Consider the following 72,089-nt stretch of genomic DNA (forward strand, 5'->3'; position numbering starts at 1 on the left):
ATCTCTCATCCACTAGAATCCAAGAGATAGAATGAATAGTTGAGGAGCCAAACCAAAGGAAACTTTAACAAGTACTCCTCAAGGGGACTAAACACCTAGCTAAAAATCCACTTGAATTTGTGACTCTTAGCTAAGACGAGCCATTCACCAAAAGAAGACCAAACTACACTCGGGGGGGAGCATAACCTTGCAAGAGCCTCCTAGGATTATCGAGGGAAGTTGCACACTACTAGATTCATTTGAGTATAACTTGAGTGTTCTACCAAATTGACATATTTGACAATCACCCTAATCCTAATTTATCTTTGTAAGACCCACAAGATTGAGTGGACAACCACATCTTGCTTCAAGTCTCTATTAGCTCTCTAGGACTTCATTAGTAAACCCTAATTGTGTATCCAAATTCCACAAACCCAAGGATCAAACCCAAGGCATTACTTCAAGTTGCAACTAGTTGCAAGGTCCATCCAAGAGAGACCTAACTTGAAGCATACCCAAACAATAAGGCAAGAATTACAAAAGTGCATTAGAGCACATATAGGTACCGTCCTATGTGGCACATTCCATTATCACCTTAAGGCACACCCCACCAAGCTGCAACCACATCACTCACAGTAGCACAAGGATTAGGGCTCATAGAGCACAAGCACTAATAGAATATCATAGAGACCATAGTGCAAATCAAACACCCATACCATGCATTAACACATTTTATAGGTGCAGTAAGACCATGAGAAATTATGGTTCCACTTAGGTCACTTAGCACTACTTTGAAACCAAGTGCATAAGGAAGTCTAGATCTAAGCTTCCAACCTAGATTGATATGGCATACACTCAAATCCAATGGAGTGGTTAGAAGGAACCTCTTTACCAACTCCAATTTTGAGGCAATCAATGAGAGCTAAAAGAGAACTCAAAATCAAGCCCTCCTATCAAAATACACCTATTCAAACAACTAACTCAGGAACCTTGCACAATCTTAATAGCAATTGTGACCTTAGGTCTTTTGCATATTATCTTGGTTGTAAGTAGATCATTATAGGCTAACACACAATAGGTACACAATCACCTTTTAGGAATGCACATGTAGTCACATGCCAAGTATGCCATAGTTTTTAACCACCTTTGGGATGAATGCCTTGATTCTTATATATATGCCTTTAATGGCTCTGATTGGAATGTCAAGCTCATCTATTGGAGGTCCCTACTCCACTCACATGGAGGGTCGTATCTATTGAGTTAGCTTACATTGAGATATTGGGATAACTCATTAAATTCTTTCATATAATTTATCTTTCCAAGGTTTCACATTCCTCATTACCTAATTGACTAATGATGTAGATGTGGTATGGTCTAAGGCCTCTAAATTTCACCTTCCGCTTATGGTTGTTGGAGGCTCATGCTCCAAGTGACATGTAGGGTAGTATTTATTTAGTCAATTTCCACTGAGATCTAGGGGCAAATCAAGAAATTCTTTCATATACTTTTTCCTTCCAAGGTTTCACATTCCTCATTACCTAATCTACTAATGATGGAGATGTGCTAGGGTTAGAGGTCTCTAAATTTCACTTTCTTCTTATGGCCTTTGGTTGAGTAAGGTAGTACCAAATTAGCTATCTCAAAATTTATTTATGCTTATTTAAATAAGCCTTTGACTTTTTCTTTTCAGTGATCAAGGTGTGGGTTGCCAAGAGGTTCATCTTTGTTAATCGTTCTAGTTCAATAAGATAGTTAGCTTCAGCTCTTGCATACCCTCTCATTGCTCTTGCATTGCTATTTCTAGGCTAGGAATAAGGAATTCCACATGCATAATGAAATCTATATCATATGTGAGTTTGAATGGAGTCCTACCTATGGTTGTTTTATAGGCTACTTTATAGGCCTATAAAGCTACCCTAAGCTTATTATCCCAATCAGTCCTATAGGTAGAGACTATTTTTGTGAGAACTGCTTATTAGTCTTTTGTTCATGGCTTTGCTTGGCCATTAGCTTGAGATAGGGTGGAGTTTACTTTCTACAAATGCCTAGAAAGGTAGAAAATAAGTACTTAATGACTTGATTAATAAAGTGTGTTCCATGGTTTCTCACAATCTCAATAAAGCAGCCCAATCTAGAGATTACTTGCCCCTATAAGAACTTAACCCATCATTTTGGAATTATTCTTACAAGTCACCCTAGCCTTATCCCATTTTGACATGTTCTCCATGACAATGATGATGTATCGTGCTTGCGAGTATTGCACCACTAGGTTAATAGATCTCATAAATTCTAGAACCCATTGCTCAAAGAGTTGGTGGAAAATGACCAATATGAGATCCATTTTGTCTCTTCTTACTTCTTTGGTGCATTGGCACTCATCATAGGCTTGACGAAGCTACCAAGTTGTTAAACAAGATAGGCCACCATGGCTAATATTACAACATTTTCCTAGTTGTACTATCGGTATAAGTGCCTTCTCCTATCCTTTTATATGATTCTTGAGGCACACCCTCCATTTCATGGTCACACATGCATCCCAACGAATATAGTTGTCCAACAATCATTTGATAGGGGTGAGTCTTGCCTTTTCTATTGAGCATTTAGGTAAACCCTTTTGAAGATATGTATAGCATATCGACCCAATAGGGTGTGATGTCAACCTTAAAGGGTCATGTTTGTTGATGATTTTGAATAAGTGTGCACCTAGAAGTGTTTTCCTTTTGCACAATCATTGTGTACTCAAATTTCAGCAACAATAGAAGCTATGTAACTATTCGTCTTGCAACACATGGTCTATTCACTGAGTAAAGTAGAGCTTGGTACTCTAAAAATAAGGTGAAGGGGTGGAAAGTAAGTAATATCAACACTTTTTAGATGTGCATAACATTCCTAGTCCCTCTTGTTCTACAATGAAGTAATTCATTCCAGTTTCAATGAGCTATTTGCTAGCAAAGGTCACAAGAAAATCCATATCCTATTTCCTAGGATGATAGGATACTTTTATCATGGCTACTTTAGAATCAACATTGTGTAATGTATGTCAATATCAATGACTTATTGGATCTGGATGAAAGCATGCATATCGGGTCACCCACTCCTGATTGATGGATTACTCACATCCTGTCACACTACAAGGTCTCCCTCCATGGATTCCTACCTACTCAAATCGTCTCAAGATAGATGAAATCGGCTACTATCTAAAGCAAGCAAAAATATTCAAAATAGTCGACAAAGCAAGGAGAAGACTCACCAACCATTGTAGGATAGGATTTTTATATGGGTTCCCAAGCTCTATAAATTCCACAAGTCTTCGACTAAAACATACAAGCCACACAAGAGGATGCTGCCCTACCTAAATCTCCAATCCAAATGAGTGTGCTTCACACACACACACACACACACACACACACACACACACACACACACACACACACACACACACACACTTCCTTCTGTCTAGAGCTCTTAGAAAATATGAGTGACACCCACTTCACAAGGTGTAATCACCCTTTCTTGTCAACCACTCCTCTGAGAGCTAAGGCCGATATTAAAGAATACCTACAAAGTCGTGCATTCTTATCTCAATGCCTGCGACCGCCCCGTGATTAAATGGGTGTGATATGCCTTGACAATTATACTACCTCTCTCATTCTCAAAAAAAAAAACAAAAAAAAACAAAAGAAAAGAAAGCAAAGAGAGAAAAAGCCACAAGGAAACAAAGACAAGGTGACTGGAGAGAAAGACAAGAGCCAAAAATTGCAAAGCTGAAAGATGAATCTACTACTAAGCAAGTTAACAAGGAGAACACTTCACATGTGCTTGCAGTCTCCCTTCATTTTTATTGTGCACCACACTCACTACATCTAGGATTCTCCCTAGCCCCTTCCCCACTTTACACTTAGGGCACATCAAGGGCAAGACTTTCAAACCTGTCACCCTAAGTTTTGCACCGCACCTCCAACGACGTACTAATTGGGTCCTCAAGTGTGGGACATTACCAAGGGCTTGCCCAAGGTTAGACCCATCTCCCAGTTTCACTGGCACGGGCACCATGCACTACACAGTGAGACAGACACACCCCCTAGGAAGTGCACAACTTTTCTTGCAGGTTATGTTCGTGTTTCAAGAACTGGCTACTTGGCTGAAGAAGATCATCCACTACATCCTCCAATGACAAGGAATTTTTCCATGAGTCGGACACGACTCCATTACTACAACTTCAGGAGCTTCGCTGCGGAGGTTTAAATGGCTCAACAGATTTCATGTTGCCAATCATCTGCCTACTAATGGCTGCCATGACTGAACCAAATCAAGCAGAAGGAAAACCCAGTGATGGATCTGCCATTGGCTTAGATTTTGGAACCTCATCTTCCAAAGATGCATGCCTACCGTCTCAAGATCTACGGATCGCTTATTGATTCCACAAGCCTGAGGATTTTCAATGCAAGGTTCAAGATCTTCAGCTCAGCACTGAAGATCTTGAAATCAAACCTGAAGATCTTGAAATCAAACCTGAAGATCTTGAAATCAAAGCTGAAGATCTTCAAATCAAAGACAAGGATCCTCAGGATAACAAGATCTTCAAAACAAAGACAAAGATCTTCCATGCGAAGACAAAGCAAACCTTTGTCAAGACAGAGTTCAGGGGGGTTTCTCCAGGATAAATCCTTTCAACACCATTCTCCTAAGGGATTGCTTATTGATCAAGCATTTTTGTTGACCAAAGGATAATCGGCTACCTATTTTCCACCAGCCAATTGGAACCTCTATCAGCCCGTCGCAGAATGGGAGCCACAACTGTGTGTGAAATCCTGAGCATTTTCATGAAGTCTAAAGCATGCCGGAATCTCTCCTGGTCATCGTCATCAAACTCCATCACCTCTCATTCACCAGCATCAGTGTCATCTACCCACCAATTCCACCTAGCAACAGCATCATCTATCCCACTACTTCCCACCACAGTGCCATGGGATTGGCACTTGGCTAGGAGGGGGGTAATGTTTACCGCAGCACAGAGGAGCGGGAAATGGAAAAAAGGAAATAGCAAAAGGCATAGGACAAAAGGAAGAAAAAGGCGCACCCTGAAAAAATTAAAAGCACGGGCATGACCCTCAGGAAGTCTTAGAGTCGCCCAAGGAAAGTAAAAGAGTAAAAAGCGCACCATTAAGTGTAAAAGTGCTCCCAAATCCTTGTAAAAGAGTGCTAGTCTCACTCCTGTGCAAATTGTATGCATTAGTTGGGAATAGGATAGATTAGAACGGTGGGAAATGAGAAATGGGCCTAGGCTAATGGCCGGCCATGTAAAAAAGGGGATGACCGCCCATGAAAAGTAGGGCATGTATATAAAGTTCAAAAAGTGAATGAGAAGATCATTCTTGTGTGTGGCCAAAGCTTCTTCTTCTTCTTCTATTGTTTCTTGCCTTCTTGCTTGTGCTTGAGAGAGGGATTGAGAGAGTGTGAGGGAGTGAGGGAGTGATTGTGTGAGAGTGAGGGATCTTGGAGAAGAAGCTCTCCATGTTCTCTCTTCATCTTCCCCTCCTCTCTTCTCTTCTCTTGTCTCGCGCTTGGCTATGGAGGATGAAGCTCATGGGAGAGGGATTGAGGTTGCTTGAGCTTGCCTCAAGGATCGTGGAGCTACCGGTGTGCAAGAAAGAGGAGGGTACTCGATCGAGCATCAAGGTAAGCTCACTACACCCGTAAGGTAGGCATTGCGCGTCGGCTATGTGAGAGGTAGCCATGGCCGCTCGGTTCGAAACACGTGAGCAATTAGGGCAAAGTATACACAACACTGGCAAGACCTGACACAAATAGGTGTATGCTCAGGGAGTGCAAAGCCCAAATCAGCCCAAGTACATCTATGAGGACCACGGCATATCAATCATACAACATCCAAGTGAAGATCCCAATCTCAAGTATCTGAATGCTCAAGTAGCATAAACCACCTACTCAATGTCTGTCAAGCGTATCAAGATGCTTCCACTGGCACAAAATCTATAAATATCAAGCAAAGAAGCTCAACAAGGGCATATGATAGCACCAATGCCAGAGGATCCAAGATCAAGCATCAATAAGACCTCATGAGCATATAGGTCGTGTAGCATCCATACATAGCATCCATAGACATCAAGCACATCCAAACTCTTAACTCTGGCAAGCCGAGAAATAGCCAAAGTAAGCTCTAGGCAATCAAATCTCAAGCCAAAGTAAGGCTTAGTAGCATCCAACTCCAAACAATGTAACGGGCATGTAGTAGTTGCATAGGCCAAGCATGTCAAGTCTAGTCAAACACATCAGCAAAGTACATGCCATAAGTATAGTAGAGATGAAGATCCAAATGCTATGCAAAGTGAGATCAAGCTCAACCAATGATTCGAGAGCAAATCCAAGCTCTATGTCGATCCCCGAGAGTCGCTACATCAATGTATACATCCAAGACATAGCTCAAATGCAACAGACATATCCAAACATAAGCAAAAGAGCTTCAGCCTTGAATATTCCAGTAGCAAATAAACCTCCAAAATTGAGCAAACAGTGGCTCAATCCAAGCTCAAAACCATCGGCATGCTTTCCCATATGTATAGGCACCAACCGAGCATAATCGGGCATCAAATGACCCTCACATGTACCTATAAAGATCAATGACATGGCAAATGAGCTTCACACCTGAATATTCTAGTAGCAAATAACCTCTGTAAACTTAGCAAATCAATGCTCAAACCAAGCTCAAATCGATAGGCAAAACCATAGACATATATTCCCTGACATATAGGCATCATCTAGTGACAATGGGGTATCAAATGACCATCACATGTACTTGTAAAGATCAATGACAGGGTGATGCCCCATTTATGACAGTCCTGGGACTGTTCAAATAGTCCATTGCTGAGCTAAATTAGCTCCAATCTCAATGCCAACCATAAATATCAGTGCCCAAACCCAAAGCCAAGTGTCGGGAGGCTTCAACAAGCCATAACCAAGTGCCATATATAGTAAATGAGTTGGGGGCTGCTATAAATGTATGGGATAGGTTGAAATCAAGCTTGATGTTGTTTATACAGTCAAGAGGATCTCAAGATCAAATCCCCAAGTCATGTGGAAGTACCCAAGCTCAATACCAACTATCAGGGTGTCTCAATAGACCATAAACAAGTGCCAAGTGGGTGAGGAGCTATTGTAGATCTCTGTCATGCTAGAAAAATTGTCTGTCAACATGGTGTGATTGTGCCATCTATAGATATGGGGCTAGGGGGACTGCTACGAAGGTTGCAAGTGGTGGGGGGGTCCCAAGGGGCCAAGGAAGGCCACAAATCAAGCTAAGTAAGCAACCAAGCTCTCCAATGGCTGCCACAAGCTCAAACCTTGATGTGAACCTATGAGGTAAAAACTGAGTGAGAGAAGAACTCCCATACCTCGTGTCGATGATGGGAAGCGCTCACGAAGGACCAACTCTGATACCATAAGAAAGGTGAGAAGGATCGAAGCTTTCTTGGAAGAGCTATGGCAAGAGAGCAAGAGCAAGAAAGAGAGAGACACAAAATGAAAACTCCAACAGTCACAATGTGTGACCAGGCCTTCCTTTATTCAAACTATCACTAAAAGAAAAAAGAATAAAGTGACGGTGATGGGCCTTCGCCACCTGCAGTGTGCAAAGGCGGGTACTGTCAGTGTAGTAGCTAGGCAGAGGCGCCTTTACCCCCAACACGAGCATGAAACACTAGGTTCTTGGACACAACTAGAGCACTCTAGTTGTCCACACGTAGCTCTATAGGTCCTAGTTAAGAAAATCCAATCTCTGCCAACATGCAACAAAGCCAAACTACCTTCATAGCAATAGAACATCAAGCATGATACTCTGCCTCTATAGAGAAAGAGCCACATTAGGCTACTTCGTGTTGCTCCAAGAAGAGATAGCTCATGATCCAAGGGAGAAAGCATAACATGTAGTGAACCTCCGTGAATCCACATCATCTACCCAGTCAAAATCACTCCAACCAAAGAGAGTAACCCCCTCCCTATACATGATCCTGTAGGATCGAGTCCCTTGTAAATAATGAAGAATGTGGAAGGCCACACTCCAATTCTTTTGAGTGGAAGTCTTCATGACAGAAGACAAAAGAGCCACAATAAAAGAAATATCTAGTTGAGTATGAATAAGCCAGATGAGGGAGCCAACATGACACATGGAACAAGTTGCATCCGTAATAAGGGAAGCGCATGCTACCAAAAGCTTGGATTCTAGGTCCATGGGGCATGAAATAGGCCAACAATGGACCATACTAAACTCTAACAGAAGCTCGGACATGTACATGTGCTGGGAAACAAAAATGCCCTATGCCATCTGATAAATCTCCAATCCAAGGAAGAAGTGAAGGATCCCTAGATCCATCATGTCAAACTCCTATCACAAAATCACTCAAGTACGATCAACCTCTAAAGTATGGCACCCTATAATGATGAGATCATCCACATACAAGATGAGAAAAACACTCCTTTCACCCTCAACCTAGAAGTATAGATTAGGGTCATGAGCTGATCGATGGAAGCCACTCTAAAGAAAGAATCGATCAATCCTCTGGTACCAGCTCTAGGAGCTTGCTTCAGGCCATAGAGGGCCTTCTGCAACCTATAGATATGCTCCTCCTTCCCCTACACAAGAAAACCAAGAGGCTGCAAACATAAGTCTCCTCCTCAAGGACACCACTCAAGAAGGCAGACGTTATGTCCATCTGATAAACAGGCCACTACTGGTGGGTTGCAAAAGCCAAACTAAATAGTATACATCCAAGTCATAGGTGCAAATTCTCAAAATAGTCCAAGCCTACTCATTGAGCAAAACCCTTGGCAACAAGTCTAGCTTTGTGCTTGTCCAAGGAACCATCTACGAGATACTTGGCCTTATAGACCCACTTCACACGAATCACCTTCTGCTTAAGGGGATGCGGAACCAACTCCCAAGTTTGATTACACTTGATTGAGTCGATCTCCTTCTACATGGCATGATGCCAAATATCCTATAAGAGCCTCCTCAAGTGTAATAAGCTCACTATCATGAAGAATTTGTGACATAAAAGCATAGTTCACACAAAGTGAACTATTCCATTGGGCCTATAAGTGAGCCTATCTGCACGGACCTATAGGAGAAGCAAGGAAGTGAGAAACACTTGAATCTTGCCTGAACTATTGATACCAACAAGGAATCCGAGTAGGCTCATCCTACTACAAGGGAGATTGTCAAGTCTCCACCAATACCTGCAATGCACGTGTCGAGATTAGGGACTCCCCCTCACCAAGGGAAGATAAATCCTCCTCATCTAAAGAAGGCTCCCCCTCGAATGGCCCGTCGCGGGGATAGGGAAGCACCGGAGTAGACAAAGGAGAAGGAGGGGGAGGATCCGAAGATGAAGAAGGGGTGAAAAGAGGCAACCTGGAGGAAAGTAGAGGAACTGGGTGGGGGAGTAGAGGAACTGGGTAGGGGAGGGTCAGTTGATGACAAAGAATCACTTGCAATAGAACTATCAATCAGATCCTCAAAGCCCAAAGCCTTATCAAGGATCGCATCCCCCTCACCTCAAGCTTCTATGACATCGAATCGTAAAGTCGATAGCCCTTTGTGGTAGTGTTGTAGCCCACAAAGATAAACTTTCTTGACTTCAAGTCAAGCTTTGTCTTTCTCTTCTTCTTGTCCACATGGACAAAAGCATCAAAACCAAAGAGCCAAAAATGAGACAGGAAGGCTTTCAACCAAAGAAAGCCTCAGAAGGAGTCATGTCCTGTAATGTAGAAGTCAAGGAGTGATAGCGAATATGAACCACATTAGCCACCACCTCACCCCAAAGGATATGAGGAAGACCCTAATGCTCCAATATCAATTGGGCCATCTCTAGCATCGTCTGATTTGCATGCTCCACCACACCGTTCTTCAAAAGTATGTTTGGATCAGTATACTCTACCCAAATGCCATGATCCTTGCAAAAATGAGAAAAGACTTTAGAAGTAAACTCGCCACCATGATATGCTTGTACAGCATGAACTTTGGAATCAGTTTGTGTCTCCACAAACACCTTCCACTCTAGAAACAAGAGTACGCCTTCTCTTGTACTCCAGAAAATAAGGCCATACCTAACAACTGAAATCATCTATGATCAGCATCAAATACTTGGCCTTGCCAAGGGAGGCCATGCCCATAGGTTTGCAAAGGTTAGTATGAACAAAGTCAAGCAGTGTAGAAGCCCTCCTAGTGCCAACTGGGAGATGTGGCTACCTATGTTGGTTGCCCATCACATAACTAGGGCACAAAGTGTGAATAGAAGGAAATTTAGGGAAGTCCCTCCACCATCTTCTTTCGAAAAGCCTGTCAGATCGCATCAAAATGAAGATGACCATTGAGCATACCAAAGAACCCCAAGCACATGGATAGACCGTGCGGCTAAGGCTATGAGCATGTAAAGCCCACCCTCCTAGGATCCTGTCCAAATAACTGTCAAAAATCACATGATGGAGAGATGTGCTTGAGCTACTGCGCCAAACACACACTGTATACACAAGAGGAAGCTCACTCAAGAACACAAGAATAGAGATGGAGGACAAAACTTTTGCTTGCTAATTTCTCTTCTGCTTCCACATACTATACAATGTACACAAAGTATAGATAAGATACAACATAAAGGAAATTGGCCTTCTAAGTCAAACAGTGCATAATCGACTACACTAATCGACTAGCGTTATATCTTTGCCAGCTGTAGGTAGGTGTAACAAACTAAATATAATAAGTGATAAGTCAGTGGCTATGTGAGTATCATAATGACCACCAACGTGCTAAGTGTAGACGCAGGGACTCATCTAGCCATGCGGTCCATCATCAATGTCTGCACGTGTTGAGCTTGTCATCTCAATACTCCCCCTCAAGCTCAAATCTATCTCTGCAACTCCAAGTAAGCTTCGAAACTTTCGAAGCTTCTCTACACACAATGCCTTTGTGAAAATGTCAGCTATCTGATCTTGTGTGTTGACATATACCAAGTCAATCTCTCCTGCAAGTACCTTCTCTCTTACAAAGTGGTAGTGCACCTCAATGTGTTTTGTCCTAGCATGGAACACTGCATTCCTAGCTAGTTGTATACTACTCATGTTGTCACAATGAATAACAACTGGACCATCTCCCTACACGTCCAAATCACCTAATAACTCTTGCAACCATACCACCTCACATGCTGCCATAGTAGCACCAATATACTCAGCCTCTCTACTCAATAAAGCAACTGTAGGTTGCTTATTGCTCCTCCATGTAACTACTACACTACCAAGGGAAAATATGAATCCACATATCCAACGACTTGTATGTCCTTACATGCCTCATAAAAAAGTCCATAATGTAAAGTGGACTTCACATACCTCAATATACGTCTAACTGAATGAGGCTTTCTAGGCATTTGCATAAACTGACTCAAAAGGCCAATAGCATAGCTCAAGTCTAGCCTTGTCATAGTCATGTAAATCAAACTCCTTACTATCCTCCTAAACATAGTAGGGCCTTCTATCTCATCCCCAACGTCAACACTCAACTTCACATTTTGCTCCAATGGTACTAAAACAGGTTTACATGCTATCACACCATACTTGGATAACATATCCAAGCCATACTGCCTTTGGAACAGCCATATACCATCATCACATCTGATCACCTCAATACCAAGAAAGTATCTTAGCTCACCCAAATCTTTCATCTCAAACTTCTTCTTCAAGAAGCCCTTAACTTCAACAATCCCATTGTTACAATCACCTGTAATAATCAAGTCATCCATAACAGCAATACCCTTTCTGCTCTAAAAAGTATCCAATAAAAACACATTTTTTTGCCTTTGGATCAAGCTTCTTCGGTAGCTCACCTGGCACATGAATGTATGCAACACATCCAAATACCTTCCAAGTGCGATATATCGGGCTTCTTGCCAGCAAAGCATTCTTCAGGAGTCATCCCATGAAGTGCAACTATGAGAGTTCTGTTCATAATGTAGACAGCAGTATGGACAGCCTCAGACCAAAAATGTTTAGGCATATTCTTTTCAGCCAATTAATGCCCGTGCAACTTCTGCAATATGCATGTTTTTTCTTTCTGCAACACCATTTTGCTGTGGGGTATATCTACAAGTAAATTGCCTCTTTATTCCATGAGTCCTCAAGAAGCCAGTAAACTCATTAGAAAGGTACTCTCCCCCTCCATCTGATCTCAAGCGCTTCACTTTTAAGCCTGTTTCTATTTCAACAGTCGCCTTAAAAGATTTGAAGTGCTCAAACACATCACTCTTTTCCTTCATGAAGTATACTCATAGCTTCCTTGAACAGCCTTAAAAACATTTGACAAAGTATTTGCTATCACCAAGAGATACATTCTCTGTAGGCCCCCAAACATATGTATGTACTACATCAAGTATATTTCTGCTCACTTCTCTATCATGCGAGAATGATTGTCTCACCTAATTACCAAACTGGCATGCTTCACAGACTTTATGCGATTCTGCAACTCTAAAAGAAGGCAACCTGTAACCAATCCTCTGGACTGCATTAATTTCAACCTTTGTATATTTCCATGTCCAATACGTTTATGCCATATTTCAATATATGCAACTACTCCTTTTTCTTTAGCATACATAGCAGCATCCATTGCAACAATTCCAGCATCTAAAGTGAACATTCGGCCAACTCTACTTTCTTTTACGACCAACCTGCACTTATCATTAAAGTCTTCTACAAAACAACCTTTTGCATTGAATCGAACATGCAACCCCTGCTCTACCATTTGGCTAATAGATACTAGATTATTTGTAATTGATGGCACATGTAATACATCTGTCAAACTCTTTGTCTGGCCATCATACAAGGACAAGGGAACCTTTCTAATGTGTGAAATTGGGTGGCATGAATCATCACCCGTCTACACATAACCTGGGTTTTGTAAGTCCTGCATCTCTCCAAACCATTCAACATGACTGGTCATATGATTAGATGCGCTTAAATCGACATATCATATATCATCATGTGTCCCCTTTCCTGTAACTGTATTCATCATATGCTGCATAACAAACAGACGCTCATTTTTGTCTTCATTCTATCGTGAAGACGATGCATAGTTTCCTTGCTGCAATTTACCACTGCGAATATCATCCTTCTTAGCATAACAATTGGCTAAAATATGTCATGTTTTCCCACAATAATGACAAACAATAGTAGAATTTTCAAAGCCTATCTTCTACCATCCACCTCTTCCTCTAGAGCTCCCCCTACCTCTAAAGTTTCCTCTACATCCAGAAACCTGCATTTCACCAAACCGTTGATTGAACCTGTTTTGCTGGTTATCACCAGCACGTCCCATACCACGGCCTCTCAAAGAGGATCTACCACGTTCCCTTCCTGAACTCGAGTAAAATGCTTGGACCTGTTCACCATTTCTTTTAGAAGAATCACCCTGCATATTGATGTCTTCAGTGATCATAAAAGAGATCACTTCATCAAAATCTGAAAATGGCTTCCGTACATATACTAAAGTAACAAATGATTTCCATGCCTTCTCATTGTTAAGGCCACTCAAAGTGGATAAAACCAAATCATCATCATCCGGCATTGCATCAATCGCTGCTAAAGCATCTTCAGCACATACTCATTGACAGACATTTTTCATTTCTTCAAGGCATTCAACTCTTGCTTGAGTTGAATCTTTCATGCCTTTGTATTTACTGAAAACACGCTCTCAAAAATTGTCCAAGCTGCATGTGAAGTTTCTGCATTCCTCATATGTCCCAGCATAGTATTATCAATGACTACAGATAGCCAGTACATCACCTTTTTGTCTTTCGCATTACACTCTTTCCATGCTTTTAACTCATCTGTAGTCGGAGGGATACCGAGCTCTGGCTCCTTTTCTTCACTTGAGACAAATTCATAAAGGCCATAAAGGCCATTTCCAATGAGTAAGTTCATCACACGGAACTTTCATGAAGGGTAGTTGTTCTTATCAAGCTTCTCAATAATGGGATTTCCACTGTTCTCTGCTATTATCACAAACAAGGATACAACACAACAAGCTAGACTTCTACAATCTTTCACAACACGTGCACAGCAATACACCAAGCAACCTTTTTTACTGATTGCTCAATAGTACATGTAATATGCAACCTGTTTGCAGATAAACCTTATGTTTGCTTCTTGCCAATACCTCAAAAATTACAGATTCACAATCTGTAACGTGCACACCCACCTTCGGTCAATACAACCAAAATCACAATGTACCCTAAAACTACTATCCGCTACCTTGCGGCTCTAAAACGGAGCCTGAAACGGCCTCAAATGCCCAAAATAACTGCGGGAAGGCCCTAAAGGACTCATCTACAGAATTTACAATGATCTGCTCACACACCAAATCTCACAGCAATTTGAGATTATTGCTCGACCCTGCTTCCGGTGCCTCCGCAAGCACTAGCCAAGAGAGAGAGTGGAAGAATGGGAGAGCTTCTTACTCGGTGCTTGCTTGCTCCAACCTTGCTTCTTCTCCTTCGCTTCAACCTTCGAAATCAGCCTCTCTCAGTGGCGCGGCTCTGATACCATATCAAGAATCGCGTGATGGGGGGGATGTTCTTGAGCTGCTGCGCCAAACACACACTGTATACACAAGAGGAAGCTCACTCAAGAACACAAGAAGAGAGATGGAGGCCAAACCGTTTTCTTGCTGGTTTTTTCTTCTTCTACCACACCTTATACAATGTACATAAAGTATAGATAAGATACAACATAAAGGAAAGTGGCCTTCTAAGTCAAACAGTGCATAACCGACTAAGAAAAGTGGCCTTCTAAGTCAAACAGTGCATAACCGACTACACTAATCAACTGGCATTATATCTTTGCCAACTGTAGGTAGATGTAACAAACTAAATATAATAAGTGATAAGTCAGTGTAGACGTGCTAAGTGTAGACGTGTAGACTCATCTAGCCAGGCGGTTCATTATCAATGTTCGCACGTGTTAAGCTTGCCATCTCAACAAGAATAATACCTATAGAAGCATTCTCCACTATCACCACATCCTGTGTAAAGACCACATGAGTCCCACCCATGAACAAACAATATGTTAAAACCTAAATGTGGTACATAGAGAACTTTGGCATGTAGAAGCATCCTCTACTATCACCACATCCTGTGTAAAGACCATACGGATCCCAAGAAGCCGTGTGAGACCATGAACAAACAATAAGTTAGAACCTAAATCTAGTACATAAAGAGCTTTGGCCAAAGAAGACTGTTAAAACCTAAATTTGGTACATAGAGAACTTTGGGCAAAGAAGATTGTCTGTCTAGCAATAAACGAATAGTCCCCACTTCATGAACGAGAGCGGTACAGTTGTAACCAATGGTGACTATGCCCCCTATGGCACTCAAGTCTTGAAGTGACTAATCCTATCTGTAGGTCATGCGAGAAGAGGTCTCACCTCCCCCCCCCCCCGGTCTACCAACCAAAGCTTCTCTTGAGTGGAAAAAGCAAGAGCTATATCCTCCTCGACAAATACATGCACAAAGACAAACTCATTCATCACTGGGGCAACCTTTGAATCCTTCTCTTTGGGCTTCAAATGGGGATACTTTTGCCAACACTTCTTCTCGAGATGAGCGACCTTTCCATAGTGTGGGCACTTGGGCTTCTTCTCCTTCTTGTCCTCTTACGTCTTGTCCTTGGCCTATGCCTTCTTCTTCTTCTTCCCTCCACCTGTACTTGTAGCAAATGCCTTGGTGGAGACAAAACCACAGGGTCCAACCTCACTGAGTCACTCAAGACGAGCAGTGAAAGCTTCTACCATAAGAGCATCTTACAAGTCCTCAATATGATAAGGCTAGTGTAGAAGACATCGAATCAAGGAAGTGGCAACAAGTGAGTCAAAAGGATCATAGCTATGTCTTCAAAGGATATCATCTGCAACCAAGAGAGGCAAGCTCACCTGTCAAATCCTCCATCTTTGTAATGTGCTCCTTCGTAGAGGACGAATCATCAAGGCTAAGTATCCGCAACTTCTTCTCTAGGGAAATCTTGTGGGAAAATGTCTTATGTTGATTCCACTGCAATCTTCAACCTATGAATATGTACAAAGACAAAATCTTACAAACTAATAAAGAGGAAGAATCGGGCGTGATAGCCGATCCCACAAGGCTACATGGTCCATAAAAGTTCCATCTGTGGGATCCTCCTTAGGACAAGAGATGAAATCTATGACAAGAGCCCAAAGATTGAAGGTATCGAGTATGCACTCCATCTTACACTACCACCATGAGTAGTTCGAACCATCGAGTTTGTCTTCTTTGGATAGTGAAGGTAAGACAAACACCTGTATCGAAGGTATCAAGATCGAGGATGGCATCTTCACTAAGGATGAAGCCTTCTATGAAAGATGAATAGAAGGGGGATGAGCGTGAATGGGAAACTCCTCATGCCAACTATAATCATGATAATCATACCTCCACTCAGAAGAGTGTCTAGAAAGAAGCTCCTTCTCTGAGTGATCAAAGCTTGTGAACTAGAGAGACATCTTTGAACCTACAATCACCCAGAAGTTTGTGTTTAATAGAGAAACAACTATCACCTACCACCAAAAAGCTATCGTATGCACAAAAAGTTGTTGCCTACAACAAGACACTATTGCCAATACTTAGGGAGCAGTCGTCTGCAGCAGAATGCTATCACTTGGACCAAGAAGGAAGCGCTTGTAAAAACACAAATTTGCGTTTTGAGAAAAATGCAAGAATGGGGGCTGTCTGATGCGAGAAAGCTATCGTCTAGTCTCTGTAGACTATCGCCTAGTTTCCTAGGGGTGGAAATGGGCAATGGACCACCTGTTTGGGCCGTAAACACTATAAACCCAGACTCAAAATCTACATATGTCAACCACCAAACCAACCCCACCACCTAAGCTTCCATTCAATATGAAAGATGATGGCTTGCTAAAACTATTACTAAATGCTGAAGCTAAAGGCCAACACCTTGCTAGTAGGCCTAAGTCATTTACTTAACATCAATAGCAATCCACAAATATCTCTCATGTAAAGGAGGAATTTTCAAAGAGTTTTCTTGCAAAGGAAGTGCAATTGTGGTGATCAGTTGCTTTCTATGTATCATTTACAAATATCAAAAAATAATTATCTTAAAGATAAAAGCAACTTGTCAAGACAATTTCTCAAAAAATGATATGCACTTAGGACTAATATCACTTGCAATGATGGTCACCTTATAACAATAATTGAATAGCATGATACTATAAGTACACGTGAATACAATCTTATGTATAGTGAAACCATGTCTATCTTAGGTCCATCATTCTTGCATGGAACTTTGACTCACTATTTGCATTCCAATATTACCCACTTTTAAATCAAATGCCAATTGAAGCACACATTGCTAGTGGCTTTAAAGGGCCTTCCTTACCATGCAACATAACTTCTTATCTTTGTGTAATCACCATATGACAATTTGACGTAGAGACCTTGGCAAAGGAGTATAACCTCAAAATTTTCAACTTGTGAATACCTCAAAATTAAACTAATCAATAGTATGTTAAACTAACCCTAGGTAACTTAGTCTACATCTACATATAAATTGATTATAATATATGAAATATTACACACATCAAGATCACTCTCCTCTATTCACCATGCCTATATAGCTAAGAATATTTGCATCTTCCTTTTGTAGGGGGAGGAATACATAGTAGTAATTTTGATAACATGTAAAAAATAGTATATTGAAGTTCCCACAAATGTTCTTTCATTTTTTTGTATAGATGGTGGAGTCCCAAGAACCACAATGAAGGATAATAGAAACTTGGGACTAATTCCTATTAAATGTCCCCACAATGAGGATAACATTGTGTTCACTAATTCCTATTAAACATCCCCACAATGAAGGATAATAGAAACCTGGATACTAGTTCCTATTAAATATCCCCACAATGAGGATAACATTGTGCTCACTAATAAGCAATCGAATGAGCTTGACCTTTGACTAGACCTATGGAGCATAAGCAATCCTAAGTTTTAATTATGTTGACCCATATAGAAGGTTAGTAATAAAATATGACATGACAAGAAAAACTAGGAATATTGTGGACTCAAATTGTGCACCAAGGTTAGCAACATACTTGTCCATATTGCAAGGTATGTAAACCTTATCCACCACAATTATAACACTAACATAACATTAAAACTAGCACAATTGGACTATGGAGCAATGTTTTCTCCTATCTTGTTCTCACGTGGGAAGATACTTTAGTTTTAATAACAAATGTAGAGATTCAACCATTTCTACTTTATATGATCAACACTTGACTACAATTAACGTCAATGAGTGCAAAGTGCAAAGCTAGAGCATGGGAGTTATTTTCAACAATGCACTAAAGTACTTCAAGTATCTTCTTCAACACTTTCACTGCTATAAGTTTTGTATTAGTATAGGTTTCGAGCTAAGAAATGTTGTGGTATCCTGCGAGCCTCTTGCTTCCCCATTATTATTTTGTATTGTATTGACCTATCATGATCTAAGAGAGGGTGGTTTGGTATACATTTCATGGGTGTTATCATCCTTATGGCTTGTTGGGTAGCTCATTTAGTGTTAGCCCATTTATCATAGACCTTCTAGAGCCTATATACCTTCCAACACTCTAATTGTATCAAACCACATCCCTTGGAGGGAAATTGGATTCCCTTGCTCCTTCATTTATTGTGATTTGATATGCATTCCATTGCTCATTTATTTATTGTGATTTGATATGCATTTCCTTGCTCATTCAATCATTCTTCTTTCCACTAAGGTTGTGATTCTTTGCTTCCATTGCTCGTTCTCGCATAGCCCTCTAGCTCAAGATGTTCTTGCTTCCCCAATATTATTTTGTATTGTATTGACCTATCACGATCTAAGAGAGGGTGGTTTGGTATACATTTCATGGGTGTTATCATCCTTATGGCTTGTTGGGTAGCTCATTTAGTGTTAGCCCATTTATCATAGACCTTCTAGAGCCTATATACCTTCCAACACTCTAATTGTATCAAACCACATCCCCTTGGAGGGAGGGAAATTGGATTCCCTTGCTCCTTCATTTATTGTGATTTGATATGCATTCCATTGCTCATTTATTTATTGTGATTTGATATGCATTCCCTTGCTCATTCAATCGTTCTTCTTTCCACTAAGGTTGTGATTCTTTGCTTCCATTGCTCGTTCTCGCATAGCCCTCTAGCCCAAGATGTTCCCAAGTATTCCCACATTGTAAGAGGGGACGACGAAAAATGTTTAACTTGAAGTAGCTTGAACCTACTCTATGTGTGTGTGTGTGTGTGTGTGTGTGTGTGTGTGTTTTGATATGCATTCCATTTGCTCATTCATTCATTCTTCTTTCCACTAAGGCTGTGATTCTTTGCTTCCATTGCTCATTCTCACATAGCCCTTTGGCCCAAGATGTTTCTAAGTATTTCCACACTGTAAGAGGAGACAATCAAAAAGATTTAACTTGAAGTAGCTTGGATCGACTTTGTGCATGCGTGCGTACGTGTGCACTCCTAATGACCCATACACACTCCTATGCTAGGAAAGGGTGAGAGATAGGAACACACAACCCTTCACATACCACATCTAGTTATGCAAGCATCCGGGGTTAGGAAAGGGTGCCTCCTATGCTAGGAAAGAGTTTGTTTTGAGACTCAAAGAAAACAAGCGGGCAACACCACCTTGGAAAAGACCCACAACCTGGATGCTAGGCTTGGAAATCCTTGATTGGTAGAAATTCCTCAAGACTCTTCTCTCTCTAGCTCGCCTCTCCCTCTTCTTTATACAACTCTCTCTCACAGCAAAAACACTCTCTTTCCTTACTGGCATAGATAAGAGTCCTAGCTTAGTCAAAGTAGGGGGTGGCCCTGGCTTATTTCATAACATGTAAAAGTACTTGCAGGTCAGAGCACATGAGTCTTCCAGTCCATTTGCGTTCAGGTACTTGAAATTGAAACTGAATGTTCACTCGGTTCGACATGAGCGAACCAGTCTTTAAAAGCATCTTCCTGTTAACAAAATGTAAGGCGTTATACCATGGACATATGTATAGAGAAGGCATCAGGCTTGTGGGCAAGGGTCTTCTGGGCAACACATATATATCATGAGGATGATTACCTTGAAGCTGGGCCAGAAGAGGATAAAGTTGATGATGATGGAGCAAGAGAAGAAACGGGAGAAACAGGAGGAGAAGAAGAACGTATTAATTACTTGAATTGAAACAAAATGTTGACAGGATAACTCTCTTAGCTTGACATCCGAGAAAAACTATATAAATTTGCCTCGACTGTTTCCAGGAACCGCTTAACTCTCTCTCTCTCTCTCTCTCTCTCTCTCTCTCTCTCTGTGTGTCTGTGATCCATACCCCTAGCCACTGTGGAGGAGATATCCAGAGTGGGGTTTAACACAAAGAAGCCCACGCGTACTAGCAGTTCAAGTGCTTCCTGAAAGATAAATTCGATGAATCTGATTGTGTCCCAGCTTCTTTCGACACGCCGGGCACGCCTTCTGTACTTTCAGTGCTGCTGTGATGCACTTCCTGCAGAATATGTGGCCACACACTGTGGATGTCTCCTCTTTCATTGTGTCCATACAAATGGCACAATTGAGCTTGACCTCCTTTGCAGGACCAGGAGAAGGTTCCCCCAGTTTCCTTTTCTGCCAATGAAAGCAAAACCTGTTTCAGCAAACCAAATCTCACACTAAAAACACCAGCTTGAGTCGATTTTATCAGACCGAGGTCAGAAGTATCCTGTAAACATGGGCATGCCACGCTAAAAACACCAAGCTTGAGTTCATAATATAAGAACAAGGTCAGATATACATTATAAGAACAAGGTCAGAAATATCCTGTGTATATCTATGATCGTGGGCATGCCACATTAAAACACCAATTTGAGTTGGATTTTTCAGACCAAAGTCAGAAATATCCTGTGAATATCTATGATCTCATTCATATGAGCATATGAGCATATGAACATGCCACACTAGAAACACTAGCCTGAGTTGGTTTCATCAGACCAAGGTCAGAATATCCTGTTAATCTAAGATCATGAGCATGCCAAAGATGTCCAAACTGAATATCCTGTCTTACCCGGCTGGCTTTTGATCTGTCTTCACAGTCATCAACTACCTGCGTAAGATCCACTGTTGCACGTGATGTAACACCAGAAGGTCCCAACCTCGATGAAATCTTTGGTCTTTTCCCTGCAGAGGCCAATTCCAGGAATGGCAGGACATTAGAATACCAGAGTACTCCACTATTAATTTAACTAAACAATTAAAGTACCCTGAACCACTTTATTTTTAATACCAACTTAACTTTGCAGTGGTGTTGTGATTTTTATTTACTCGAACGGACACTCCTAAATGTCAGAGAGAGACGACTCTCCCTTGAAGTGCTTCTTCTAAACTTCTGTACCATGTTTGATAATGGCATAACTCCTCAATACTCGAAAAAAGGCAATTCTCCCCTGAAGTGCTTTCTTCTAGGCAGGCTTTGGGTACAGATGCAATTTGGCTAGGGGTTGTGTCATAGATTTTGATTACTCATACTGAGACCTTATCGACCACAAGCAGAACTGGAAGGGGCTGGACTATAGGAACACATGGGCACTGTTATAAGGTGGGAACAACCCTGTCCACCCCTGCACGAAGTGTTTTTCTTCCTCAGGACTTTCACTTAAAATGCTGGGCAGGTCTCTGTCAAAATTCTCAAGAATGGCTATAAAGCATAGCAAAGAGAATATGACGAAGAGATCCTCCACTGATGAGGCTCCATCTTCAAAAGACGAGTTCTCAAAAAACGCTTCAAGCTCATTGAAGCCAAAATACAGGTCCAAAAGGTTGTTGATAAGCACAAGAAGTTAACATTTCGTATACAAAATTTTGGAGATCTCTTTTGCGAATTATCAGCCAAGCATGGCTGCAACAAGCTCAAAACAGCCTTTGAGCCTCATTTGGCTAACAAAAAAAGAAAAGGTGTGAAAATGAAGATCATGAGACAAAATACCAACAAATTGTTACTTTGGTATGTACCATGGCCTTGACCTGGACAGGGCGGCCCATTTTAGCCTAGCTTCAATTTATTTCATGTCTTGCCTCGAGGTTTTTAGGGTTCCTTCACTTGTCTCATGTCCACCCCGAGGCTTCTATTTATGCTCCACTCCACTCTCAATTGTTGTATTGCATCATGTTGCATACTTGGAGAGAGGGAGACTAGAGGCACTACTGCAATGTGTCAGTGCCCTACTCGTAATGTACCGCACATCTCATCCATTATCTTCTGGATTCCATAGCCCATTCATTCTCAGTTCCTTGTGTTCATGTGTTGTTTCTTTTTGTTCATGTTCATGCACATTCTCGCATGGTATTAGATGACCAGTGTTGCTGGTTTCCTGGTTTGGTGTGCTGTTAGTGACAATTTCAGGTCCGAAACCTCTGTTTCTCTTTCATGCTCCCAATCATCTGCAAATTCTCACATGGTATTAAATGACCAGTGTTGCTGGTTTGCGGTACTGTTACTAACAGTTGGAGACTTCAAGGCCTGTATTTCAACTTCCTCCTCCTTTCTAACTGCCTCCAAAGTTGTTTTCCCTAAATTTCCACCTAGCCATTGGTCATTAGGGGCTGGAACTGCTTCGTTCAGGCCAGAATCAGAGTCACCTACTCTGCTGAAGACACACACATCCTGCGGTTGTGGGCTGACATCATCCAGTGGCTGGTAAATCCTGTGTTTTTGCTGATTTGCACCTTGCACTTTTGTGTTTTTTGTTTTTTTAGTTTTAGAGAGGATCTCATGTGTTTTTGCTGATTTGCACCTTGCACTTTTGTGTTTTTTGTTTTTTAGCTTTAGAGAGGTCTCGTGTGTTGATTGTTGTGATTCTTCACTGCATTCACTTCACTGTGACCACAATTGCAGTCGCCTACTCTGCTGATGACACACACATCCTGTGTTTGTGGGGTGACATCATTAGTGGCTGATAAAGCCTGTGTTTTTTCTGATCTGCACCTTGCACTTTTGTGCTTTTTGTTTTTCAGTTTTAGAGAGGGTCTCATGTGCTGGTGGTTGTGATTCTTTACTACATTCACTTTACTGTTGCTCCACTCTCTGTCTACTGTTGCATGCTGGTGTGTGAGAACTATTGAACTCCTCAAGTCTTGTTCCATGTCCATCCGGTTGGGACAAGGATAACTTCAAGGAGGCAGTCCTTGATTGGGACTCTGATAATGTTGTTGCATATTCAGATATGCTCAAGTGCATCTCTAAGGAAATCTCATCACCTCTTGTGAGACCTCTCCCAAGATGCTGGTGGAGCTTTACTCTATGTACAAGACTCCATCATGCAGGCGTCACTCCATATGGACACCTTTAGACCCTCAAGTTCAAGTCAATGGACTCCATCCAAACTTTTCTTCTCCGAATGACAACTATCCAAGATCAGCTTTGTAACATGCAAGTTGCTCTTGAGAGACGAGACCTCGATAATGTTGGGGGTAAAGGTGCATGTGTTTGCGCCACCCTATATTTACTTCACACACTATGACCGCACACTTGTACACTGCAGGTGGCATGCGCCCATCGCTGTCACTTTATTCTTTATTCTTTCAGAGACTAGATCTCGATAATGTTGGGGGAAAAGGTGCATGTGGCTACACCACCCTGTATTTACTTCACACACCATGACCGCACACTTGTACACTGCAGGTGGCATGCGCCCATTACTGTCACTTTATTCTTTATTCTTTTAATGACTATTGAAAAAGGGAAAGCCGGTCACACATTGTAACTCTTAGAGTTCCCACATATGCTCTCTCTCTCTCTCTCTCTCTCTCTCTCTCTCTCTCTCTCCATCCACTTGTGTGCTCACTTCTGCTCTATCTTTCAATTGGTATCACAGCAAGCATTCGAGGAGCTACTTCATCCTTTGCTTCAGCCCATATTCAAAGCTTCAGCTCAAGGTTTCATGGCAACCATTGGTTTTTCATCCTCAGGTATACATAGAGTCTTCCCTTCTCCCAACTTGTTCTAGCTTGTCAAGGAGCTGCCCAAGGCATAGCTAAGCCTTATTGAGTGCTTATTGAGCTGAGAAGCAATCACTCTATCCATTTTGAGTGGATACAGAGTATGATGTAGAAGTCATGGACAGCTATGGCAGCTTGACAATGCTTTCTTATTTTGGTCATAACTTTTGCATACAATATCGGATTCACATGTCCTATAGCTAGAAACCAAGAACACAATGAAAGCTTCAGATGTGAGCACTCACAAAGTTGATTCTATGTAGTTTTCAATTCTTTGTTTTACATAGAACAGAGAAATTCTGATTTAGACACCAAACAGTGAATTCCATAATGCATATTTGATGCTTCAGGGATACTATTTTGGTACCCATATGGTATGGTTATGCTTTGGATGTTGCTTGGATTGTTTAGAGCTTGATTAGCTTAGTTTTGCATAGGTTCACAAAGTTGTCACTATGCATGTCCTCTATTGACATGTGGCAATAACAAGGCCGACTTGTTTGTGTGGCGTAGTCTACCTATGACGAAAGACCTATATGCTGATGCATATCTTGTCTGTCTGTGTTGAGCGACTTGTCAAAATTGCATGTGATCCTTCTTCACCTTGTGTATGCTGATGTGTATCTTGCCTGTCTGTGTCAAGCAACTTATTAGAATTGACACGTCAAAACTGCATGTGACAATTGTGTGTCATACTCAAAGCACTTGTTCCCACTCAAGAAGCCTTCTTGATTGAACACAATAAGCTAAAGACTAATGCTTTCAATCAAACAATCTAGCAAAGACATTGAGAAAAAAGACAAACGGAGTGGATACATCCTACTATCCTGAAACTCTAGAGAATGATTTCCTCTTTTTACCCTTCTTGTTCTCATTCAAGTTTTGGACTAATTATCAAATTCCATAGGTCATCAACATCATTTTACATGGAGGCTCTATATTTTGATCTACACCAACACTTTCAGCTTGCTGTCCATGTTGTGTGCTTTCTCCAAAATCATTTCCTTCTTCACCTTGTGAATATTCAAATTAACAGGCATCATCACTGCAGGCATCACCACTACTTGATCCCACCTCACTATAGGAAGACATCCTTGCTGTAATTACTCAGTTGAATATAATTTCAACACTAGGGCAAAACTTCTTACTTCCAATGACATAGGCCCACCAATTCAAGGGATTTGATGGTAGACAGAGAATGGGACTATGAAACTAGCCTTCCTTTGAGAAAAGGGTGGTAATATGAAACCAACCTTCCTTCTTGGAGAGGGTGGTAATTCCCTGATTAAACACTAAATTACAGCAATCAACACATAAACATAAATTCAAATGCACAATTTACCTTAATAATCTCGGACATTGGACATCCTATTTGCCCCGAAATTGGCACCCCTTTCAGTGTTTCTTTACCTTGATTGCTAATGGAATGAGTACAAGCTGAGATTCACAATCTCCTTTGCTGTTCCAAAAAGCCTCTTTGCTATAGCAACAATCAACAATCAATTAGGGCCAATTGCCCCTTGATTTTTCATCCAAGACATGCACAAATAGAACCACCAACTAGCCAAATGCTGCCCAAATCACAATGAATGGGTTAGCATTTGAATTCCCTAATAACTACACAAATTTCAAGTACCGAATTCAATGTACGATGCCTTCACCAATTGACACAAGTCCCAAGGTAGCTGTCAAACCCTAATATCTTCAAAAATTTAGGTTTTACAACAGAGATCTCTCTACTATCCACCAAATTTGACTAAGATCTGCTCAAAATGACTAACAAATGCTAAGATCTCCTACAAATGGGTTGAAGAAGTGAGAGAAAGCCAAGATGAGAGAGAAAACTGATTTTCTTCACAAGAAAACCCTAAATTTTGCCTACTCTAGCTTGCATTTAATGCAGTCACCTACTACCAGACACCTCCAAAATTCTATCACGCGATCAACAATGTCGTTGCCAACCCCTAAATGACTCCTTGCTATCCCTTGCCTGTTGAGGCTCCCAGATGGCTATCTTTTGCAACAAATTGCTATTCTCTAATCAAAAAATGGACCAAAATGAGAGAGAAATCTAATTTTCTTCACAAGAAAACCCTAAATTTTGCCTGCTCTAGCTTGTATTTAATGCAATCACCTACTACCAAACACCTCCAAAATTCTATTACCTGATCAACAATGCTGTTGTCAACCCCTAGAAGATGACTCCTTGTTGTCCCTTGCCTGTTGAGACCCCCAGATGGCTTGTTGTCCCTTGCTTGTTGAGGCCCCCAATTGGCTATCTTCTGCAACAAATTGCTATTCTCTAATCAAAAAATGGATCAACAGCTCTCTCTCTCTCTCTCTCTCTCTCTCTCTCTCTCTCTCTCTCTCTCAAGATATAAATTAATCGAATGGTTGAGGTCCAACCCCCAAAAACGTTTTCTCAGTTCGCATGGGCATTTCTGCCAACAAGTGGTAACCTTCTAACCCCATTTTTCAGCATTATCCAACCATTTAATTAAAATAATCCTGAAAATTAAGATCAACCCTTTTGACCCTACCCAAAATTTAATATGCCCATCCGTAATTAAATTGGCTTGGCCATTTGTAACATAGAGTGGTCCCTAACCTCTATTGATCCTTAGACTGGAATTAATTAATTAATTAATGCTAATCCATAATGTCACCACCGACACTTATTGGCCAAATAACTGTCCCAAGGTCAAACCTAACACCAACTAACCCCCAAAGCCCAGCTAGCATAACTTATTACAACTTTTCCCTTTGACACCCACTACATCCTCAGGGTCCTTGGCCTGTTACCATGAAATAACTGCCATGTGCATCAAATGTACTAAACAACCTCACACATTTGTTGGAAGCGATAGGGACGCAGCTCAAGCAGGAGTGAACGAGTGAGTTTAACGGCTTGAGAGAGTGTGAGCAGAGTGAAAGTACGAGACGATAAGAGTGTACCAACAAATGTGTTGGTACACAAAGAATAAAATGTATTTTAACTTAGGCTAAAGGGTGCGTTCACATATACAATGTGCGTGTACTATATACGAAGGCTACCGGGCCTTTAACCTCTAGCTAACCAACTCCCACTAGTCGAATGCAATGCTCGTACTGAGCTTTGCTTAGACTTTTAGTGAGAACATCTGCAGGGTTATCTTGTGTTTTAATCTTGGTCAGTGTGATTTGACCATCTTCCAGAATCTATCTGATGAAGTGATATCGCACATCTATATGCTTTATGCGTGAATGATACATGGCATTCTTAGCCAGATACACAACACTCTAGCTATCACATCCCAAAACTGCAGTACCCATAGACATGCCAAGATCATCTGCAAGTCTGCTTAACCATATAGCTTCCTTAGAAGATTCAGTAGCTGATATGTATTCAGCTTTAGTGGTACTCAGTGCAATAATATTCTACAACCTGGAACACCAAGAAACAGCCCCACCAGCAATTGTAAAGACATACCCGCTGGTGGACCTACGTGTGTCCAAGTCACCTACCATGTCTGTATCACAATAACCTTGCAATAGCAAATACTTTTTATTTGTGTACCCCCTTAAGGTATCGAAGAATACACTCGACAGCCTCCCAATGTACTTTGCCAGGATTTGACATAAACCTGCTAACAACTCCCACTGCATGAGCAATGTCTGGAGGAGTAGCAACCATAGCATACATAAGAGAGCCACAAGCTGATGCATAAGGAACTCCCTTCATAGCATTTGCTTCCACGTCATCTTTCGGACTGTTGGCTTTGCTAAGCTTGAGACAAGGAGATAAAAGTACCCCAAAAGGCTTAGCTTCAGTTAAATCTGTCCAGTACCTTTCCAAAAACAGCAATTTCTGCATTCTATCTCTACGAATCCTCATGCCCAAAATATGCTCTGCATTCCCCAAATCTTTCATGGAGAAAGTTGATTTCAGCTGATTTTTTAGAGCATCCAAGCTAGTCTTTCTTTTCCCAGCTAGTAACATATCATCCACATACAAAACAAGTATGATGGGGCTGCCATCTGTATCCTTTTTTCATGTACAAGCAATGATCTGCATGGCTGCATGTAAACTCATGAGATAGCATAAAAGTGTAAAACTTTTTGTACCACTGCCGTGGTGCTTGTTTCAGCCCATATAGGTTACGTTTTAGCTTACACACCATTTGCTCTTTTCCAGGAACTACAAGGCCCTCGGGCCGTTTCATGTAGATTTCCTCATCAATGTCACCATGCAAGAAAGTTGTTTTTACATCCATTTGATACAGTTCTAAATCCAAAACAGCAGTAACAGCAAAAAGCACACGTAAAGTGATCATCTTCACAACAGGTGAGAAGACCTCTTGGAAGTCAATCCCTTCTTTTTATGCATAACCTTTGGCAACTAACCTTGCCTTGTACTTGGGTTTCCCATCAACTGTCTCAACTTTGTACACCCATTTGTTTGGAAGTGGCTTCCTTCCCTTTGGCAATGGCACAAGATCCGAAGTATCATTTGCATATAGAGATTTAATCTCTTCCTGCATAGCTAGCTCCCACTTACTGCTAAACTCACGTGACTTGGCCCCTTTATATGTAAGAGGCTCACCCTCATCTGTAAGTATCACATAATGCAAGGAGGGGTCAAACCTATGTGGTTGCCTTCTTACACATGTAGACCTGCGTACCCAATGATCAACATTTTCACGAATTGGGTCTACATCAGGAGGTATATTATTTTCAGCATTCATTTGCTGCTGTAAACCATTTTCAGCATGCTGTTCATGCTGTACCCCACCTTCATTTTCATTTCCAGCACCTGCATTTTCATAATCAGCAAGCCTATCTTGCACCTCCTTGTGCTTCTATTTAAGAGGCTCACGTGACTTGGCCCCTTTATATGTAAGAGGCTCACCCTCATCTGTAAGTATCACATAATGCAAGGAGGGGTCAAACCTATGTGGTTGCCTTCTTACACATGTAGACCTGCGTACCCAATGATCAACATTTTCACGAATTGGGTCTACATCAGGAGGTATATTATTTTCAGCATTCATTTGCTGCTGTAAACCATTTTCAGCATGCTGTTCATGCTGTACCCCACCTTCATTTTCATTTCCAGCACCTGCATTTTCATAATCAGCAAGCCTATCTTGCACCTCCTTGTGCTTCTATTTGCTGTCCATCATCATCTAGCTCAAAAATAACCGACTGATCATCAGTTTCAGCCTGTGGTACAGCACCTTGAGGCTCATTTTCTGAAGTAATGGATGGTTGCAAACTCTGAAATTTCACCTTTTTCAGATCTTCAATAGAGGCTACAGTGGCTTTCAGCAATTTTGCCTCATTGAACACAACATTACGACTGTGAATAATTTTCTTGGACTAAGGTAACCACACTCTGTACCCAAATTCACCCTCATCACCATAGCCCATGACAATGCCTTTGGTGGATTTTGGGTCAAGTTTATTCCTCAGCTCATCCCTAACATGCACAAAAGCATCATAGCCAAATATGCGTAAATGGTCATATAAGGCCGATTTGCCAAACCAAACCTCCTCAAGGATGCCATTATTTTTGGAGAGCGGTTGCAAATGTGAACTGCGGTTTTGAGTGCCTCTCCCCAAAATGCATGAGGGAGATTAGCAGTGAACAGCATGCACCGCACTCTTTCACATAAAATCCTATTATATCTTTCAGCCACTCCATTTGAAGAAGGGCTGTAAGGGGCTGTAAGCTCCCTCTTAATACCATGCAAGTCACAAAAGGACTTGAATTCAATCGATGTGAGCTCACCCCCATTATCAGTTCTCAAGCATTTTAGCTTCCTACTTGTCTGAGTGGTCACAAATACATGAAAAGTTTTAAAAACAGCAAACACTTCACTTTTCTTTTTCAACAAATACACCCATATCTTCTTGGAACAGTCATCAATAAAGGAGATAAAATATGCACCACCACCCAATGATTTCACGGGCATACTATATACATCCGAATGCACTAAGTCCAAGACATTGGACTTATGAGAGACACCAAAGTAAAAGGAATTTTTTATTTGCTTTTCAAACTGACACTCATTACAAAAATCAAGTTTAGTGCCTTTTCCATCAACTCTCTTCAGAGAGGTAAGGACATCAAGCCCTTTTCGGCTCATATGGCCTAATCTCTTATGCCATAACTCCAAGTGGCTGCAAATTTCAGCAACTGCAAGAAACTTGCCATTCAAGGCTTTACAGTGCAAACAATACAATGTGCCCTTCTTGGTTCCTTTTGCAATCAGCATAGCATGGACCCCAAGTGGCTGCAAATTTCAGCAACTGCAAGAAACTTGCCATTCAAGGCTTTACAGTGCAAACAATACAATGTGCCCTTCTTGGTTCCTTTTGCAATCAGCATGGACCCCTTTTTTACTTTCCATAAACCACCACCAAACAGTGTGGTATAGCCATGCAAGTCAAGCTGACCAACAGATAGTAAACTCTTTTTAATGCCAAGCACATATCTGACATCTTTCAACACAAGCTCTTGACCATTGTCTAAAGACAAGTGTGTGGTGTAGCTATTAACCGTCAGACGAACAAGGTGAAAAATCTAGAAAAGCTAAAGCAGAAGACAAAGGCCAAGGCAAAGTGAAACGGAAGACGAAGGCGTGCCAAGAAAAATCTAAAAACACAAGAAGCGCAAAAAAGTCCTAAATAAGGAAAAAGGCGCACAAGGAAAAGCGCAAGTCAATACGTTTGTAAAAGAGCGCAAGCGCATCGTGATTTAATTTAAGGAGCGCCGGGCTCTCACCCGTGCAATTTGTAAATATAGATTGGTGGTGGAAAGAAAGCTAGGAAGATAGAAGAACAATGGGAAAAAGAGCCTAGGCCACGGCCGGCCATGTAAAAAAGAGCATAAGGGGATGACCACCCAAAAGGGATTTAGGGTTTTGCATATAAAGTTGAAAAGTGAATGAGAAGCTCATTCTTGTGTATGGCCAAAAGTGGCTCTCCTCTTCTTCTTCTTCTTCTTCTTCTTCTTCTTCTTCTTGCTTGAGCTTGTGCTTGAGAGAGGGGAGTATAAAAGTATAAGGGAGTGAGCGTGTGAGGGTGAGGGACCGAGGAGGAGAAGCTCTCCATCTTCCCTCTCTTCTCTTCTCTTCTCTTCTTTTATCTTACTCGCGGCTATGGAGCTTGGAGCGTGGACCTTGAGGATGGAGCTTGCTTGAAGCTTGCACTTGGATCGTGGAGCTACCGGAGTGCACGGGAGAGGAGGTAACTCGATCGGCATGGAGGTAAGCTCACTACACCCGTAGATATGAATGGCGCGTCGGCTATGTAAGAGGTAGCCATTAATCCTCGGCTTGGAACGCTTGAAACAATAAGCGGTCCATGGGTCTTGGCAGTTGAGCGAAAGCTCCCACAGTAGCCATGCAAGTTAAGCTGACCAACAGATAGTAAACTCTTTTTAATGCCAAGCACATATCTGACATCTTTCAACACAAGCTCTTGACCATTGTCTAAAGACAAGTGTGCGGTGCCAATCCCATCAATGCTGCAAGGAGTACACCTTTCCATAACTGCATGCATTGAACATAGCAAAACACTCCAAGCAAGGAGTTACATGGAAAGAGGCACCAAAGTGTACAATCAAAGTCTGACACCATCATCAACTAACAAGAGTGCATCAATCACATCAGCCTTGGTAATCTACACATGTGACATACAAGGGCATCATAATCAACTGCACATAATACATGAGCCTCTATATCTGAAAGCTCTTCTATGACCACGCTAGAGGCCACATTGGCCTTCCCTTTGCCTTTGGTTGTCTCCGATGCATCTGTCTTTTTCTTCCTTCTTCTTTTTATCTCCTGCATTCTTCTTTCTCTCTTGTTTCTTCTTATAGTACCTGCAATCAGGTTTCTTATGGCCCTTCCGACCACAGTGATAGCAAGTAATGTCACTCTCATCCTTTCCTTTGCTCTTGCTCATGTTTCTCTGCCCCCTCAACTTATCATCAAAGTCCAAGTTTGCATCTTTAAGCTGATTTAGAATCCCTATAAATGCACTCAAGTGCTCGACTACAGGCTTTGACTCATCCAGTCACATATTCACAAGCTTGCGCATTAAATGCACCTGATTAACAACTGTGGTAATCTCATAAGTAGTTTTCAACTTCTCCCATATAGCATAACCTGTGTCTAAACCCTTAATGTCTGTCAAAATGTCATCAGTGACACCCATCTTTATGTAAGCCACAGCCTTTTTATTCACTCTGGCCCAATCTGCATCAGACATTAGTGCGGGTTTATCTTCCAACTTCTCCCATATTGCATAACATGTGTCTAAACCCTTAATGTCTGTCAAAATGTCATTAGTAACACCCATCTTTATGTAAGCCACAGCCTTTTTATTCACTCTGGCCCAATCTGCATCAGACAATAGTGCGGGTTTATCTTCCAGCAAAGCATCTTCACAATCCTTTAGAAACAAAATGCCCTGCATACGATCTTTCCGAAGGTCAAACCCATAACCATCAAACCGTTTGATCTCCATCAAACTCTTGATGTCTAAACTGGAAAAAGTTGCAACCATTTTATCACAAACACAAGAGTAAATGCACCAATCTGCAAAAAACACAAGCTGTACCAACAAAATGCACTGCTGTTCTTTCTCAACCAAAAGTAAATTTCTGCTGTTTATACATGAATCAGCCAACAAATGGGCAAAAGATGCAAAAATTTACTAAATTCTGCGCAAATCCCCAAAATTTCAAGTCCAAAATTGCATGAATGTCTGTCAATCTGACCCAGCTGAGTAAAGCTTTGCCAATACATGAAAAGCCCCAAATTTCTGGGATCCAATGTCACGAAATTTTGCCTAGAAGAGTGAAAGTCCGACAAATTTGGTAAAATCGCGTCTGCTGGTCATGATCGACTGGTCCACTCTAATGCCCAGTCGCCTACCGCCTGGTTGTTGCTCACCTGCGCCCAACTACCCTGCACACGACTACCTATCGATTCCAGGCCGTCAACCTACCACTGCCCGTTAGCCGCTGCTACTTGGTTTCTCTGGCGCCTAGTCAGAGAAACCAAAATTGCATGAATGTCTGTCAATCTGACCCAGCTGAGTAAAGCTTTGCCAATACATGAAAAGCCCCAAATTTCTGGGATCCAATGTCACGAAATTTTGCCTAGAAGAGTGAAAGTCTGACAAATTTGGTAAAATCGCGTCTGCTGGTCATGATCGACTGGTCCACTCTAATGCCCAGTCGCCTACCGCCTGGTTGTTGCTCACCTGCGCCCAACTACCCTGCACACGACTACCTATCGATTCCAGGCCGTCAACCTACCACTGCCCGTTGGCCGCTGCTACTTGGTTTCTCTGGCGCCTAGTCAGCTGGATCCCTCTGGCCTTCTACCTCGAGCTACCTTGACTATCGCGTCAGTCACGTGGCGTGACCTGACCAATGGTGGCCCAGCTGGAACGGGGCCCGTCGCCACATGCGCCTATCATCGCTTGCCCGTCGCCAACCCGCGACTATCTTCTCGTTCGCGTCTGCTGGTCATGACCGACTGGTCCACTCTAATGCCCAGTCGCCTACCGCCTGGTCGCTGCTCACCAGTGCCCAACTACCCTGCATACGACTGCCTGTCGATTCCAGGCCGTCAACCTACCACTGCCCGTTGGCCGCTGCTACTTGGTTTCTCTGGCACCTAGCCAACTGGACCCCTCTGGCCTTCTACGTCGAGCTACCTCGACCATCGCGTCAGTCACGTGGCGTGACCTGTCCGATGGCGGCCCAACTCGAACAGGGCCGTTGCCATGTGCGCCTCTCGTCGCTTGCCTGTCGCCAGCCCGCGACTAACACCTATTTCCTCGTTCGCGACTGCTAGCCATGACCGACTGGTCCACTCTAATGCCCAACTGCCTACCGCCTAGTCGCTGCTCACCGGCGCCCAACTACCCTGCACATGACTGCCTGTCGAGTCCAAGCTGTCAACCTACCACTGCCCGTTGACCGCTGCTACTTGGTTTCTCTGGCGCCTAGTCAGCTGGACCCCTTTGGCCTTCTACCTTGAGCTACCTCCACAACCTGTGAGCTGCGCCTTGGTCTCGAGAAGCGTGCAACACCTTAGGCTCTGATACCCAGTTGTTGAAAGCAATAGGGACGCAACTCCAGCAAAGTGAACGAGTGAGTGCGACGGCTTGAGAGAATGTGACCAGAGTGAAAGTACGAGACGATAAGAGTGTACCAACAAATGTGTTGGTACACAAAGAATAAAATGTATTTATACTTAAGGCACGTAGAGGGTGCGTCCACATATACAATGTGCATGTACTATACACGGAGATTACCGGGCCTTTATATCCCAACAACATTTGATTAATAACTCAATCAAACATTATTAGCAAGATTAAAGCATCTCAAAATTTCACGTCCTCATGACATAATAACCTATCTTAACACTAATTACGAGTAGTAAATCCACATAAATTAAAATCAAACTGTTACTGCATACTCCTTCGTTCTCACTCCCACACTAGTGCTGCCATTATCTCCAGCCTGATCTGGTGCCCTCACTAACGCTTTGGACTGCAGGCAAAGACTGATCAGTCCATAGTTTTGTATTCAGCATTCATTACAATCAGTGCTGATTTTTTTCCTTCATTTTCTGCTCTCTCTCTCTCTCTCTCTCTCTCTCTCTCTCTCTCTCTCTCTCTCTCTCTCTCTCTCTCTCTCTCTCTCTCTCTCTCTCTCTCTGTGTTGGTGTTTCTTCCGTTGCGCACTCTCACAGTTGGACCTACCACATTGAGTAGGAGAGAGTGTTTTTTTTTTTAATCTTTAGCTATATGAAGAGGAAAAAGATTCTTCACACTCATTGCTCCAGCCAACTTAGCATATTCAGTGTGCATCACAGGCTCATTAGCAATAGATCTAGCTATCCATGAATCCCGAACAATACTTCCAACTCAATAGTAGCACACAAGGTAGTATTATCAACATCCTTAGTATGTGATCAAAACGGTATCCTTTACGGCTTGGTCACAACACTCTAGTGCAATCAAGGTGCCATTATCGGCAATACAATTTGTTTTCTTGTTAGAAAACACCATATCCACTACTCATGAGCTCAAATTTTAGCTATGGAGGTGTGTGGATTAGAGAGAATAAATATCTAGAGAAAAAAGACATAGAGATAGAGAAAATAAGTGTGCCCCATGATGTAAAGAGAAAAAGACTCTTATATACGATGTCTGGATCAGAGAGAATAAGTGTCTCGTGATACAAAGACAAAAAGCCTCTTATTGAGGTTGATATAAGTTGCTTTGCTGACATTATCAGTGATGCCAAGGTCATATGGGATATCCTCACATGGGTGAAATAATATCCTCCCTTGTGGATCCCTCTTGTCCACCAAATAAGAGAGCATTCCTATGAGCCTAGTTGAGGAGCCTATTTCCAACATCTTTCCTAGCTTGAAACTAGCTTTACAAAATATAATGAATAGATTGAATAAGAAAGATACAAAAGACAAGAAGAGCTAGGTAGTACTCACTCACTAGATAAAGATAAGAAAACATCTAGAACAATGTTCAAGATTACAAATAGAATAAAATATCTAGAACAATATCTAGGATTACTACAAGAGAGACATATGGAACTTTGAATCAATAAAGTCCAAGCTTACATCTTAGAAACATCTCAGCGCTACTCAAGATTACACAAATAGAAATTTTTGGTACTTCTAAGACTTACAAAGTCTAGGGATACAAAATATGGAGAAGATACCTACATAAATAAAACCCGGTCACTAATGTTAATATAGATCAATCAACAATAACAGGATTTGAGTAGGATCCACATGGAAAGTCTTCAACAAATACTCCAATTCCGTGCAAGTTCCAGTTGTTGAGCAAAAAGTCGGAATAGTACTCTTTATATGGGATTTCACTTCTCCACTTTCCTCGGGCTTCTAATTTTTCTTATCGTCTTCATTTTTTTTGCACTCCCTTGTCCACCTTTTGATTATGCTTATTACCTTCTTTGTTTGAAGATATCTCACGTTGGTCGACTCCACAGAGCTTGGCATGCTGAATAACTCACAAGTAGAGTATAACCAAAGTATGAAAAGATTGAGAAATAAGAATGATAGTGAGCTTTGAAAAGTTTTTGCTATGGCTACAACAACACCTTCTCTGTATATTTTACTCACTGTGAGCTGTAGAGACAGAATTTTGCAGAATCCTCCTAGGTGGAGTTAGCCCACTATGAGACCTTAAAAAGCTCTATAAAAGCCCCTTAAATAAAGCTCACTATAGGGAGTATTAATGGTTCGTTTTTGCAAAGTCCTCTTGGGTGGAGTTAGCCTACTATGAGACCTTAAAAAGTCATACGAAAGCCCCTTCGATAAAACTCACTAAAAGGAGTATTAATGACTACCATAACACCTTCTCTGTGTATTTTACTCATTGTGAGATGTTAAGATAGAATTTTGCAAAGTCCTCCTAGGTGAAGTTAGCCTACTATGAGGCCTTAAAAAGCCCCATGAAAGCCCCTTCAATAAAGCTCACTCTAGGAAGTATCAATGGCCCGTTTTCAAAGCAACAAAAATTTGCGTCGGATCTAAAAACACCTTCGATGTCATGTTACAGAGAGCGCAATATAGTCGACTAAAGTGCCATGAAGTTACATCCAAAGCTATAAGTTGGGTATATACATAAGCCAAAAATGGCAATGAGAGAGAAGAGACTATAAAGCAGCAAAATTTACATTAGATCTAAAAACACCTTCAATGCCACGTTACAAAGAGCGCAATATAGTCAACTGAGATACCATGAAGTTACATCCAAAGCTATAAGTTGGGTATGTACATAAGCCAAAAATGGCGATAAGAGAGAAGAGACTATAAATACAGAGAGCGCAATATAATCGACTGAGGTGCCATGAAGTTACATTCAAAGCTATAAGTTGGGTATGTACATAAGCCAAAAATGGCGATGAGAGAAAAGAGACTATAAGGCAACAAAATTTACATCACATATAAAAACACCTTCAATGCCACGTTACAGAGAGCTCAATATAGTCGACTGAGGTGCCATGAAGTTACATCCAAAGCTATAAGTTGGGTATGTACATAAGCCAAAAATGGTGATGAGAGAAGAGACTATAAATGAGATTAGTGTACTAACTTTAACCTAACCACTAAACTATAACTTACCAAGCTACATGTAAACTTAAATTAATGAGAAAGACCTACCTAAGGATAATTCTTGTTCAGATATCATCTTGCATCCATTGCTCAAATCTTAGCTATGAAGGATGATACCTCAAGGTGCTCATAATGTGTAAATCAGAGAGAAAATAAGTATGTAGAGAGAAAAAAGAAAGAGAGAGAGACACAACCTAAATGCAAAAGAAAATGATATTCATTAGATTCAAAGTGTCATAATACAAAGAGAAAAAGCCTCTTATATAGACTGATACAAGTTGTTTTACTGGTATCATCAATTATGCTAAGGTCACATGGATATTCTCACATGGGTAACATAATATCCGCTCTCATGGATCAAATACATCTCCCTTTTCCACCAAATAAAAAAGCATTCCTACGAGCCTAGTTGAGGAGTCTATTTCCAACATTTCTATACCTCATAAGGCTCTGCTCAAGGCTAACATAATATTCGGATCCAATACATCTCTCTTTTCACCCAAATAAGGAGGCATTCCTATGAGCCTAATTGAGAAGTCTATTTCCTACATTTCTATACCTCATAAGGCTCTGTGTAAGGCTCGATTCAAAAAAAGGAAGGTTATAATGCCTAGTTCAAGTCTCAACTCATGGCATCGCAGGATACTTTGTTAAAGCTCACAAAAGACCCACAATTTGAACCTTCAAAAACTATTACAATAGATTTCGTAGAAAACCATCCATAACTAATCTTAGTTGGCCTTTCCAAGCCACTATACTATTCAATTGAGATTAGACTAAACGTTTTTCCATTTCTAATGTGGTACCAAAAGGCAAAGCAAAAGACTTGAAAACAAGGAGTATAGCTATTACGTTTGATATATTTAATGATACTCGAGGTAAGTTAAAAGCTTTCGACTTTTATTCAGCAAGTTAATGCAGTTTACTCTGGAAAACAACTTTATCGAGTCATCAAAAGTATGAAAGGCTTCTACTTTATGTAACGAAAATGCTTTGCAGTAGTTAATAAGCACATTCGAGGTAGATATCATGGTTGCTTTGTATAAGTTGGATGCTTCATAATAAGCTAACTTGGAAGAGTACAAATTACAACAAGAAGTTTGGGAATACATTGCTACTTCTACAAGTGTGTGCCTCTCTTTCAACAAATTGAGAAGTATTATTGTGGTTTGCTTGAGAAAATCAAAGATTTTTTTATAAAAATAACTATAACAACCATGGTTGATAGAGACAACATGTACAATAGATAATATACTACATGAAAAGTCATGGCTTTAAGAATGATTAGGGCAATCCAAAGGAAAATGCAACAAAGGCTAGGAAGCATGGCATCTTTTGATGCTAAAAAGCTAAAGGCTAGGTCATTTAAAAGTTGAAAGAGTAATGTTGAGCACAAAGCATTGTTGGCTGCTCAATTGGTCGTCCATTTTGGTATTCTTCTAAAGTTCTATACTTATTTATATATGTGTTTACTTCCCAATGGAGAAGATATGACCGTGCCCAAATCATTATCGATGTTCTAAGCCTGAGCCTTGTACTATATATTGTGTCCTCGTACACGGTTCTTTCTTTTTGTGTTTGTGTAGTTACTTCACACTTCCATTGCTACCCAAGGAAAAGGAAACAAAGACTAAGAAGCCTAGCATCTTCCGATGCTAAAAAGAGAAAGACTAGGTCATTCAAAAGTTGGAAGAGTGATATTGAGCGCAAAGCATTGTTGACTGCTCAATTGGTCATCCACTTTGATATTCTTCTGTGTCCATTTACATGTGTTCACTTCTCAATGGAGGAGATGAGACCGTGCTCAAACTAAGCTTTGTACTAACTTATGCCTCGGTACATGGCTTTTTCTTTCTGTGCTTATGCAGTTACTTCGCACTTCCATTACTGCCCCTTATTCTAACATGGTATCTAACATCTATGTTAGAGTTCCTAGTGCTATTTTCTGCTACAAGTCTAAGTTTTTTCCACCCTAGTGCTGCTCCACCCTGTCTATGACAACTGCAAACTAATCCACTTAGTTGGACAACTACTCATTCTGTTGAACAACCTACCCTACCCATATTTTCAGTTTGTGTATTCTAAACTATGTTCTCAATGCTTGACACTCATCTTGATTTTGGGCTGGAATTTTCATCTTTTTCCCCATACAACTCTACTTCAAATGCATATTTAAACTTTTGCTTAGAGGGTTTGCCATCTCAACACTACACTTTGTTTATTCTTGATCATGTCACTTTGTGCTCACTTTGAACTCTTAAGTTCATGTTTTTGTGCTAAAGTCTTGGCACATGCCACATACTTATAGTTATCTCTTACCTTGCTTGCCTTATTCATCTTCTCTCCATTTACCTCATCATGGCTCCTTATATCATCTTCTCTCTATCTACTGCATCATAACTCCTCATTTTATCTTCTCTCCATGTACCTCATCGTGGCCCCTCTATGTTCTATCCACTACAACTCACAAGCATCATTTCATTTCATGACACTACCTTTGAGTGCTCTACTGGCAGCTTCTTGTGTACAGATTCAGCTTCATGTTGCCATTGCTCCTAATACACGAGCTTTGCCACTTCAGAGGGGTGAAATCCTGGAGTTGGGATTGACTTCCCAATTCATGTACAGTTGTTTCATGATAGAGAGCCTAGTCAAAGGTCACAAAAGGTAACACGTTGACAGTATTTTGGGCACCCAGTTTGGGCTGCCTGACTAGTTATCCACTTTGGTAGTTATTTATAAGTTGTCTCTAATAGCTTCCACACTAGTAGGCAAGGCATAGATGGATTCAGACAAGTATGATTCAACATGCCAAACGTGGCTTTTTGCCTGACAGCATTTTTTCCTGCGGTCTCAATATTTTTTCTTGTAGATTACCTGCATGTGCAACATACGTGCCTCTGCCCAGGGCAGTATGTGCAAAAGTTCAGATTTAAGGCGGCGTGCTCAACTTACACAAAAACAGGGCCATGTGTGCTCAGCCCGTACACTACACAGTGTGCTCTCTGTTGAGTGCTCAACGTCATACTCTCCCTCTGTCCTGTGCTGTGGTGCTGAGTGCTCTACAACGTACACGAGCTCTCTCAAAATTCATACAGTCCCCTTGCTAAATTTCACTCTCTTCTATGCTTGTTTTTCAAAGTGTAAGCTTTGTTGAAATGTTTACAATTCCTACCAAGGTTCAACTTACCAGACTATGGGAGGGTTCATGATCGCTATGAGTGCAAATCGGGTGCACATGCAGATTATGCAGTAGGTACTTCGTGATGGCTATGAGTGCAAATAGGGTGCAAATATGGTTCACGATGGCTGTGACTGCGAATGGGGTGCACATGTCGATTATGTAGTGGGTACTTCCTGCCGTACCAACACAATGCATCGCACCATTCCCATTCACAGTGTCGTTTCATGTGTGTGCCAGACAAACTGACTTTTACAACTTCAAATCCTTATTGAGACTTCAAATTGAATCCAAGTCAAACATGCAGACCTTCATCATTTGTGGTGTCAACATGTGCACCACGTCCACTGTGACTGTGTAGAGAATGAGCAGAAGGCTTGACCTGAAAAGAAAAACACCATTCCAATGTCAATTTCAGGGATATCATAAAGCTGGTCGAACTTTCAAAGCGGGGAAGCACGGTAAGACACAGAGGACCTTGTGATTGGAGTGATGAAGAGGTGCAAGGCCACGAAAACGGGCCGTTGTTCGTGGAGAGCATTCCGACACGTCGTCGTCGTCGTCGAGAACAATGGTGGCGACATTGGAACGCGTTGCCGACTTACGCTTTCTTTGAGAACTGGAGGGCCTGGGCTGAGAAGGGAGCCGCCGCATTGAATCGTGCGTGCTCATGGCTATGGCTGAGCTGCAGCGGCGACTCTTCCTGCTCCTTCCTTCTTAGAACCTGCTCGGCTGCTGCTCCTCCTCCCCTTCCTCCCCTTGCTCGATCGACAGAACGAGTGTATGTGCAGTGCAGCCGCAGCGTGTGGGCAGATACACAAGAAAGCCGTTTAAATGTTATGAAATGAAATGCCGTTGGAATTGAGAAATGCTTGATGCCGGTTTGTATGATGAAGGGATAGGTACGTTTTTTAATGGAAAATGACTCCGTATCGATTCGACTTTGCATCGATACTTGTAATCTAAGGGGCGCCCAAACCTTTGACCACACACTCAAGTGGCCCCGTTAAAACATCCATCTTAGGCATGCCTCACATCTATCCGGAAAACTTCGGTCTACAAGTGCATATGCTCATGTGTCACTTCGGTCTACAAGTGCATATGCTCATGTGTCACATGCACGATTATTCAAAAAATTATATGTGGAAGCAAAGGTATGACTAGTGCACGCATGTTGCCCATGGTGAAAAGCAAACTAACTTTTTGCTGGCAAGATTTGAACCTCTTTACTTCACAACATTTGGCCAGTTCTCTTCTATTTGACTAGTTCGTATTTGGACTATCAAGCATGTGTGAAAGCCAATGAACCCTTTTTCAAAAAAGGCACCTAGTTTGTATGGACTAGTGCACCAGGCCTTAATAACCAGCCAAGTGGAGCCATAGTCACTTTTTTACATCATGTAAGGTGCCTTTACTGTTGTTCATGAGAATGGAAACTGTGATCATGGGTTTAATAGCCCTCTCTGTTAAGCTCCATCTTCCATAGCCGCGTGAGAAAAGAGAAGAGGAGATTAAGAGAGAAGATGGGGAGCTTCTTCTCCACGATCCCTCACTCTCACACACTCACTCCCTCACACTCCCTCAATCCCTCACTCAAGCACAAGCAAGAAGGCAAGAAACAAGAGAAGAAGAAGAAGAAGCTTTGGCTACACACAAGAATGAGCTTTCCATTCACTTTTGAACTTTATATACATGCCCTACTTTATGGGCGGTCATCCCCACTTTTTACATGGCCGACCATTAGCCTAGGCCCTCTTTTCCTATTTCCCACCGTTCTAACTTATCCCATTCCCACTAATGCATACAATTTGCACAGGAGTGAACCCGGCGCTCTTTTTACAAGGATTCGGGAGCGCCTTCATATTTAATGGCGTGCTTTTACTCTTTTCTTTTCTCGAGGCGACATTGGAGCCTTCTGGAAAGGTCTTCATTCAAATTTTCAGGGTTTGAACTCCATCTGGGACGCCTTTTCCTTCCTTTGTCCTGTGCCTTTTCGGTTATCTCCTTCTTCCATTTTTCCCGCACTTCTGCTCCCTTTTCCGATCCTCTGTGCTATGGTAAACAAAAGGTCACACTTAAAACTGAGAGTGCCATGACACTACTCGCAGGGAAGAAAGTCAGGACACATAGGTAGAAATGTCCACTCTGAAGACTACAGAAAAAGGAAGTGCTAAGGTCGAAGAGTACCCCAATTCGAAGTGCCAACTTGAAGCCATAGATAAAGTCAAGGAGTGGGTGAGAAAAGCCCAAGAACACTTAAAGGATGCTAAGCCCATCTTGGAGGATGAAATTGATGATCTCTCTAGTGTGAGCACATCAGGTTCACCTACGTGACTAAAGCCAAGAGACATCACTTCACCTCAAGCAACGGCAAATAGATGAAGCTTGAATGCCATGGGCCAACAAGCTAGCCAGGGCCATTGGCCAAGGAGCGTAGAATGACGAGATAAGCAAGCAACTAGCAATCTTCTTACAACACTAGTAACCACCCCAGTGAATCTAAGCTTAGGAGACCTACTTAGGCAGCATCCGATGTTGTGGCAAGAGTTGAAATAGTGGGTGGAAGGGCTGCTTCAGTAAGAGGCAGTTGACTTGCACGACCATGATGCAGTGATGCAGATATCGAGCTTGACATTGCACTCAATGCCCAAGTCCTTATATGTCAACACTTTCTAGGAAGGCACGGAGATGCATGCAGTCTTGCCAGTCCTAGCACTAGGAGACGCATTAAGGAAAGGAATCCTAGACACGGGGGTAGGAGGAGTTAATGTGCTTAGCCACACGGTGCATGATGGTCAATGGGATGAAGGTCAAACTATTCTAAGTGCTAAAAAATTGGCCATTGAAGATCACAAGAGTCCAGTTCTTAGTAGACTTCATCGTCATGAAGGGAGTCGACTACAATATCCTGCTAGGCTGACTTTGGATGCGGAATGCATGAGTCATAGAAGATTGGGGCAACGGTCTGATCTTCTTAGGAAATTGGGCGTAAGCAATGAGGGTAGAAATGGACACCTAGAAGACTATGCCAGTCAACCTCAACACCATCTCAGCTCTACTAAAGGGTGACACTCAAGTTAGGAAATCTTATGGGTCGCTAACAAAGTATATCTCCTACCGTCAGGATGAGCGTGATTGGATGCATGTGCTAACCACTATTGATTTGCCATTCTCGAACAACTAGGAATATGAACAAGCTGCCCAAGGACAAACCCTTAGCGGCACTATGCATGATGGCCAGAATCCCTGGTGAGCGGTGCACCCCTATTGCATTCCATATCCTGAACAACAAGCAAGAGCTCTACATGAAATGCATAATGTACTTACAGAAGTACACATTAGAATTGCTGGAGGACACTTTAGAGGAGACAAGACAGCCCGTAAGGTGTTGCAATCTCAACTATGGTGGCCTACACTTTTTTGAGACGCAGCGCGATTTGTAAAGCACTGTGATGAATGCCAACAGACCAAGGTACATGTTCGCAAGGACAAGATGGAGTTGACCCCAATTATTACAAGATAGCCTTTCAAAAAATGGAAAGTTGGCTTCATTGGGCCTATTAGTTCCACATCACAATATTCGTAAGCCAAGTACACCATAGTCACTACCGACTACCTCACAAAGTGGGTAGAAGCACGAGCCATTAGAAAGAATGATGCTAGAACCACATCTAAGTTCTTGTGGGAACATGTGATCTCACAATTCGACTGCCCTGCTATGCCTTTACCTTTATCTTGGGCATTTGGGCCTAACCGTTCGCTAGATGTTGTGACCCTTTTTGAGGATCTAGGATTAGCTTCGTCTTGATTAGAGCTTCGAGAGCTTATCTCCTTGAGCTAGTCATCCAGTCATATGGCCTCTTTAAAGATCCTAGCTAGTGAGTCTCTCTAAAGGCTCGAGTTCCTGCCAAGGCCTTGAAGAGTTCCTCGCTGTGTATTCTGCTGATGAATACTATGAAGACCGCTCTCTTGGTGGGTTGTTTGTTAGTTGGGATTCTCTTATAGAGACTCCGCACAAGGGTAACGTAGTCCTAATGTCCTCTTTGTCCTTCTACTTGACATTCATCAGCCAAACTATGAGATTGTCGGAGTACTTAGCCTCAAAGAATCTCTTAATGAAGAGATTCTTGAGGTTGTTGAAGTTGTTGCATTCCGCTATGTCCAAGCTCATGTACCATGTTCTACCCTTATCGCCTAGGCAGAGGCCGTCTAGCTGCTTTGTGGCTACAAGGATCTTCGATTGGCTCTTGGAGCCCTGGGTGACTCCTAATCCTACAAGCAACGAGGTTGCTAAGGCTGCCGCACTTTGCTCTGCTGACGTATTGTCAGTGAGCCACTTCATAAGAAGCTCACTTAGCGTTAAGTCCAACTTTAGCATGCTCTCTCTCTCTCTCTCTCTCTCTCTCTCTCTCTCTCTCTCTCTCTCTCTCTCTCTCTCTCTCTCTCTCTCCATGTTCGGTCTTGTTCGATTCCTATTTGCTAGAGCTAACATGCGTTGGACTTCTCGTATCTCTATATCTTGCCACAATCTCCTAGCTTGCTGATCCTGGTTGTAGGCTTTGATGCTCTGTAGCAGCCTACGTGCTAACCTCCTCTCCTCCTTGAGGTCTGCGATGATTTCCTTTGATGTGGTCTACCATGGTGGTCCATTCGGGTTTGGAGATCGCATTTACTTACCATTATCTGGATCTCAACTAGGAAATCTCCCAAGTCGAGCTCATTGCTTCCGTGAGTCGCACTGGTTCCTACCATCTGCAGCCTCTTGCTCCACCAAATTGTTGTTGTGGTTGGTTAGGTGGTCGAGTAGTATTGTGCCTCCAATGGAGTCGATCCTTCTATGTGTCTAACTCTCTGCGTCAGGTCTCTCTCTTGGTCCTATAGATCAAGATTCCTGATGGCTCGTCTAGGTCTAAGGGTTGTCTCCTATTGGTGGGTTCGTTCTACTTTTATTTTTGGGTGTGTTTTTTTTAAATCACTAACAGCCCTCAACTTTATGTACACTCTGAGTGTGCATGGTGTTCTTTTCGTGCACTGTGTGAAATTAGGCTTTCAACTTTGTTAAGGGCACTTCAAGTGTTGAAAATAGTTGTGGGGTGTGGATGCAGGATGACAGATACAGGTCTCTCTCTCCCTTGTATGTTCTCAGCTAGGTATGCTTCCAGGCTCAGTTGCTAGCCACTCTTAGGGGTCTCTAGGGTCTCTACTACATCTTTCAGCTTGGTCAAATCTTAATCGGGGTCTAAGGGTCGATTTGTGGCTCTAAGCAGGTTAGACAGCTGGCAAGTCAGTTAGTGTTGATTCTAGGTTTGTAGGTTTGATTGTGCGTAGCTAGGAGGCTCCACAAGATGTTCAATGCATCTGGATCCGAAAGGTCCTTTGCATTGCCCAAGATGCGCTAGATTAGTCAATTTTTACTATCCACCTTCGGTCCAATTGACAGGGTCTGATTCTTAGTGTCCGATTCCCAAAATTGGATGTCCGTTTGTCTGATTTCACTGTGTCCAATTTCTAGGACGTCCAATTTTGGGCGTGTGATTTTTCATGAGTCAGATTTTCCAAATCGGACCACGTGTCTGATCGGATGCGGGCTGGGTGGTGTCCTAGTGGTCCAATTTTCAAAATCAGACCGTCCAATTAACTAGAATCGGATGGTGTAAGTCCAATTATGGGAATTGGACTTTATTAGTCATTGCATTCGCTTTCGACGGCCCTGGTTCTAGTCGATGCAAAAATCGAATTAATGGCAACGATTTTGGGCATGCCAAGCCACGCAAACTTCCAGAAAGCAAGAATAGACAAGGGGCAAGGTTTTTATATACTTGGTATGGCTGGAAAACACCCGTACACGATGATCAATCCGTGCTTTGGCCCTAGACTCTCTCTCTCTCTCTCTCTCTCTCTCTCTCTCCCTCTCTCTCCCTCTCTCTCCCTCTCTCTCCCTCTCTCTCTCTCTCTCTCTCTCTCTCTCTCTCTCTCTCTCTCTCTCTCTCTCTCTCTCTCTCTCTCTCTGTGTTAAACCTTGTCCTAATGCCCAATCATTGCCTTATTAGTGCTCATGCCTTGTCAATGGAATTCAACCTTGCTTTTGCCTTGTTTCTGCCCTATTTCTTGGCCCTATTTACAATAGTAACCCTAAATCGATTCACTTTGATCTCTTGATTCTATCCTACTCTAAACACAAAAAAAAATCACAACTTAAGTACTGAAATGATTTATCTTACTTGCCTAATCAGCAAAACCCCAGAATACTTACTTGCATTGAAGATTAAACTCCAAAATATGCTACCTACATTAAGCACCAATTCAGGGATGAAACCCTACTTCGATGCTCGATTTGAAGGGCACAAGTGCTCAAGCTTGAATCTATTGGTCTCGGCAACAGAACTAAAATGTAGTGGGAGCTCACGCTCAATCACTAAGACACATGGATCACTTATTGTTCAAGCACTTCAAGCGAGCTCTAATGGTTATCTCTTACCTAGCAGATGCGCTTCCGATCCCACGAGTTAGTGAGCTTACCTTGATTCATGAATGAGTGGCCTCCTCTTGCAAGCACTCCAATAGCTCCATGATCCTAGTTGCAAGCTCAAGCAACCACATGCCTCCTCCTTCAAACTCCATCCTCCATAGCCGTGCGCGGTTCAAGAGAAGAGAAGATAAGAGAAGAAAGGAGAAGATGGAGAGCTTCTCTACCATGGTCCCTCACCCTCACACACTCACTCCCTCACACTCCCTCTCTCAAGCACAAGCACACACAAGCAAGAAGGAGAGAAGAGAGGAAGAGGAAGAAGAAGCCACTTTAGCCACACACCAAAGAATGAGATTTTCATTCACTTTTTGAGTTTATATACAAGCCCTAAATCCCTTGGGCACCCATCCCCTTTTTTACATGATCGAGCATCTTGCCAAGGTCCTCTTTCCCTTTTCCCTTCTAGTTGCCTTATCCCTTTACATGTGACCATCTAGATTTTACAATTTGTACAGGAGGGAGCCTAGCACTCTTTTTACAAAATTTTGGTGATGCCTTTGCATTTTAAAATGTGCCTTCTCCTTCAACTTGGCCTTTTGCACTTTTGGCCTTTCCTCTCTTATTCGTTTGCCGGGCTACTGCTTTTCGAACTATTCTTTATGTTGAATTTTGTTTTTTCTGTCTCACATTGGGGTTAACAACCACCACTCTATATAAAAAGATGTCACCTTTGTGCACCCCATCCACCTCATTCCATCCTTCTTTGAAATTGGTATTAAGAAAGTCCTTTATTATGTTCTCACAAATGAACATGGAGGGACATTGATGCACATTAGTGCCTTTAAAGATACATGCAAAAACATGAACTAGTACAAACCATAAAAGACCCACTAATCTTGAAGCTCTCCCGAATCTCAATGAGCTATGAATTTCATGTACGATCTTTAATTTTTAATGTCTGAAGCGTCCACTTATTTTGAATGGGCCATTCCAAAGAATTGAGAGATGGACAAGGAAGTAATTCAAGAGAATCATATGAATCAACTAATGTAGGCATTATATACATGAACTTATAGAAAAAAATCCTACACTGTAAAAGATATTATGATGAATTTCCAATCATCATTGTCTCACCCACATCCACATGTAAAGCTTTGTATGTCCCAAATAAGCTACCGGTCCTCAACAAGATTTGAAGGAAAAATATCTGACAGGAGAGAAGAAGTAAAAACCCAAAAAACACATGAGAAGTTAAAAACATAAAAGCAATGACTTACAATTAGAGGGGAAAACTTGTCGAGTAGTCTCAGGAGGTAGCTTCAAGTCCTTCATACCATATACAGGTTGAAATGATGCAACAAGACCACCATCTTAAGCCTCCTAAAACCCAAGCACTTTGCTCTTTCGATGATTTTGTAGAACACCATGATGATGAACTCGATGAGGCCCTATTGTTGAAGGTTGCATATAGATCCATGAGTCCTTAAACAATGCTCCTTTTCATTTTTCATGTTCATCCTTTGTATTGTGTACATAGACAGCAGATACGGAATCATGAGGTCACATTTGCTAACATATAGATGCCATTGGAATGGTAATGAAAGTAAGGAGGGATGTGTGGCTATGGCTGTGTGAGCATAAAGAGATGAAAAATTTTGTGGAATGGAAGAAATAAAATTACCATGGAAGAAAGAGAAGAGGTTGGGTGGGTAGTTATGGCTGGGGGAATATGGGGGACTCTATGGCTATGGCTATGCTCAGAAGAAAGAGAGAGGTTGAGGCTATGTGGCTATGGCTGTGTGAGGATAGAAAGATGAGAAGATTTGTGGAATGGAGGTAAGAGAATGACCATGGAATGAGGAGAGAAGCTGGGACTGTGTAGCCATGGTTGAGAGAAGCTAGGGTTATGTGGATATGGCTAAGAGAAGCTAGGAGCACATAAAGTTGAGAAGATTTGTGGAATGGAGGTAAGAGAATGACTAAATTGAAAGCATGTCTTGCAGAAAGAGACTAAAAATGCATTATTTGACTATCCATGCCATAAGAAGAGGTTTTGGGGGGAGGGGAGAAATGCATTTTTGGAGGGGAGGGAAAATTTTTCAAATTTTGGATCACCTTTTTGGATGCCCAGTGGGACCCACCTAGCATGGGGTGGTAAAAGTGGGAGGGAAAGGGGACATAGGGGGAAAAGCCTATAAGTGGTAGGGACAAGGGAAAAAAGGGAGTGGATAAAATATGCATACCACCCCCTCTCCTATTGGTCCATCTCAAATCTCTTGTCACTAGGAGAGTCATTGAGTCTTAGGCTAAAGGCCCTTTTTGAGTCCAAATTCCCCCTAATGGGAGTTTCCTCCTACCTCTTGGTGGTGACATTCGTGGGTGGTGAGGGTGAGAACCATAGTGCCAAGTCTAATATGATGATGCAGATGGTGATAGGTGGTGATCTCCAAGATTTTAAAAATTTCAATGTTGATTATGGTATCTTGGGGACTTATGTTGAGGAAGTCACCATTGTGTGCAAAGGGCTCCGAATGGGTCACCACCATGTGAAGGAGGCACCCCCTAAGGGGGTTGTGGCCCGTTATCACTTGGTGGTGTCTTGCATATATTGTGAACCCTGCATGGATCACCACTAAGGGAGAGAGCCCCATCCCAATGGTGGAGTTTCCTCCTATCTCTTGGTTGTGACTCTCATGGGTGGCTAGTGTGAGAACCACAAAATGCCAAGTGTGGTTATAACATTCCATCCTGGTATTAGATAGTAGCTCTCTATTATAGAACTCATCATAACTTTGGTACTATACTCTGAAACCGGATATCTATTCTAGAATCAAGAAGAGTGCACAAGGCAAATAGGGTACAATGGTCGAAACATAAAGACAAAAAATCCTCATGTGCATTATATCAATGATAGTGTTGATGCACTGGTTACAGTTTGTAAGCACGAGGCTTGTTACAATGACCACAAGAGCGATTTCTCCCTACCTTAGAAAAGAGCTTTAACAAAGTGCATTATATCAATGATAGTGTTGCTGCACTGGTTACAGTTTGTAAGCATGAGGCTTGTTATAATGACCACAAGAGTGATTTCTCCCTACCTTAGAAAAGAGCTTTAACAAAGTGCAATCGCCTAGAGATTCTACCACCACACTAGCCATCTCCAGATTAGCATCTACCTTAGCAACTCCTCTAGTATCACCATCTAGGCTATCAATTGTATCCTCGCTTGTCCCTATGTCCATACTAGCTCCCTCAATAGTCTCTTCACAGACCTTTGACCCCACAACCTTGTCCAGTAGCTTTCTTAGACTATTAGGGACCATGCCCTCCATGGTGTCTTTCGCCTTCTTGTTATTCCCCATGCCACCTCTTTCGGCCCATCAGTAGTCCCCCTCCCCACTTTTGGTATTAATAGCATCTGGATCCCCCTCGACCCCAATGGCATGTGGCACCATCTCATCAATCGAAGAGTCTTTCTCAGTCCTAGTGTGCTCCACATTTGGCACGTTATCCTCTATGTTCTTAGGTTCACTAGCACCAACTCTTGGGTTTAGATCTCATGGGATATCTTTCACCTTCTTCGTACTGTACGACTCCTCAAACATGGGATTGACAGAAGATTTTGCTGACCTTGGCCCTTCGTATTTCACATTATTGACAATCTTCCCGTCTTCGATGACCTTAGCCACATGTTCCTTGCCTGCATAGTAACCACATGCAATCCCAAAGGCATGAGCACACTGAATTAGCATTGTAATCCATATGTAAAATAACTATGATGGATAAATTTGGCAACTTACTCTTCACACTATAGTGGCTAGTGATCCATGCCTTTGCCGATGTAGGTACTTCAACATTGTATTCTTCTTTCACACAAAACCCACCACTATACAGAACTATGTTGAAGCAAAGGGGATTGTATTGATGTCGACACTCGAGCATGAAGCTACCCATGATATGTGCCACTTATAGCGATTCCTCGCATGCATTACAAATTCCAAACACATGGATCGGTGTCTACATCTAGGGAAGAGAGTGAACCTCTTTCCCTTCTTCACATCTGTGATCATCTAGTTGACAAAGTCCATGTGGACCTGCCCTTCCTTGTTGCAAGAGGCCTCTAGCTTGTCATACTGTGACCCCAAGTGAAAGAAATAAAGAGAATTAAACTTACAAAAATAAAACATCATAAGAACCAAGCAGCAAGTACCTAAACTTTCGACCATCATACCATTACCAACCATTGTTGCAATGATAGCCAATTGATCAAATATACCAAATAGCACCAAATGTCCCCCAAACATACCAATAATAGCTGCAAACAATACCAAAGGGAACCTATGTACAAAAAATAGCACAAGGAAGTATCAATAAACACCAAAGGTACCAAAGAGTACAAGAAAATATACCAAAGGAACCAAAAGGTACCAACAAATGTACCAAATTCAACTACCTACTTCATGTGCCATACAAGTTTAAGTACATCGAGTACAAAAACCACCGAATTATACCTAAAAGAGTCTGAGGCAATGCCAATTGGCTTTTTAGTAATGAAAATAGCTAGAGAGTACCTAGAAGCTCCAAATGGCACTAAAATGGTTTCAAAAGTAGCAAATGTATTCAAGAATACAAAATGATTCAAAAAGATTAAGAGAAAGTATTAAAAAGTGCCAATTGCACCAAAGGTTCCAAAAAGCACCAATTGTACCAAAGGTTCAAAAAGAATGTACCAAGTTCTACCAAATGCTTCAAGTACTAAAGAGCTTAAAATATACAAAAGAGTACAAGAACCACCAATATTCCAAAAAGAGTATGAGGCAGTATAAATAAGCTTTTTAGTGATGAAAACAACCAAAGAGAGTACTAAGAAGCACCAATGCTACTAAAAGGGTTTCGAGATTACCAAATGTATCCAAAACAACCGAGTGTTCCAAAAGGATTAAGAAGCAATAAAGTACCAATTCCACTAAAGGTTCAATAATCCCATAGTACCAAAAACCACCAACTGGACTCTACATTTTCAATTGTACCAAATGCAACCCCTATACCTTATGCATCAAAGAGAACAAAATGTATTAAACAGGACCAAATATACCATAGAGTACAATAAATACCAAAATATACCAAAAAGAGCTAAAGTTTATACAAATAAGCTTTTTAGTAAGGAGATCAACTAGAGAGAGTTCCAAGGAGAACTATATGGTACTGAAAGGGTTTCAAGAGTACAAAAGTATCCAAAACTACCAAGTGCTCCCAAAAGATTAAGAGGCAGTATCATCCAGGGACAAACTGAGATAAAGTACATTGAGTATACATGTGCAAGATTAACCTCTTGTCCCAGCTATTTTATGTTCTCACTAACCCCAAGATGTTGTAGCATTCGTTGGCTTACTCCTAGGTCAGTTTACCTCTGCATTATTACACAGAATTTGCTATCGAGAGCTCTTGGAGACACACTTCATGCACTTTAATGCCGTCCTTTATGCACTTGGCCACTGCATTCAATCCCTTGTACTTGAGAAATGCGTCCTTCTTTTGTTGGATCAAAGCCTTGAGCTCTGACAGCCTATTTAGTGTATTTTTTGTATTGCAAGGCATCCTCTCCAACAATGACTCCAAGTCAAAATGTAATCATAGACTGGCCCTACATACCCAAGCCTCAGTTGCTCTGTACAAATCTCACTTGCAGGCTTTGCAAAGTGAGGCTTCTTTCTCAGAGGGACAGTGGCTTGAGAGGCACCATTCACCTTTCTCTATGTCTCAATCTTCTTTTTCAATCCCCTTGACTTGCATCTGCACATCTAAATCACACTTTTTCCAAACATAGCCCATACCACTTTGTGGCCTATAGGGTCTTCCATCCCATCATGGAATTACTCAAATGCATAGCACCGTGCAAACCTAGTTGTGATCACCACAAGATGGAGGTGTTCAATACACTTGTGGAAAAGTAACGTGCAATCTTCCATCAAGTGAGGGTGCATGTGTGACTGAAGTAGATATTTGCATGTTTTTTGTGCTTGTGCTTGAAGACAGTTAACCACTAGTTTTCATAGAGGGTATCTTCACCTAAGTCCTTTGGAAGCACCCCTTTTAGACTCACATTATAATCCTTGTGTAGTTCCTATGTCATATAGCAAAATTTTCTTAGCTATGGGTACTATACATACGAGATTCATTGCACAAAAGGCTCACCAACAAGCGATATAGTACTCTTCGCCCTTGGGAGGGGCCTTTCTCGCTTTGTAGTAACCAATTGTAGGTTTGAACCATGCTAGGGTCACGACTGAGCAACAAGCTCTTAGGAATCTTAGAGCAGATTTTTAGAGCCTATTTTGAAGTGAAAAAGAGCCTAGGAGGCCATAAAATGTCAAATTTTCATGCAAAATGAAACGGTTGTAAATCAGTGAGTTGGAGGTTTCCTAGATGGAGTTCAATGCCAAGAACCCAACACAAGTCTCGGTTCATCGATCAAAGTCCATTTGACCCCCCATTTAATCCCCGCAAGGTTTGGTTTTATGAAGCATCTATGTGATTCAAGAGCCAGAAAGTGCATGACGGAGGCCAAGTTTATAGATTTCGACGCTATGAAGCTAGCCATATAGACGGATCTCAAATTTGAGCTCGTTTGCCCCACCAAAACAGAAAAAAACCACTTTGCCAAAGTGTGAACGTAGGGACATGAACTAGTTTTTTTTGTGTGTTTAAAGTCTAATGAGCTTGGTTTAGTGGAGAAATGAAGAGACCATTTTTTCATGAAACGTGGAGGGAGGGGGGGGGCGTTGTTTTTTTCGATGCCCCCAAAATGATTAAAATTTTCAATTTTCAGCGTGGTGGAGATGCAAGGAATGCTCAGTGCAACAGGATGAAGAATTTTCTCGCCCTCCATCGCAACAAATAGATAAGAAATTGATGCATTCGATGAAGACATTTGATTTTAGTCCTTCGCTCTCCTCTCTCCTCTTGTTAAATGTTCTCATGGATTAGTTCCTATAATAATTTTATGCAAAACATGAGGCTATGCAGTTTAAGGGGAATTACATGGTTTTTGGATTCTTGTCATGTGTATGCTATTCCTATGGGTTGAAACAGGATAAGAAAATCATTCTCAATAATATCAATCAATATAAATCAATAAATTAGTAAATATCAATAATTATCTATAAATAAATAGCCAAAAATAAGAAAAAATGAAAAAATTTTAGGTTTTCGCATCTAAAAAATAAGAAAAAATAAGATTTATGTTTGTAAATGTATGGTAGAGCTTAAGCATGAGGGTTAGCCTTCAATCCTATCTTTATGTTAAAGTGGATTTTTATTTCTTTCACAAAAGAAAAATACATGAAAAATATGCCTTAAACCTACCAATGAATGCATAACTCTAAACGGTAGGGGTGCCAGCCTTAGGGTTTCCTCTACCCATTTTTAATGGATTAATGGAGGAAGATACGAAACTTCATATCAATGAATTTCAAAAGTTAATGTTTAACTGTCGAATTCAAGATGAAGGACACTTTTGATGATGTTCTTTAACACGACTTTGAAAGGATGAGTTGTAGTATGGTATCACAGCCTAGAAGTTGGAACAATAACTACGATTGACTTCTTCTTTGCAACCTTTCAAAGAGAGTTTGCCCTTGAAAGGGGAGGTTAGTATGTGCTACATGTTCTCAATGTAGCACGTCAAGAACCTCATGAGAATGTGCGTGGATATGCCAAGAAACTGAAGTAAGTATTCCACAAGTTGCAAACCTATATTCCTATTCCACTTTTTGCTCAGTTGCAATACTTTTTGAATGGGCTAGACTTTAACATTCAAGTGTAGTTGAGCAACGTTTCTCTCGCTGACATTGATACGGCTATTACAAGAGCAGAGGAGGTAGAATCGCAATTACAAGCGGCCTATACCTCTAGGGCAAACAAGAATCTGAGTCTAGGTGTTGGACATACTTTGGCATTGACAAATGGAGGTCAAGGGATGCCCATGAGTACTCCCAATAGGAGAGAAAGCATGATTCAAAATGTGCCCATGTTGCCAGCTCCTCCAAGTGTGACCATGCCTATGGCTAGTCAAATGGCTCCACCAAATGTTGGAAGCCAAACAATAAATCCTATCATTGTTCCAGGAAATCAACAACCAATTCCTAATCAAGTGGTTAGGACAATGGAGCGATAGGTAGATGATCGCGGCTATGAGTCAAGTGCTTCGGATATCCTTAGCAAAGTTAAGGATATGATGAAGCACTATACTAATATGATCACCAAACAATATATATAAATAGCCGTTGATGTCAATTTCCTTAAGACACATCATAATTCGACAAGGAGTTGACACCCTGATGAAGAGGGTGCCCCCTCAAGATTCAGTTGTAAGTGGTGTGGCGGCCAACATTTCCATAAGAATTATCCAAATGTTAAATGTGGCATATGACGAAAGTTCGTCGGTCACCTAGCTAGTACCTGTTGGAGCAAGATTAGCTCTCTCTAGCAAGGACGTAAACAATCAGGTCCGATGAATCATCAAGCGCAAGGAAATAATCTCTAGCAAAATGAGGGACCAAAACAAATACTACAAAGAGGGAAATCTATGGTGGAGGAGCTACCTAATGGCAACGGAGTTAGCCTTATTGAAGCTATTTGTGTCAATGGCACTAAAGCTTCTAACCTATGGGTCATTACGAAAGGTCAAAAGGGTAAAGAAGTCGATAAAGACAAGGTAAAATTTGTTCAGGGAAACCCTCAACAAGATGATAAGGGGATGTAAGTCCTTAACCTCGATATGGAAGGTGGACCTTTAAAAGCTATTGATGGTAAAGTCAACCCCAAGAATGATAAGGAATTGCCAAAGAAAAAGGCAAAATCCAAGAAAGAGGCACCAAAGCCGATTAAAAGACAAAAAGAAAGAATGGTCTAGCAAGAAAATAGAGCTCTTGCTAGATATGATGAATTCGATTTAGCGAGTTCTCTTTGCAAAGTTAAGCCTTAACCCTGATATGGAATGCAGACCTTTAAAAGTTGTTGATGGTAAAGTCAACCCCAAGAATGATAAGGAATTGCCAAAGAAAAAGGCAAAAGCCAAGAAAGAGGTACCAAAGCCGGTTCAAAGACCAAAAGAAAGAATGGTCTAGCGAGAAAATAGAGCTCTTGCTAGATACCATGAATTCGATTTAGCGAGTTCTCTTTGAGAAGTTAAGCAGATGTAAACCTCTTGCAACTATATAAGTTGTCTCTAGGAGTGCATAAAGAATTTAAGAAGTTTCTTCACACTAGGTATATTGTTGAGCCCTTGGGAATAGCGCGAGTAGGAGATGATTGGTTTGAGCATACTGAAAAGCATTGTCCAAGGGTAGCAGCATAAGTTGATGGAATATTAATGGATCATGTTATTGTAGACATGGGGTCCTCCGTCAACATTATAAGTTTGGAATTGATGGAGAGGCTAGGATTAGAAATAAAAAGAGATACCTCCATGATTCTCCAAATGACTGATGATAGCTTAAGACAACCCAAAGGTTGCATTACTAAAGTCCATGTGACCATTGCTAATGTGGAATGCATTTTGGACTTTAGGGTCATTAGGTTTGTAGGGAAACCTTGCTATCAAGTACTGCTAGGCAAACCATGGATCTTACAAGCAGACTATTAGGTTGATATACCTACTAGTAGGTTGATCTTTGGTAGAGGTGCCAAACGTGTAATATTAGATGCCTATCTCCTTAAAGTGAGAGAGTTCCTTTATCCTTGTCAGAGTTTGACACATTAGATGCTCCATCTGCTAGTGAGACATTGTCAAGTGAAGAATCCAATGAGGGATCCACTACATAGAGTATATCTACCAAGTAACTTTGAATGAGCTAATAGAGGCTCAAGAGAGGATAAGAGATGCGGATGTAATTGAGCTAGACCTTGGGACATTGAATGATTTACGGCCAACCAAATTAGGGTCCATGCTCAATCTGGAAGAAATAAATGACTATGTGTCCTTAATTCAAGAATTTCTCGATATCTTTGCTTGGAGTTATGATGAGCTGAGAGGTATTTCTCCCAGCTTGCATGTTCATACCATTCCCCTAAAGGAAGGTAGCCGCTATGTGCGACAAAAAGTAGGGCGTGTGCCTTTTGAATTAAGGGATGGGCTATTCGAAGAATTGAAAAAATTATGAAAGTTGGCCTAATATTTTCAATTCAACACATAGAGTGGTGTTCATTAGTTGTTATCAGGAAGAAGAAGAACAATCAGATTCAGCTTTGCATAGATTTTAGAAAGCTTAATAAGTAGATGGTTAAGGATTACTATTACCATTCATTGATCAAATTTTAGATCAATTAGCATGTAGGGAAATCTATTCATTTATGGATGGATTGCTTTGTTGGATACAATCAAATGGCTATTGTAGAGGAAAACTAATTGAGAACAACATTTTTCACTATCTTTGGTACCTTTGCATATCATGTGATGGCCTTTGGGTTACGCAATGTCCATGGTTCTTGGCAATGAACAACTGATAATACTTTTGGTGACATCTCTCCCCTAAGGAGTTAAAAGTCTTCATTGATGATCTAGGGGCAGCCACCACTACAAGGGAAAGACAACTGATCATTTTAAGGAAATATTTTGAGCATTGTTGACAGTTTTCCACTGCTCTTAATCCACAAAAGTGCGTCTTTGGGGTGCCCTATGGGTTGTTACTAGGTCATGTGGTTAGTTTAGTTGGTTTTGTGACAGACCCTGAAAGATAAAGGTTATAGTCGCAGCAGCCACCATGCATAGTATTAGTTGCTCTACTTAGCCCAAATTTGGAAAGAGAAATGGTATTATCCAATTGCCTTTGCTAGTTGAAAATTGGGGATATCTAAAGTCAACTATACTTGGAGAAATTGTGCCTTGGAATGGTTTTTGCAACAAAGAAATTTAGGCACTATATTCTCTATGAAAAGGTGATATTCTTTACAAAGGCAGAGGGACTTTGACTGTTGATGAACAAGTTGCAACCACCTAACCATTTAGCCAAGTGGTTAATTACTTTGCAGGAGTTTGATTATAAGATTAGGAGTAAGCCATCGAAGTTGCAAGGTGTTGTGGAATGTCTTGTGGACTTCGGAGAGCCCAAGGAAATTCTGGCTAAAGGAAATGGCATTGAAGGTCTACTCAAAATTGATATGACTTCCATCCCTTCTTGCTATGTAGCTATTATGCATTATCTATCTACAGGGGGATTTGGGGCTGCTCTATCAAAGTCTGAGAAGAGAAAGATTAAGCAACAAGCCCTACACTTTTTGATTATAATGGGTGTCTTGTATCGGAAGGGTATAGATAATATCTATCATCGTTGTGTGAGGTACCATTCATTCTTGAGGAATGCCATGATTTAGCTTGTGGGGGACATTTTGCTGGATGGCTTACTGCCTAGAAAACTCTCAGTGCTGGATATTGGTGGCCATCAATTTTCTTGATTTCAGTTATGTTAATCACAGTGATGTCTGTCAAAGACGACGTGATACCAGGGAGAATCATAAGCAACCTCTAAATCCTATTTTGGTTACGTTGCCCATTGAAAAAGGGGGTTTTGATTTTGTGGGACCAATATGCCCTTCATCAACTATGTGAAAGTGTTATATTATTGTAGTGATGGACTATTTTACAAAGTGGTCTAAATCTCGAGCAACAGTGAAGGATAATGCTAAGGAGATGACCAATTTCATCATGGAGCTAAATTTTTTAAAAGGAGATAGTGTCTGATCGAGGGACACACTTCTTGAATAAAGTTATTGTAGCCTTGACGGAAGCTTTGAAGATTAAGCACAATAAAACTACCTTGTATAACGCTCAAGCCAATGACCAAGTTGAGAGCACAAATAAACAATTGGTCAGATCTTATCCAAGATAGTATCTGAAAGTAAGCGAGATTGGGATAAGAAATTGTATGTGGCAGTCTGGGCTTACAATACGACATTCAAGAGAGCTACATACCACACCCCGTTCAAATTGGTATATGGGTAGGAGTGTGTTTTACCATTGGAAACAAAGTTACCCACTGTGCGTTTTGCTCTTAATCATTCGTTGGGAGAGGCAGAAGCATTATAGGAATGATATACTTCTCTTTCACATCTTGATGAGATTCGGTTGTAGGCTTTATTATATCAAGAAGTAGGGAAGAAGAGAATGAAAGCACTTCATGACCTTTAGGGTAAGAAGTATAGATTTGTGAAGGGTTAGGTGTTGTACTATGATGCTTGTCATGAGCTATTTTCTGCTAAGTTGGAATCCAAATGGGATGGGCTATAGAAAGTTATATGTTTAGGAAAGAATGGCTCTACAGCCCTTTTAGCAAACTTGCAAGGGGTAGAGTTTAAGAATAAAGTTAACTTTAATAAGTTGAAGCCTTACTATGTGTAAGGGCTGATGTTGGGCTTGGTGACTTGTGTAGGTCCTTCATGATTTAGCTTTAACTTGTAGTAGGTACCAAGATGATCGAATGGGAAGAATCATTCCCTATATTGAGCATCCGTATCTAGAGCAACATTACCACTAAGGTCGAGTAATCTGGTGGAGTAAAGGTTATCAGGTTATTGAGTGGCAAGATGAATCTTTCACATGGGATATTAAGGTCTACTACCACCATTGTCAATGAATTCTAACTAACATTCCTATCGAGTTCAATGATGAAGGAGAGATTGTACATGTTATACATCCTCTCTCTTGACTTGACTTTGATTATCATAAGTATAAGTGAGCTAATTAATATGGCATGGCCTATCACTGAAGATTGGGTCTATACTTTGTATTTTGATGGAGCTTATAGAGGGCCCGCTAGACATGCGAGTGTTGATGTCGTCACTAAAGATCCCTGATGTAGGCTTGTCATGAAAATGGGAGTGTATTTAGGACTCTCTTTTACTAATAATATGGCAGAATATAAGCCCTTGATCGTGGGGTTGAATGTAGCCTGATGTGGTGGTATCTCCTGATTATTGGTAAAAGGTGATTCACAGTTAGTGATCAATAAGTTGAATGGAACCTATAGTGTGTGGGATCCCATCTTACGGATGTACCATCATATAGCCTTGGATATGTTGCATATTTTTGAGACAGTGACTTGTCAACTAGTTCCTCAATAATGTAATCACTTTGCAGATTCCCTCGCCAACTATGCTTTTGTTGAAGACGTCTTTCTCAATTGTGGTACGAGGGAGCTTTTACAATTACCTTCTAACATTAGTTTTGGACTACTTTGGGGTCTTCTTGATGACATGCCCTATTTTGGCCACCGATAGTTAGTTTGGGTCATGAGTTAGGCAGCAATTGAGCACCTTCCAACTTTGTCATGGATGTATAGGATTGTTTATCATTATATTTGTCAGACACCCCATGCTATTTATGCAGGGGGGTTAGCCAATAACCTGATGCACTTAGTGTAGGGCATGAGGAGCCCTATCTTTGGTCGATCTTGTACTTTAGTAGAGTTATGTTAGGACCAAGGGTTTGTTTCAACAGTATGCTGTTGAATGGTAGTTAAGTGGATTATCTCATTAGGCTAAGAGGGTTGTTTCTATTTGGTTTTAATGTTTGATGTCATAAGGCCAAGAGGGCCAGTTATTTTGCAGTGCAATGGTACATTTCATTAGGCCAAGAGGGCCAGTTATTTTGCAGTGCAATGGTACATTTCATTAGGCCAAGAGGGCCAATTGGTTGGTTGTGAAATGTTATATTCCTTTAGGCCAAGAGGACCATGTGTCTGTTTGGTACATGTACGTTTAATGGTTTTCTATTTTAGTGACTGCATCAGACACGTTTGACGAAGGGCCTGGAGGGAGCCTTTGCTGCACGGGATCTTCTTGTGGCCATTCCAGGTGGTGTTGTCACATTTCTGAGTTTTTCCCTTAAGTTGATAGTGTTATATGTGTATGTGGGGGTTATTTTGTTTTTGTTTGTTGGGAACCGACAATCAAGGCATAAAGTCCTAGGGCTAGGTTAGGCATATCTAGGGGAGGTTCAAGTAGTTATCTACCTCCTATAAAGACGTTGTCAAGCAATGAAAGACCTGTTTTAGAAGGCAATCCTATTGACTCTATTCTGTTAGCCTGTTAGGCAAGTGTTCTAGGAGTCCCTACTAGTGTGAGGCTGTTAGAAAAGCCTGCCGCAATAAAAAAAAGAGAAAGTTCTAAATATATTTGGGAATAAAAATATAGAGGTGTGTAAAAAGGGGTTCTAACCCCTTAACAAGTAAAGAAAAGAAAGATAGACTCTCAAGAGTAGTTGATTATCACCTTGTGAAGGTTTGGTAGGTTCTTGGGGGCGATACAGACCCTAATGCCTTGTCTTCCTTGGGGTAGTAGCTAAACAAAGTAAAAAAATTAGGAAGGTTGAAGTGAAAATAGAAATGAGCATAAAAAAAGGATTCATTGCCACCTCATGAGAGCTTGGTAGGTTTTTGGGTATCGAGTCAAGACTTGAGGTCGATGCTCTGTTCTCCTTAGGTCACTCTACGCTCAACTCCCTCCTTTTTACACACCCGAGTATGGAAACCTTGAAAAGAAAAATGTGTTAAAAGAAAATATATGATGACCAAGCTATAGGAGTCCTCGCCTAGTAGGAGTTATTGGTCCAGTTGTCCTAAGTTAGGTAGGTAGTTCAGGTCACCATCTAGGATGACTTCTTTGATGGTTCTTTTAGTTAGTTCGTGTTGGAGCAGTTGGTTAGCGACTCGCTTTGGATTTCTGTCAGTTTATGCTGGGCCTATCGCTTGAGGATTTTCATTCCTTGATAAAATCAAGGGGGTAGGGTGAGAGCTGTTCTTGAGCTTTGTTTTGTATATTTTTTGTGGCAGCTTGATGCTCTTTATGATTGTTTGTATAGATCAGTTCATAGGATTCGATGGACTGAGCCGCCCTATCCTGTGGTTGCTAATGAGAGCAGATTTTTAAAACCCGTTTTGAAGCGAAAAAGAGCCCAGGAGACCACAAAAGACCAATTTTTCATGCAAAATGAAACGATTGCAGATCGATGAGCTGGAGTTTTCCTAGATGGAGTTCGATGCCAGGAACCCAACGCAAGTCTTGGGTCATTGATTGGAGTCTGTTTGACCCCCCATTTAATCCTCACAAGGTTTGGCGTTATGAAGCAACTATATGATCTGCGAGCCAGAAAGTGCATGACGGAGGCCAAGTTTATAGATTTCGATGCTATGAAGCCAGCCGATGCCAGAGGAACCCGAGCACATTTGCCCAACCAAAACAAAAAAAGAGCACTTTGCCAAAGTGTAAATACAAGAACATGAACTAGTTTTTTTGTGTTTAAAGTCTAATGAGCTTGGTTTAGTTGAGAAATGAAGAGACACCATTTTTTCATGAAATGTGGAGGGGGGGGAGGTGTTATTTTTTATGCCCCCAAAACGATTTAAAAATCCCATTGTTAGCCCAATGGAGATGCAAGGATTGCTCAGGCGAGTAGGATGAAGAATTTTCTCGTTCTCCATCGCGACAAACAAATCAGAAATTGATGCATTCTATGAAGATATCTAATTTTAGTCTTTCTCTCTCCTCTCTCCTCTTGTTAAATGTTCTCATGGATTAGTATATGAGAGAAGGGGGTGGACTAAGATGAAAGATTTTGGTCATGCGATGATGCAAGAGTGCAATGGGACACAAATTGGGGTTGGATGGATCATCAGTGGCTATAGAAAGCATCAGTGGGCCTCCAATTTCAAAATACATACATCATAAGGTGTGATTTAATGAGTAAGTCATATATTTCACCGTTTTATGATAAATTTTGGTTGGTAATGGTTGGAAATGATTGTATTTGGTTGTTAATGTTCTGATTTATCAGTCATGTTAAAGTAATCACAAAAAATCAATCGTATAATAATTTTATGCTAAACACGCAAAACCCAAGGCTATGTGACCCAAGGCTATATGGTTTAAGGGAAATTACACAGTTTTTGGGTTCTTGTCATGCGTATGCTGTTTCTATGGGTTGAAACATGATAAGAAAATCATTTGCAATCAGATCAATCAATCTAAACTAGTAAATCAGTAATAATCAGTAATTAGCTATAAATAAATAGCCAAAAATAAGAAAAAAAATGAAAAAATAGGTTTTTCGCATCTGAAAAATAAGAAAAAATAAGATTTATGTTTGTAAATGTTTGGTAGAGTTGAAGCATGAGGTTTAGCCTTAATTCAAGCCTATCTCTATGTTAAAGTGAGTTTTTATTGCTTTCACAAAAGAAAAATACATGAAAAATACACCTTAAACCTACCAAAAAATGCATAACTCTAAACACAGTAGGGAGAAGGGAGTTGTTGAGTATCTAAAGTGTGTTGAATTCTAATGTTTTTAGGATGCATGTCTTGTAGGGAACATTGCTTTCTAAAATCAAAAGGGTCTAGTAGCACGAGAAAGCTCGGTAGTACTAGCCTTAAGCAACGAAGCAATCACGTATTAAAAGAAAAGCATGAAAATAACTATTTTTTGCACTTTCACGATATTGATTGCTAATGAATAAACTTGTTTGAGCACGGTAGTCATGCACACTTGCATTGCACGCACCATACGGTATCATCCTAGATGCATAGCACTTGTTTGTATGAGTGATGACCTACGCTGTGAGTGTGAGGTACCCTAAGCTGTAGGGTTAGAGATTCGGTTCTTTGGGGGATATTTTGTGAGGTTTATCTATTATCCCTAGGATTGATTTAGTTGAAAGAGTGGAGCTTGTTTCGAATGTGTTTTATGTGTTCATGATGCATCTTGGGGCCAATCCCTGAGGTGTAGGAGAGCCATAATGGAGCTGCGGTGATCAGCCGAGGGGTGCTCTCTTTGTATGTGACTATGTGGTGTATAATACCAATATGTTTAGAGACTCCCTTTGAGGAGTGGGAGGAAAGATATTTGTTGTACTACATATCGTACAAATGCAAAGTTCTTAGATGCTCCTGGTTGTGAGGCCATGTGGGGTGGTTTGAGGTGAGTAGTAGAGGCCTGGCTAGTGCCCATAAAGCCAATCTCGAGCTTTAGGTCCTGAAAAAAATCAAAATAGTGAGATCAAGTAATAATGTTGCTTTGATGCACCATTCACCATATGTGTTGGTAGTATGGCAGCAGACTGCATGAAGAAGTAATAATATTGCTTTGATGCACTATTCACCATATGTGTCAGTAATATGGCAGCAGACTGCATGAAGTCCTAGCTAAATGTGGAAAAACACAAAAACAAAAAAAGTGAATCCCAAACAAAGTAATACCATGGAAGCTCACCTCTAGTTTTCATTAAGGATTTATCTTCATCATTAAACCAATCTGACATTTTTTCAAATTGCTCCATGGACCAGCTATCCTTGTTTGCACTAGTGGGTTGGGGTTTGCATCTCCTCCAACAAGGACCATGGTGTATTGTTAATGTTGCGAGGGGGTTTCATCCCCTCCTTATGCTTGGCCATTGGGGGCTTCATTGGGGTGGTTTTAATGGCCCCCTTCCTTGATGGGGTGCTCATGGCAACATACAAATAAGAAAACTGAGTGCAAAGCACCAAGAAGAGAGTTTGAATAGCACAACAAAGAGCCTTGGGGGCTGTGTTGAGATCTTATTGGCTAGAGGGGGCTCGTGTTGTATCTAGGGTATCAAGCTTTATCACATCTCCTATGCCCCATCGATTGGATGATGGTGAGATTCATTTGCAAAATAGGACGTTTCTCAATAGTTCAAACTTGAGTCTACTCGACTAAACTCCATTCATACTCAATTATAGTGACACCATACACTACCCATGATCATTATCGTCAAGATCCACAAATAGATCAATCTCTTCGTCATCTATTTCTGGTATATCAGCAAGGTTATCTAACATATCATCTGTCTCTTCTACTGGAGTTTCTTCTCGTTGCTCTTCTCTTGCAAATTCTTCCAATGCATAATCCTCCTCATCTCTTTTCTTGAAAATCTTGATTCTTTTTCTTGCAATGGGCACTCTAAGCACTGTCCCATCAAATTCTGTCAGCTCATATGTTGCATTGTCAAAGACATGATGTACGGCCCAAACCATCTTTTCACCATTGGGTACATCTTTTGCACATAATTTAGGGCTTCGATGTTGATGGTTCCTTATATGCCTTAAGGGTAGCAGAGGCTCCTAAGTGTTTTCATATATTCACTATTTCCTTGCTCCTAAGCTCTTTTAATAAATGTTTACCTTGTTGCTCCATTGATGACCTTAGGCTCAATGTCCACCCCATTAGAAGCAAGTAGAGAAGAAGGGAGTGCCCAAAAAAAGGGAGGATTAAATTTTTGCCCACATCAATGAATGTTTGCATAAGCTAGATAATGTGATCAGTTAAAATCAAGAGGGAGTCTCATTCCCACGCAACTTGTAATATTCTTTGTGAAGTAGAATCTCACTTCGCTTCTATACTTTTGTATTGGAAAAATTTGCCATAGGGCCATTGAAATGGCATACATGCCCATGAGACCAAAAAGGGTGGAAACCCTTTGATGCTTTCTTTGGTTGCAATTGATTGAAATCTAGCATCAGGTGTTAAGTGTGAATAGAACAGGGTTAGAGATAGGATGAATGCCGAATGCTAGTTTGAGATATCTAGTAGAAGGATGTAATAGGCTAGAGAGTCAAACATAGGAGAGGATAAATTTTCCTTCTAGATAGAAGTGGAAGTTAGTATTTGAGTGCAACCATTCAAGTGAAGTAGGCATTCAAACATAAGAGAAGAGAGGAGCAAATCTAAAACTTGAAAATTATAAAACAAAAAAACAAAAAAAAAAAGAAACATACAACAAAGTGGAAATTTATCTTGATAAATCTCTCTCTCCACACACACACACAGACTACCTTGCTAAAGAGTGATAGAAATAAAAACCTAGTCATGAGAGCATGTATTAAAGCAAGGGACCTAGCAACACTAGCACACTCAAAAAGGGGGGCACAATTGGCTATTTATTAGAGTCATTTGGATAGAATAGGAGAGAGAGAGAGAATCAAATGTTAACATCAAATGTATACCCATTCACCAACAATCGAGCTTGCATTGAGCAATAGTGTTCAAGGGGGGAGGGGGAGCAACAACCAAAAGGATATTGCAACCTAAGTGATTGGGGGAGTATAAGGAGAGAAGAAAGAGAGAGAAAGTTACATAAGATGTACCTTTGAGCATGAGTAAAGTCAAATATTGGATGGAAAGAGAGTGGTGCACCTAGATCCAAATCAATTCATGCCAAAAAAACCCTTACCATTTGTCTTACTAGAAAGCTTGGAAGTCAAATTCTCCAATGAACTAGGCTTTGGGAGATGAAAGCCTTGAACCATAGAGTCGAATCAAATTCTAAATGCGAATAGAAATACTCATTTTTGTTTGTGCAAATTTGAGAGCTTCCTTCTTCTTGCCTCCATCCTATCTTCTTGTGCATCATGTTGAGAAAGTGAGGGAGAGTGAGATATGAGTAAGAGACTATTGAGTGATGATCTTCTCTTGTTTTCTTCCCCTTCTTCTTCCATAGCTTGGAGGGTGAGAGGTGGAGTTGAGGTTGAGGTTGCCATATCTTCCTCTTCAACATTTTCCCTCTATTTGTTGCACTCGAGGCAATGATCGATCATGAGAAGGAATATGAAAAGACCAAAGGATCCACACTTGGATTGTGAGGCCATCAACAAGCTTTTAAAGAATTTGGACTACAACACATGAAAGGGAGAAGGTGAGTCTATTACAAGATCTTGATTGTTTGCTTGGATAGTGAGGGAGAGAGTAAATGGCTGTGAGAATGGAGTGTGATTCAATTGTGTGAGAAGCAATCAACTCCAAGAGCATTGAATCTCATAGAATAATAAGAGGCAATTAAATCCAAGAGCATTGAAGCTCATAAAACAATAGGATTTCCATCCAAGTCCCACATGTTGTGTGTTTGGCTTAATAGCCATGGCCAACTACTTAAGTGAAACCTTGTGCAAACCTTTTTTGATACTCAAGTTTTGGGGTGGGGGGCTAGATTTTTACTAATTCTTCTTCCCTCCTTTTGCTTTCTTCCATCAATTTGATCATAGAGACTCATGTTGTTACCATCAGTGTCTAGTATAGTTTTATTATTTACCTCTTCTCTAAGCTAGCCTTTTGATCATTGATGGACCTAAGCTAGTGGCTTGAGAGGTGGAAGACCCCTCTTTCTTACTAGCCACATTGAGATATTTGTTTCTTGCTCTCAAGGGGGGTTTCTTGTTTGGCCTACTACTTCTTTGTCTTACATTCATCCTTGGAAAAATGATTGGCATGTTTGTGATGTTAAATTCCAAAAACAATGATTGAATTTGTTCTCACTCAGTGGTATCCCCAAGAAGCAGGGATAAATTATTGCAAGATCAAGCTAGTGTGTAAAGTAGACTTCAATGGTACCCAATGTCACAACTAATAAGCCAATCCATCTCAACTTACAAACTAAGGAGGATCATGTAGAATAACTTTCCAGCCAACTTGAATTACTAGAGGGAGACTTTGGTGTTTTTATTATTCCAAAAACAATGATTGAATTTGTCCTCACTTGGGTCATCTCCCTAAGTAGAGATAAATTCTTGTGAGAGAAAGATCAACATAACACTACCTAACATAATGTAGAGAAAGGGAGATAGGAGCTCTAAAGGTCTTCTTGCCCTTATATTGAGGATTTTCTTGACCTCGACCATTTCCACCTCTGTGACCTTGAGAGTGTAATATTTGTGTGAGGATGGAATGGACCAAATAGGGATCATGCCATCATTTTGCTTAGACATTCAAAGCTAAAGAAGTTATGATCATTCATCATTGACATTTTCCTTTTTTTTTCCTTGATCGTCAAGTTGTTGTAGTACCAAGCATGTGTGATTGAGAAAGAGAACAACTAATCTCTCAATTGTTAAATGAGAAATATTATTTTATTAGGATGTTAATTGGTTCTTGACATCTTTCAATTCATCCCATAGCTAGCAAAGTAGAAATTTGCTAGTGCTCAACTTCACTCCATACATAGAAAAGATATAATTAGCTAGTGCTCTTTTTCACTCCATTATTAGAAAAGTTACAATTAGCTAGTGCTTATCTCCCCATTAATGTAGGGTATTGACTTTTCTTTTTCCATCTAAACCTATCACAAGCATATAATTGATAGAGATTCATACCGCTTTAAATTGAAGCATGCACAACAAACTTTCTTAGCAAGAATGTGAAGTCTGCATCTTAATTTAGGACCTCATGGGTCTTTGGCATTAGTAGTCATGATTCTTATCTAAACTCATGTTTAATTTATAGAGATCCACAACATTTTAAATTGAACCATATAACTTGCTCAATAAGAAAGTTGAGTTTACATCTTAACTTAGGACATCATGGATCTTTGGTGTTCTTACTAGGATTATCATTTAAGCTCCTCCTTATCCTCTTTGAAAGTAGCAACTCATCTTCTCTCCCATTTGAAACTATTTGATCAAAGTATGGATCATACTCAAGAGATCTACCACTCATAAAGGCAAACTAGATATAAATGTTGAAGTCAAAAGGTTTTTAATGCTTGACCAATATTACTTCCCTATTTGATGGATGTTCGATTGTCCATGGGGAATACGCGGATTTTAATCATGTAGACATGTAAACTATATTTTTTAATAGATATCCATATGTATGGTGCTAAACATATATCATTTGGAGATATATATATACCCATGCATGCATGCAAAAAAGATAGTTATGTAAAAGTGTGCATGTACAAAAGTTAGTTCTATAAGATATGTATGTGCTAAGGGGGTTGCACTTCACATAGAATAAGTATCCTACATAGTTGATTAGTGTGACTTGCTTTTAAAAAAAATCTAGAATGGATGCTTTTTTTTTCCATTTTTAATATTTTCAACTAATTACGAGTGGACTATAGTACTTTTCTCAAGACAACTCCATGCACTAGCTCAAGCTAATATTGAAGAGATTACATTGGTATCAATCTCTCACATGTGTATGTCTTACATTACATTACCTTAAACATATGTATACAATCAATGTGGCGTCAATTGTTTTCTCATTCATACACACAAGATTTTCAAATGCATAAAATTTCCTCACTATATAAAATACACATAGTATTCACGTGCACACATGACTACATGCCCACGAAATTAGATTCAAAATAGATGGAAATATTGTGTCAGCCAATAAACGTAGGTATCCACAACAAGATAAGGGAAAGCATGGTGAGTTCCAACACCATGAGACCCTCCCATGCTTCTAATTATTCTAAGCTCATGTAGAACCATTTCACTAATAAAATTACATCACAATCCATCCCATGGGTCAAAGTAGAGGTCATGAATGACTTTCTTAAGTGAGTTGAGGAGGACACCAAAGTACATTGATATGCATACCTATGTATAGCAACTCCATCAATAAGATTCGATCCTACTACCTAGCCATAATTAGTGCACACAATGGGCTGGTAGAGTGGAGGGAACTCAAGGTGTATCTTTATACAAAAGCAAGTTACACATATGTGCATATGCATACATTTATATATACACTTTGCTTGATCTAGATGTATTATCTAGGATTTTATTAGGATGTCCTAAAGGGTATTTTTTGCACGAAATAGGGTAATAATTGATCTTGTGAACAATCATTAGCAATACAATTTAAGCCAAGCATGCATCATCTAGCTCTAAGATAATAACTCATTAGAACAACTAACATTTAACTCCAATTGGGTTATGCTACTCTAACCAACGATACTAATTTTGAAGGACTATTGGTAGTTATAAGCCTATGGATTATTTGAAGTTTATATGATGGGCAATTTATCATAAACTTAGAAATAGAATAGCATTGGATGAGTAATTTATAATAAAGTGGGAAAATATCTTTGGCCAAAAAGAATAATCATCGTTATTAAGTAACATGATCTTAATCCACATTGTATTTATTAAGGTATGGGCCAAGCAAAGATAAATACTTGAATTTGTAAAATACATTAATAAACACTAATATTCAAGGAGTATAGATTGAGAATGTTCAAAATGGTTTGGTCACATGATTATTAACAAGCTGAATTGTTACTTGTATGAGTTCAAGTTAACCATTAGACCCACATTGGACCATGATTGGGATGTTGTGACAACAATATGTTGGGGTTAAGGACAATGACCAATAGTCGAATAGGCATCCCTTGTATGTATATACACTACAAATTATATAAGTGAAGATAACAAAGAATAAAGGTACCATTTATTTTGCACCCACATAACTCTCTTTTGTTCTTCTCTCTCTCAACCCCTCTTGCACTCCATAGCTTCTACCTCACATCCCATCATTGCCTCCCTCTCAACTAGTATCAGAACATCATTTAGTGTTCATGGGAGCTCATGCTTGGAGCAAGGAGTGAAACTTTTTCACGAAGGTTGAGGATTCGAGCTTCTTCTTTCAATAATGATATTTGTTGCCTACACATTGATAGAGGTACTGTGCTCATAGTCAAGATTTATATCTGAGTCTAGCGTTTCAAACCATTGAGGCTTGATTTGGAGCTACAATAGGCCATGTTGGTAGTGACTTGGTAGCCATTTATGGTTGGATTTAAAAAAAACCACTTGGCTTTGGATGCTTGGGAAGAGATCTTGGTACATAGTTTTGAATTATGCAAGCATAGGGGCTACTTGTTTTCTAGAAGCAAGGGGTTTGCTTGAATCTAGTAGGGGGATTGCTTAAGCTCAAGATTTGCTTGCTTTGAAGCAATGGGTTTACTTGTGTCTATAATAGAGAAATAGAAAGAGAAAGAGAGGCATGATGATTCGTGAAGATTGTGATGTCTATTGACTATACTACTATCCGGATACGTGAGGAGGTTGTTTATGTTAAAATGATCAATGTTGATGCATTTTCATTAGTTGGTCCTCTCATATAAATTTTCCATGTTTTTTAATTATATGGAAGCTATTGGGCCTCCATTTTATCACAAAAATATTTATGTAAGATTTAAGCATTAGTCATCGCTAACTAGTTGTGACTAATTTGTACTATTAGTCTCCTGGATTACTTCTAGTTTTTGGTTGTACACATATTTTGATGAATTTTTCATATTGGATAATTTATCATGTAGTTTATGCTCACTCTACAACGAGTAAAATTAATTTGTGAAGGTAACTTGCATGTAGTTAGTCTTTGATGTCGTTTTGTGCTTAGAAGATAGTTGGAATACTTGGGATAGCTTGCAAAAAATTCATATGCCTTTGGGTGTGCTAAAATATTAATTTTACATCAGTTTTATGCTAGTTTGATATTTGGATAGCCATTGCTTAGTTTTGCGAGGCACTCCATTTGCAAGCTATTGGTCTATTTTGAGCTTGCAGTTGGGTATACCTTGCTGCTGTAGTTATTGTGCAAACGCAAAATTCTCATTATAGCTTCTTCATCAAGTTCAAATAATGCATTATTAAAAATTAAAAAGCTTGATGGCACAAACTTTTCATATTGAAAAGATAAAATATATAATGTATTGGTCTAGAAGAAGTAGACAAAGATGATAAAATGTAGTAGGATTAAGCTTGAGGTCATGGATGTAGATGTATAGGAGGAATTGGATGAGCTAGCATGCTCTACTATTTTTTTGACTCTCTCAAAGTCCCTATATTTTAATATGAAAAATATGACAAGTGCATATGGTGTATGGAAAAAGCATGGTGAATTGTATGAAAAAGAAAGTGCAACCTTGCAGCTTTATTGGTGCCTAAGAAAACTTAATGATATCCACATGGAGGAGGGGGCTTTGATGTCTGATCACCTCAATGAGTTTAACACTATTTTTATCCAATTAATATCTTAGAAGATTTCTTTCATGATTCAATGAAGCCCACATTCTTGTTAGTCACGTTGCTTGAGAGTTTAAATGTGTTAATGGTGAGAGGAAGATCAAATGCTAGGGGAAACTCCTAAGTGGAGGTAAATCAAGAAGCAAGTAACATAGCAAAAAGGATGTAGAATGCTACTTTTGTAATAAGAAGGGACCCAAAAAAACATGATTGCTACAAATGGAAGAATAAGTAAGAAGGTAAGAAGGAAAGTGAGGACGACGGCAAAGAGAAAAGCAAGGTAAAGATTGAGAAGATTAGTGCATGTAGTAGTGATAATGGTGGTTTTATTTGTATTCTCTTTTGATGATAAATTCTTGGTCGTTGTGGATAATGG

The 72,089-nt window shown here is 40.7% G+C and overlaps 1 protein-coding gene across 1 annotated transcript; it reads right to left on the reverse strand.

The window, feature by feature from the left end:
* Positions 1-20,234: 20,234 nt before the first annotated feature.
* LOC148026358 (uncharacterized) lies at positions 20,235-41,287 on the reverse strand. Its single transcript, XM_087690784.1, has 4 exons — positions 40,903-41,287; positions 40,735-40,807; positions 21,143-21,255; positions 20,235-20,706 (listed from the first exon to the last, which is right to left on the reverse strand). Exons 1-4 carry the CDS (start codon positions 41,095-41,097, stop codon positions 20,482-20,484), a joined length of 606 nt encoding a protein of 201 aa, XP_087546910.1. The 5' UTR covers positions 41,098-41,287; the 3' UTR covers positions 20,235-20,481.
* Between the last annotated feature and the right edge of the window lie 30,802 nt (positions 41,288-72,089).

The sequence above is a fragment of the Lygodium microphyllum genome, chromosome 13 (assembly GCF_053477565.2).
Source record: "Lygodium microphyllum isolate KBCC chromosome 13, Lygodium_microphyllum_v1.1.10, whole genome shotgun sequence".
Classification (NCBI taxonomy): Eukaryota; Viridiplantae; Streptophyta; class Polypodiopsida; order Schizaeales; family Lygodiaceae; genus Lygodium; species Lygodium microphyllum.

Bases quoted from the DNA above. Each gene is read 5' to 3' on its own strand.
- LOC148026358 (XM_087690784.1), bottom strand. From the start codon at position 41,097: ATGAGCACGCACGATTCAATGCGGCGGCTCCCTTCTCAGCCCAGGCCC. The intron at 40,808-40,902 runs GTCCTCTGTGTC...TTTTCTTTTCAG, and splicing joins TTCATCACTCCAATCACAAG to GTCAAGCCTTCTGCTCATTC. The intron at 20,707-21,142 runs GTAAGACAGGAT...TTTCATTGGCAG, and splicing joins ACAGATCAAAAGCCAGCCGG to AAAAGGAAACTGGGGGAACC.